This window comes from Strongylocentrotus purpuratus, unplaced genomic scaffold (assembly GCF_000002235.5).
Source record: "Strongylocentrotus purpuratus isolate Spur 01 unplaced genomic scaffold, Spur_5.0 spur5_scaffold_13, whole genome shotgun sequence".
Classification (NCBI taxonomy): domain Eukaryota; kingdom Metazoa; phylum Echinodermata; class Echinoidea; order Camarodonta; family Strongylocentrotidae; genus Strongylocentrotus; species Strongylocentrotus purpuratus.
Window position 1 is genome coordinate 15418843 of NW_022145598.1, and position 72089 is coordinate 15490931.

Here is a 72089-nt window from a genome sequence, read left to right on the forward strand (position 1 = left end):
TGGTACTAAAGATATTGTCAAAGCTAACACCTTTTTCCTCTTAATTTTTCAACATTTGCAGGATTCCTAATCTGCTTCAACTACCGATACACTTACTCAGTTGCTGTTCGGCATTCCTAAATCGCACCCGGAGTCATCAGAGTTTCCGTAGTGTAGTGGTTATCACGTGAGTCTAACACACTCAAGGGTTCCGGTTCGAGCCCGGGCGGAAACTATTTTTTTGTAATTCATAACTTTAATTTTGTTCCAAAATGTATACATCTTATGCATACATGTACATTTCAAAGAAAAGTTGCTCTTGATGAACAAAAAAGTTGCTTGCTGCTTTCTGAAGCACTAACTAATGCAAGCTGGATGCCACGAATGAATTATATTTTAAAAGTCTGTAGATGGCAAGAGGGCAAGTTATCAAAATTACTTTAATGATAAATAGCATCTGAGTTTCCGTAGTGTAGTGGTTATCACGTGAGTTTTACACACTCAAGGTCCCCGGTTCGAGCCCGGGCGGAAACTTCTTTTGCTTTTACTAAAACACACTGAAGCAGTACTTTTTCACTCAACTTTCTATTTACTATTCTACTTTCTGTCTCTTCATCATCATCATTTTCCTTCCGGGTCTCATCTAAAATTACACACTTTCCACAACTTTCATTGAACACCAACCCCCCCCCCCCCCCAGTTAAGCTTTTGTTTTTTATTGTGGTTTTTCGTAGTCATGTTCTCATGACCTAGTCAAAGTCTTTTCTCATCTTATACGTTTGCCCTTCGGAACTAGCAAGCAACTACCGACGATTATTGTGCATTAAAGTGTAAAGTGGACAAATGTACGAATCAACTGCATAAAATAGGGACTTTTAGATTCGCACGAAGACAATAGGTCTACGCTACGATCGACGTCCTTTTAATGCACTGCCTTGAATGGACGTCACACATATCAGTCCGCGCAAATCTAAAAGTCCCTAATACCTTTAGGACAACATCCCTGGACAACAACCCCTCTTGAACAATACAGCCAACAACTATCACCTGGTGAAACCAACCCTATCAAGGATCAAGGATCCCAGTTATCTACTCCGAATAAAAGTACCCCCATTCAATAATTACTTCTGAAACTCTACTCGTGGACAACTATCCCTGGACAACTGTACCCTCTTGGACACTACCAGTTAGTACAATTACACCGTGGGACAATTATCTCTGGGTCTCCTCCCCCTGACAGCTACCCATGAAATACTGCCCTCAAAGTAAAGCTATCCCAATGTGACAACTAACCATTATCATGTTAGTAAGAAAACATCTACCTCCATATTTAAACACCACCACATCGAACAACCTCCTCTAGACCTCTACTCCCGGACAGTAAGTTTATCCCCGGATAACTAGCCCTACTACTTGGGCAACTATACCCTCTGATGGAAATAACCCCGACATGAATGAATACCGCTGAATTAATATACTATTTGGGACAACTATCCATGATAAAACATTGTTTGAAGTTGTCCCAAGGAGTAGGTTGTCCAGGTATCATTTCTTGTTTTGTTTAATCATGCAGCCCCTTCCCACCCCGGGCTATCACGCTATCAAACAAACGCTTTACGTCGTGGTCGAGTGGATACGTCGCTGGATTGTCGATCACAAGGTCCGCGGTTCGAGTCCCGCCGCGGCAATAATGTCCTCTGGCAAGACATTGATCTACATAATTTGCCACACTCAACCCAGGTGATGTAAATGGGTACCTGGCAGGAATTAATTCCTTGAAATGCTGGAGCACTGTATAAACGGCAGCTAGACTAAAGCCGGGGTAATAATAAATGTGCCTCGGAATAGAATTATCTAGATAGACGGCGCTATAGAAATGCATATTATTATTATTATTATTATTATTATTATTATTATTATTATTATTATTATTATTATTATTATTATTATTACAGCCCTTCCTCTGCATATTCAATAGCGAATTACACTTTGGTAGTGTGTAATTGTCGGTCATATTTTGTTTAATGTCAACATGTATTATTATAATATTGTGAACACATTAAAAAAAACTGTAATATTATGTTGTATCGCTGAAATGTAATTTGATTTGGATGTCGCGGATGAAAATTAATTTAATTCAATCTAATTTTATATTTACATCGGCACATCTATAGGTGAATGTCCTAAAAATTTATCGACCCCGTTTCTATTTTACTCGCAGGTAAACATCATGTGATCTATTGAAAACATATCCACTGTTTTACTACCAATCATGTCATACGATCCTATCCCAAAACCTGAATATCATAATCATCTCTATAAGTAGGTCGGGTCAAAAGCAGCCATGCAGTGTCCACGAAACACTACCATGACTAAAGCTCCCTAGAATCTAGGCATGTTTGTAGTTTATTTATTATTATCTATGCCTCGCTTCCTGACCAGTTTTGCCGATTTATTTCCAAACAACTTTATGACCATTATCAAAGGCACACGTATTTAATGAAAATATGGCGAATTTATCGCGAGGAAAAAGTGATGAAAACGAGCTATCAATGAAATCAGTAATAAATGGCAATAATCGTCCACTTTAGCCGATTGCGTGTACGATATAGCAATAGCATTTTAAAGAGAAGTAGTCTCATTGGTTTTTATGAAAGTATTGAAGGAGAGTAATTGCTTGTGGTTTCATTATGATAAGTTTGCAATGTGGTTCAATTAATAAAGAGGAAACCCAACTTTGGAACCTGGAAGAGCATTTACACTGAGGTCCCATTACATTTTAAAACCAGATTGCAGGGTATATACTTTACTCATTCTTACACACTAGCTAAGAGGCAACTGCTACCAATACCCCCAATCACCACTTCTAACATAATTACTGCTAGTAGTAGTAGTATTTTTGATAGTAGTAGTTGTATGTTTGGTATATAGTAGTAGCAATACTAGCAGCAGTATTAGCAGATGCAGCAGCAACAGCAGTAGCAGTAGTAGTTATAATGGTAGAAGTAGCTGTTTTTGTCGTTGAAGTAGTAGTAGTAGTAGTAGTAGTAGTAGTAGTAGTAGTAGTATGAGTATTAGTATTAGTAGTAGTAGTAGTAGTAGTAGTAGTAGTAGTAGAATTAGAAATAGCAGTAGTAGTAGCAGTAGTTGTTGTTTTGTCGTTGTAGTAGTAGTAGCAGTAGTTGTTTTTGTCGTTGTAGTAGTAATAGGAGAAGTATGTGTGGTAGTAGTAGTAGTAGTAGTAGTAGTAGTAGAGGAAGTAGGAGTAGCAGTCGCAGCGGTCGTTATTTGTTTTCGTTTTAGTAGTAGTAGTAGTAGTAGTAGTAGTAGTAGTAGTAGTAATGGTAGAAGTAGCAATAGTAATAACAGTAGTTTGTTGTTGTTGTATAGTACTGTCACTTTGAAAATTGAGTAGCGAAACCAAGTTTTGCTACAATGTTTTCATTTAAAGGTATAGACCAGTTTTGGAAACGCCCCCCTCTCAAAAATTAAAATGGAAGCTCTTGTTACCAATCATGTGAAAGAATATGTTTTGACTATTACGTGATGATACAAATTTTGCTAGGAAACGGCCTACTAATTGATATATTTGGTAAATTGTTATATCTATCCGGACTGGATAGATATTGCGTAGTCCCATATTCATCTTTCTATGTCCAGTGCTTGTAACTTTACCAAGACTGGGCAAAACATTCTTATCATTTTGATGATTCTAGAACCTTGCAGTACATACCAATACTTATATGCTATATGATCAACTTTTTCTGATCGATGCCACAACGTTTCTTTCACAATGCTATCGCAGGACCAGAACTGGTCTTTACCTTTAAACGACATGCGTTAACAAAGTGGAGTGCAAATCTTGTACTAATCTTGATCTAGGGGTTAGGATTCTAACTGACTCTAATCGCTCCAGGGTTTTATACTTCTACCTGGCCGTGCAGAGAAGAGCCCTGGCTGTTTATATGCGTACCTGGGGATAGATAAAAAGTGACAGACCCTGGGAATATATATGTACTCAGATAATCTCTCCCCTCCCCCCTCTCTCTCTCTCTCTCTCTATCCTTCTCTCCCTCTCTCTTTCTCTTTCTCTCTCTCTCTTTCTCTCTCTCTCTCTGTCTCTGTCTCTTTCTTTCTCTCTTTCTCATTCTCTTAATTTTATTTCTCCCGTTCAGTCTCTCCCTCTGCTCTCTTCTCATACACTTCTATTTGTATTTCTCCTATTGTGACGTCTGCCTCATTATATCTCGATCCCGTCCCTCCTTTCTGTTCCTCTCCTTTCTGTTCCTCTCCTCTCTCTATCCCCCCCCCCCCCCCCCCCCCCCCCCCCTCTTTCTCGTTATCCCCTCTCTCTAACCCTATATCGCTTCTTGTCACTTGGGATCTCCAAGCATTACTGACATGACGAACCCTCGAATTCTGTAGAGTCTGACGTATCAAGATTTGCCAGTTTAGCTGTGTATACATCGTACTTTGCTTATTATTGTGGCATGATTGTAAACAAACTTTTAACAAACAAAATGCCATCTTTGCAATGGCGGAGCTACAGGGGGCACGGGGGGGGGCGTGATTCCCTTCCTCATCGAATGGTGAAGGAAAAAAAAAGGGGGCGACGAAAAAAAGAAGAACAAAAAAGAGAAAATGAAAGGACGAACAGGACAAAGCCTGAGGACGAGAATAAAAAAGATGATCCCCTTCCAACCCCCTACAAAAATAAACATCAGAGGCCTTGTAAATGAACATGTCGTTTTTCGAGAAGGATCGGTGCCACTCCCACCCCCCCCCCCCCCCTATGATGACTATGCCCTCTTAATGACTACTCTCATGCTACGTCAATATTAAGCTGTTTGTGGTTTACCTAGCAAATTTACATGGTTTATGCAAGAAGTTACTAACCTAGTAACTTCTTGGTTTATGTTCATCCTTTTCATGCATTTGTAACTTAGGAAAAAGTTTACTTCATTATGGTATTATAGCCTTTATCTTCATCTTGGTAACACCTACGTAACCACTTTAAATTAGTATCGATTGGAGGGTAAGAATTAGAAGAAAGGAACGTCGTGACTTTGACAAGTTTTTGCCCTAAAGCAATTGTTTTCCTAAAAGTAAGGTATTCATTTCTGTTTCAGTTTAGATATTTCATCCCGTTTTATTTTGTTTGTTTTGAATTTATTTGTCTCTCTCCTTGAATCCAGTGACGTTTGTTCGTCATTGGGAAAAGGTGTGTGTTAAAGAGAGAATTATAAAACTTTGCCAACAACCGAACTCCGACAAAAGTCTTTATAATGACAGAATATCAAATTGTTAGCATGTGTAACGATAGCGCCCTGTATAACTGGTTATTTGTCTGTTTTTCTAAGAGAGGGAATATACAGAGGGGGTTTTATGTCTTGAATTGAGAGAGAATGAAGGGGGGAGGGAGAGAGAGAGAGAGAGAGAGAGAGAGAGAGAGAGAGAGAGAGAGAGAGAGAGAGAGAAACAAACGGGTGCGAGGGAGTGAGAGAGAAAGAACATGAATAAAGTGAGAGGGAGGGGCTAGAGATAGAGAGAAGAAGGGGGAGTTAGAGAAAGAGAGGAATAAAAGAGAAAGAGAGGGAGTGAGAGAGAGAGAGAGAGAAAGAGAGAGAGAGAGAGAGAGACAGACACTGAGAAGGGGGTAAGGAGGGGGAAAGGAGACAGACAGAGACAGAGAATGGGGGAGGGGATGGAGGGCAGACGGGAGGAGACAGAGTGCAGAGACATTTTAAATACAGCAGAGAAGGAGTATCAATTTGCACATTTCCGACTGCATATGAGACTATAGAAAGACATCATGTGCGTGACAAATCTCATTCAGCTCTCTTCCGCTCTCTCTCACTTACACATCTCAGTGACTAAAAACATTTACATCAGAAAAGAAAAAAAAGAAGAGAAAAAGAAGAGAAAAAGTTTGTTGATTGGGTTCAGGTTTCCCTTTTTTTTTCCCGGGTAGTGATTCGAGACGAAGATCGGTTTTGGCAGCTCAATTTTCACGAAAGTCACGCAACCTTCAACAACGTTTAGATATCCAAAGACTAAAATGAGTGCATTATAACATTACTGGACTGCATATGGATTGGATATCAGGAGAGGGTATATTGACAAAAGAGTTTTTGCCCGTTGCCTTTAAGAATATTTTACAAAATCATTTGAATTCAGCCCAGAAATAACTCTCAACTTAAAGTGAAATGGAATCCATTTAAGATTAGTCAGGTTTAATAACAAACATAACAGCCATTTTTATTTTACCTGCATTTTGTACTTGTATATGTCGGGTGTTAAAACTCGTATTTGTAATACATCTTTGTTTCAAACATTGTTTAAAGCTTATCTGCCGTAGTTTACAGGAGGGATTAAACCGCTCTACAAGGTCACTGGACAGGTGGTTATCTCATCAACTCAGCTCTCACTTAACATAAGAAAAAGAGGATCATGGGGGACCAATGGTCACCGATTAGGCATTGTTTGTTATATAGAGGGCGCAAGTAGCTACAAGTAGTGCAGTGGGCCTTTAAAGGAAAGCTCTGAACCTGAAAGACAGGATGCAGTTGTATTGAAATATAGCAGTGCAGATGAAATATAACAAAACAATTCAGATACGTTTGAAAAGGAAAACAAACCCATGAGGAGTACAACGAGGGGGGGGGGGGGGGGAGACGAAGAGAATTGAAGGAGAGGAAGAGGAAGAGGAGAAGAAGATTGAGGAAGAAGAAAGAGAAGAAGAAGAATAATAAGATGATGATGAAGAAGAAGAAGATGATGATGAAGAAGGAGAAGAAAGAAAGAAAGAAAGAAGAAGAAAACTCATGAAGACATGGGTTCAAGCACCTTGCAATTGATGAGTCCTGTGTTCAGCAGGTCCTTTCTATACATCAACATTTCAAACCAGGGCAAGCATTTTGACTCTTCTTCTCATCGTCTCCCTCGATATAAAAGTAGACGTCAGAACAAATGAATTAGGAGAGAGAAATTACCCCCTTAATGATCTCAAATCCGTTCCTCACACGCAGAAACGTTTATAGAATCATACGAAATATAGAACGTCTCCCGATTCTATCAAACCTGTCGGTATAGTGAATGTCATCGCAGTGTTGCTAGGGATCTGTGGTTAGGGTGGTGGGGAGTTGGTTATCAGGTTATTGTTGATAACATATAACCACTGGTGTATTGATGGGGGGGGGGGGGGGGGAGGTGGTCGGTGGGCAGTCCCCCCCCCCCAAGAAATAAAAATCAAACGTAGATTATTTCTAATTCGATACCAGTGATTTACAAATATTGGTGAATATATATGATTTTCCGTTTTTTTATCTCTAACTTTTTAAAGTAAATTACTTTTTCTTTCTTCCCCAAAACAGTTTTTGCTCATTACGCCACTGAATATAACCATATGCACCGACAAACATGATTGAGGAGTATACACGCAGGCTTGTTGTTTGGGGATGGGGTTGCAAATCTATAGTTTGAGGCGAGCATGACCAAACAGAAATAATAAAAATGAAACGAAACAAAACAAAAAGCATCAAACAAACAACAAAATTATATGAAATGATTGAATTTACTCAAATTATATTCCATGTAATCAATGAAACATCGCTTATTACCCGCAAGTAAATTGCAACAAAAAACAACCACCACACGATGATTAAATTTCTTTAAATTCACACTCACCGTCTTTCTGACTTTCTAATTTCAACTACAGTGGAAAGGTCCATCTATCAAAGCGTCCATTGTATATCCTGGGTGCGGAAAGGCAACTTTAGGTTACTTAATTGCAAATTGTCATGAAGCACGATTGAGTTAAGATACCTATGTAATACTGTTTTTTGGTATATTCTCATAGAATATAGTTCTTTGCATATTTGGTCTAATTGAGTAGTTATATGGTATGGTATAATATGAAGCGGGAAGCCGTATAATTCAACACGATGTTGGTAAAGGAATGTAAAGTACTTTCATCACATTCAGTAGCATAGCTATACGGGGGAGGGGTGAGTTGCTTCCTACTCTGTCATGGCAAAAAAAAGGGAGAAAGAGAGAATGACTTGGGAAACTTAAAGCCCCACTGCACTACTTAAAGCCCCACTGCACTACTTATAGCTACTTACGCCCTACATATAGCAAACAATACTTAAGCGGTGCCTGTTGGTCTCCCATGATCCTCTTTTTCTTTTGTTAATTGAGAGCTGATTTGATGAGATAACCACCTGTCAGTGACCTTGCAGGGAAGTCTAATCCCTCCTGGCCAAACTAGTGCAGACAGGCTTTAAAAGAAGACGCTGCAGCCCCTTTCCTCGCCCACACCCTCAAAACGGCGCCAAATGCTTGTAGTTCGCAGCCCCCCTCAATATTCGGATCCATGCTACGTCACTGATTCCGATCCTGGTCATTTTGCAGTCACAATTACTCATACCATCTACTACGTATTAAGTCAATGATCCTATGCATATTCGCTGTCATTCTCTTGGGTATGGAGTGGCAAATTCAGATTAATGCCCTGCAAAAGGAAATCGGCTTCTTGTCTATATAACACAATGAAAATAAAGGTATTGTACAACAATCTTCTTTTGTAAAATCGTGTATTGATGTGCATTTTAGCTCATCTAAAGAATAGCGCTTAGAGACTTCGGTGGTAAGCGCTTTATAAGTAACGTTTTTATTATTATTATTATTATTATTATTAATGAAGAGTGTTATGGGCGTAATATGGTATAAATAGAATGAAGAAATTTCATCCCATTAATGAGTTCACCGACTCACGTGCTTGTATATTGGTAAGGAACAAAGCTGAAGTTGCACGTAAACGGATGTATTCTGAAATCCACGGAACCCATTACAGTAAGCAATAAAGAAAATGCTGATCCAGCAATATTCTCAAATCTTCTCGTGATCTACATGAGTAGGACCAATTCCCGTTCTTTACTTTTACTTACAGCTCATTAAAGCTTTTATTATGTTTTTGTTCCTACTTGGCAGCGTTCCAAATCGTCTCAGGATTCTACTCAACATATTGCAGGTAAATCGTTGACATTATCGATGTATGCTGGTATAAACATTGAAGATATAGATCATGGCATAGAACGTCAACAAAAAAGTGTCGGGGATTGGGAATAGGGGGGAGGGGGCGGGGGGGGGGGGGGCGGGTGGATCTACAATTCTTCATTATTCCTGCAGTTCTCTCCCATTGTGTCTTAGGACTATTTGGTCTTTTAAGATCAGTTAAAATTGACCCTACATGTACGTTGAAAAAGGATGACAGGGACTACTGCGTTGTTGTCAGCAACCTAAAAAGGAAGTTATACATACGAGAATAACAACCTTAAAACTTGAAAATTCAATATTGAACATTGAACAAACGCTATGCCTTCCAAAATGTCTCCAGGTTTTGTGCTATTTCCCGATCTCATATATGCATGACAAAATATCCCGACTCGTTTCCCAAGTGCCTTATGGATAAGGCCACGAGTTTTGCCGAGCTTTTCCCGAAATCGATTTTTTTTGCTCCAGCCATGCAGTTGTTTCACGGTGTATATCTACGAGTCGTGCCGATTTATCCCGAACTAACTACCGAATCCTATACGAGTCGCGCCGAACACCCTCGAAATCCAACCCGGCAGGTGTGTAACTCGACACAAGGCTTCGAGACCCCATTATAAACAACCCCAGCCACCGAGATCACCTAACGAATCTTCCTCAGGAAGTCAAGTTATACGTTGTGTCTACGTGTTGTGCCGATTTATCCCGATCTACCTCCCGAATCCCTTACGAGTCGCGCCGAACAGCCTCGTAATCTGGCAGGTAACTCGACGAAAGGCTTCGAAACCCCATATAAACATAGCCCCAGCCACCTAACCTTTCTTCTAAAGGAAGTCAAGAGGAAATCTTTTCCTTCAAAACGATCTTCACGTGACCTCTTTTGAAATATCCTGGTGGATGTCGTTAAATACGATCAAAACAAAATATTGATGAGAGCAAAGTCATAAATATTTATGGATAAAACAGATGCCATGATAATAATCATCTATCTTGGTCCTGTCATTTATCTTTCTATTTTTACTACATTATATTTCGATATCCAGGGGCATTCTTCGGTCGTTCACTTGGTGAACACATGCTCGTTTAAGAACAAAGGTGACTTTCAAACAGCACAAATAATATTAATAATAATATACCGCTTTTATATAGCGCTTAATTCATCTACGATGTCTCCAAGCGCTTTACAGAATATACTATTACCCCGGTTATTGGATTCATTACTTGCCCGCGCACACTGTGTGCACAATCTCCACTCCCTGGGGAGCATTCCAGTCAGGCGTTACTTGACGCTCAAAAACTGTTTGACCATCAAATGACGGTCGCATGCTACCGGGTACCCATTTAACACCTGGGTGGAGAGTAGCACGTGCAGATTAATATCTTGGCAAAAGATATTAGTGCTGTGTCGGGATTCGAACCATCGACCTTTGCATCTCCAGTCAAACGAGCCTTAAACCACTCGACCACGACACTGCATATTGTTAAATACAGATACTTATACAATCGGGCATACATTGCTGAAAGTGTAGAACTAATTGAAATGCAGAACGTTTAAAAACAGTCCGCTACCTATTTGCTCAACTTATTTAATTGTTTTTGAATGGTTCTTTTATTTCTTTCATGACCCAACTCTTCTCGTCATGTGCCAATTTAAGTCCATATTGACTTTTTTTCCTAGTGCAAAGCAATTAATTCTTAATCGGATCATTGCGCAATATCTATTCTTACCAAATAACATGGGAATTTCATTTCATTTATTATTCAGTCCTAAATACATAATACAAATAAGTATACATTGATTGATTGATTGATCGATTTTATTTATTCATTTCATATAACAATTGTTTGCACAATAAAGAATATAGTTGACAAAGTAAGATCAAAATTATGAAATGAAACAGGAACCTACTGGAAAGCATAGCTTGTTTTTTTGTAGGTTCCCAAGAATACATATAATATGAAGATTACTATCATAAAAGTGTCTTAATAATCACAGTAAATACATTGTCAGAGTAAATAGACATTCTCTCCAAAATGAACTTCCATATCCATGATTACTTGAACTAAGAATTTTGCCCTTTTCTTGTTAAACCATGCAAGATATCATCACCATGACCACTTTGAAAAAGCTTGACTCCTCCAGAATGATGTAGGCATCAGTTCAAAAGAAGAAGACGAAGAAGGAAAACATTCTTACCTCATTCCCTGACCCTATGCGACCTATGACCTCAGGCCCAGATCCTGACGTCATACCGTACATCCGTATCGTAACCATAGTAACCGGTGCATGTTCCAGCCAATCCTCCCTCATCTCGCTGCAGCCTGGTTCATGATTCTCATGATTTTTTTTTCTTCTCCTTCAAGAATGATTGAAATCGAAAAACAACATCATATTCTAATTGGTAATAAATCAGAACCGCGATGTCACCGCCACCAACTACAGGCATGTATCATGATAAAATAATCTCTGAAGTTTTGAATTACAGATTGCAGCATCTCCTGGGAACCTATGCAGAGAGCAAACGACAAGACAGCATCTGTTCGAAATATATTCTACCATTTTATTGGACTACATGTGACAGATATCGCCCGTTATGAAAGCTTTGGATAAAAGGTATTTACACAAGATATATATTGGTTTTTGAACAGGGTAGATTGAGGCGATATGGTTGTTTTAGAGTTGATATGAATTTAAAACGAGAAGATGATTTTGAGAAAAGTTTGTGAAGTTAATGGACTCTTTTTGAGAGTGCCGATTTGTACGGGAGAGTTGACAGCAAGAATGTTAAATGATATGGGAGAGAGAGAGAAACACGTTTATTCAACATGTTAATTAGCTTTCAGATGATTCAGAAGTTTCCCCTCGCTTTGTATCAATTAAAAAAGAAACGGTGAGAAAAGGAGAGGAGAAAGCGGACCTTGAAAAAGAGGATTATTGGACCCTTTTCCACAACTTCTCTCGATCGATGGATGGCCTCTCAATTTAACATTTCAGAACCACGCCCCTCCCCCCGCCCCTCCCCCACGAACAAACACAAACACACATACTAATTTCATGCATGTCGGTAGTATATCCATGTTTCATGTATGAGAAGTCGTATACTACTACTGAACATGTTTAAAGCTACTTGTTGCTATATTGATCAGACCATATATTGCATCGTACTTCAATACAGGCCCCCTTATTAGCTTTACTCTGATGAACATGCTGTTTAGATGACAAGTACCATATTTCTACCAACAAAATACGTAGAATGTGCTTAGGGATGTCTAATGAATTAAATCAAAATCAATTCATGTTATTAAACCTAGAGGATATTCAACATACTACCTGTTCGTTCATGCCCTTGACATAAACGTAATGTCAATTCCTCAAGAAATTGATTTCTACGGATCGAATTTAAAAGGCCGATCTGGAAGCGGGCGATCTTATTGGAACCCAACTGGGACTGACTCTTCATTAATGTGCTACACGGCTAACATTGTTAACCATTTATTCAATTTTACAGGAGACAAGTTCGGAGAGGAGGAGGAGGGAGAAGGGAGGTGGGTGGATTTGAACAGACCTTGACCTACCCCACATAATGAGTAGGTCTGATGGCTCAGTGATAGTTGTAACCATTTAAAGGGATCGTTTAACAATGTTAAGTTCGAGATGCACGGCCCTACGTGTTATCAGTGTCTGTGTTATGGTGTTATATTAAAGCCCTAACAAAATTGCGCTTCAAAATGTTCAAGAAGTGCCTCAAAAAAGTATAACAATCTTTGAGTGACCGGTTTTAACATACCCATTTCCCCCAATTGACTGTAGTGTAATAAAAACCGTTAGGAAAACGAAAAATGAAATTTCGATTTCCAATCATAAATATCTTGATAATCGGAGAGGCGATCGGCTTGTAAAAGTCATGGGATTCCTGACTGACCTAAAAGTTTATAATTATGATTGCAGCGTGAACTGAATCCAGGATCTTGTTTCAGAATATAAAGGCAATGTTACCGACTCACTAGGTCCCTGGTTCGAAACTTTTCAAATACGCTAGTGCCTATTTGTAGGGCACCATTGCCAATATCACTCGGCGAGACCTTAAAAACTTTATGCCCATGTCGATCTCCAGTTGCTCTTTTGGTAGTCAGGTAAAATAAATGTTCATGCTTTCTCAAGAAAAATCAGAATTATACTATCCTTACGGGGTCCGTCACACAGTGCTTTAACTACGCTGAAACATATTGTACGTATGGACAGAGAAACCTCTGATTCCAGACTCACTACACGATATTAAAATCACGTGACACCAATTTGTAAACTCATTGGGTAGCCATAAGGTAATTTGCTTTACCGAGGTGCTTTATTCCACTATTGATATACTTCACGATGTAATCGCTCCAAATTAAAATTAGGACACCTTGCGTGTTTCAAAACTAACTTACAATGCCTACTACGGGTACTACTTATACCAGTGGCGTATCCAGCATCGAAAGAGCAACGGCATACCACAACCACCACCGCCCCTCCCTCTGTCGACGCCCCAGAAAATAAATCATCTGATAACGTGGCTATGGGTCTATGACATGGTCTATAATTATGTATGACATGGCGAGCGGGGATCATGAAAATGCCCTCGAATCCCCCATCTCCTCCCACATGATTCTGGGTAGAATTACCCACCCTCATCTATAAATTTCTAAATACGCCCCTTGTTGCAAACAGATATACATGTACATGAACGGGAATGTAGAATTGGGGTCATGCTGCATGACACGCGCCCCACATGTTGGGTTAAAGGCGACCCCCATGTATGCCATAGCGGTCATTTTATCGACAACAAATCGTTTTCTTATCTGTCATCGAAACGTGGGCTGCGGCAGTAAAAAAGACACAGCAAATATGAAACGTATTTATGGAATGGTAAACACTTCTATCATCCATTAGGGTTAACCCTGAACTTGGCATGTGCACGGGTCACTGGAGAGAAGTGGGTTAACATTCTTTGCAGCGTGATGGGAGCTGATGGGAGCGGAGAGGGGGTGAAGATTCCTAGGGAGTAGGAGGGGAGGAGTAGAGTAGAGGAGTTTTGGGGGTAAGGTTGAAGGTAAGAAGGAAGGGAAGGGGAAGGGGTGGGGTGGAGGAGAAAGAGATTCAAATACAAGGAGAGATCGAGAGAGAGAGAGAGAGAGAGAGAGAGAGTGACGGAGAGAGAGAGGGAGAGAGAGAGAGAGAGAGAGGGAGAGAGAGAGAGAGAGAGAGAGAGAGAGAGAGAGAGGGATGGACATAGATTAGGAGGGGAGGAGAGGGAAAGAGAGGGGAAGAGAGGGAGAGAGAGGGAGAGAGAGAGAGATATATCAACATACAGAGTGAGAGACAGAAGCAGAGATACATGTAGGAAAAGGAAGAAGGTGTTGTGGAAGATGCAACTCGAGCTCTGGTGGTTAGGATAGATTAAAGACTGTTGTGTAACCGTACTTCTTGCGATCAATTGGTAACACAATTATCTTGCTCGAAAAGTGGGCGTTAATCCTCGCTTGTTATGCAAGGTAAGACGTACAAGGCAAACATTTGACCTTAATCAGTTAATCATTACTGTTCTTATATTCTGTCGTCTTTAAGTTCACATTTTCGAATGTCAGAATCCATCCTTTAATAACCGTCCGTCCTTCGTGCCACCAACCTGGTCAATCATGTTTACCCCCGAAGAAGAACCAGGTCGGGGTTCAGCTCCAATCATGCCAGTGGTATATGGGTTCGTTGACCTTTGTCGACCAGTACCCTTGTTATGATCGTGTTAATGAAGGTAGCCGATCATTAGCCGTGAGCCTGCGCAAACAAGAATGTGGTAATAGTAGGTCGAGGTGTGTCATGAGATGTAATGATAGTTTGATTATTCATTGCAGCTTCCTGGTTTTATCAGAGGCATGTCCATGGGACCTTTATTGATTGGTAGATGGAGTGGGAGGGGAACGGGGGGGGGGGGGGGGTGGCGGGGATGTAGTGATGTGGGATGTTTATACCATGGCTGCCACACTCCATGCCTCTTAATGGACTATCATCACCACCACCATCATCATCATCATCATCACCACCACAACCCCCATCACCATCATCATCATCAACATCATCACCCCCACCATAATCATCATCAACACCACCACCACCACCACCACCACCACCACCGCCATCTCCATCATATCATCATAACCACCACCATTACCATCACCATCATCATCATCATCACCATTTTTAGCATCACCATCATTAGCATTATAACTATCATCATCATCATCATCATCATCATCACCACCACCACCACCACCACCATCTCCATCATCATCATCATAACCACCACCATTACCATCACCATCATCATTATCACCATTTTTAGCATCACCATCATTAGCATTATAATTATCATCACCATCATCGTTACCAATACAATTATTAACACCATCACCATCATCGTCATCATCATAGTTATCATCAGCGGCAACATCTTCATTCTCATCACCATCATCATTACCACCACCATCATTATCATCGCCAATGCAATCGCTCGCCCGCTTCAATTGGTCGCAAAAAAATGACCCTCAATTGGAGCATAAACGTACGTTCATGATTGGAGCGACACTGTAAGTTCGTGATAGACAAATTACAAATAGACCACCTCGCTGCCAGTGTAAGACATGGTAGTTGCAGGAATATGGTTAATGACGAAATAACATGTAATACTTGCTAGGTCGTGTAGATTATGCAAGTTTCCTGTTTTGGGCTATTTTTTCACAAGGCGACGTGAAACTCCTGTTTAAACATTTTCAGTAAAACGTACAATTATATTGTGGAATAGTGATGGCCGAAAAACGGAAGACAAAATATCATCAATGGAAGCAATATTTGATCACGAATATTGAGGAAGCGCCCCCAAAGATTCTTTTTTCATTATTTGGGAGTTGACCAAAATAAAGATGGCGTGCACCAAAAACATGGATGTGCCCCTAAAATACACTTGGGGGCGTCTAGCCAGTCTTTCCTCCTGAATCTGCATCAGAATACGATGACAGAATAATTTCTAATGATGGCGTGCATATGGATGAGCCCCCTAACAAATATTCGAACGACAGTCTTGTGGGGAGGGGGAGGGAGGGGCGAGAGATACGTCTCCACTGCCCCTCACTTTGAACCCGCTTCAAAATTGATGTCTGCGCCGATAGACTAGTTAATGTTTCATCGCAGTGAGGAGTGACTTATCTCTTGCTCGTAGCATCATCCAAGCCAAGGTGACGAGTACTCGAGAGGCCAAGGATATTTAGGTCCAAACAAAGTAGGTCGGGATCAACTCTATCTGATGATATTGCTGCCCTGAGATCAGAAAATGTCTTCAGATCAATCTAGATACTAGGCCTGTCTTCATCGAGTTTGCCAAATAACCCGCTATTTCAACTATCCCGATCGCAAATTAACAGTGCAGTTAATTTGCGTCTTCATCAGCCCGCAGTTGCAATTAGCGGGATATTTGGTCGATAAAATATCCCGAGGAAAGATGCCTTGTTAGTTATCTTAGAAGCGAAAATGAGAGGTGTAATAGAGATGAGATAAAGGAGGATATATATTTGACCAGTTGGTAAGACGGGCGAAAATCTATGATTGGATAAGAAGGAGAGGCAGACGTGACATAGAATGTAGGCAACTGGTGATTAGTGAAGGAGGTAAGAGAGACAATGATAGCAATACCAACGTCTTGTTGACAGTCTCCTTCACCTCACAAAGAAACGGGTGTATGGGACTACATTCAAATATCGCATAAAGGTATGGTCCAAACTTTTCGGCTATATTTTCTCATTAATTCGAATATGAGAGCATTTGACGAGCACTGCTCTACATTGACATTTCTACTTTGACATACTTCCGAACTGATGCAGAAGAAATGCTGGTATCTCCTTGGAATGAGAAAGGTCACAAATTATTTTTTATCACCTCTACATTATTTCGGAACCTATATTATTAAACTGGGTCAACCATGTGTGACCTCTATTTTCTGACCCTCTCTTGTAATTCCACACCTTCAAGTGTACATTAACCATTAGGTTTATTTGTATTAGGTCATGATAAGACTAAAATGATATCAGGCCAAGGCTAAATAAATGCTCCTTTTATTTTCTTTCACAAAAGCTTAATAAAGAATTATACGGCATGTCATTCTAAAGGTACATAGCCTACTTTCAGAGGTCAATGGAGTTTACTTGAGGGAGTTACTGTACTAATGGATAATTGAAATACCTGCACATTTCATACCAATGTTCGTTCATGCACTCATTCATTTCGAGTGGTACGAACGTTTTCAAGATTGATGATAACTTTTATTTTAATGGAGTCATCAAACAAGGTCGACCGTGTAATGTTTCTGCAAACTGGATCACGTCAATCCCTACTGCAATCTACCTGTGTATTTCGTTTTCTTTTAAGAAATTAAATTATAATGATGCAGGTCCAGATTGAACCTCAACACTTCTAAGAAATACTGAGAAAGTTTTCTAATTAAAAGTGATCTTGGATGGACGATACAACTTTTATGAAGGGACGTAACAGATTAACTTTCCTCACGACCATCGTCTACAGTCTTCATACATTTAATATAGTTCATTGTATTTTTGCTATGAATATTCATTATCTTTTTTTTTGGGGGGGGGGGAGTCAAAATGTTAATTTAATTTGTCAGTCCATGGCACTCATCTCTGGAAAGAGATCGATTCAGAAGTGGGCCGAAATGGATGACCCCCCTCCCCCACCTTCTGCTTTAAAAAGGAAATGTCAGGGGCAAACTGGTCCTACGCCCCTCCCAACCAACTACCACAAAGCCAAATCGAGAGAGTTGCTGTGGTTTTTCAAATTCATTATCTGGTGGGGAGGGGGTTCACCCATCCCCTTTGTCATCTCTATAGATCTACCCCCCCCCCCATAAAATGTGGAATCCACTTGTGCCGAATTTCGTATAACATATTAGCTCTACATTATTTAAGACAATGACTGTATTTTTGAAACTATAACTCGATTGTCTTTATTCTTTGGTAACGTCACATTGAGAATGACCTTACAATGATATTCATTAGATTTTAATCAATAATATTGAATTTGGATTCGAAACATTTAAAAAAATATGGATCAAGCACATTCATCACTTTCTGTTTTGAGTAAAGGCCATGGTTACCTGCCGTACTGCAAACTGGGTCATTACGACCATGTATTTTGTATGAGTTTTATTTTATCCTTTTCTTCTACCATTGCATATGGCATTGGCAATCTGGGTTAGCAAGGATATTCAAAGTATCCGGTTTATACGTAGTGTGCAGGTGAAATCATGATTTATTTCATTAAAGGTACTATGTTCCTTTTGCAGCCAACCTCAAATGCTGCAGAACTTTGCAGGAATTATGAATATGTCAATTATGTCCTATCTGTGAAATTTAAACGTTAGCAGTGTCCTCATATTCAAATTATGCAAGGAAACCCGTTTACTTGCTAGACTTCACTGGCAGACACTATTGAGTGACTGACTGGCTTTTTTTTTCTTTGGTAATAACATACATGAAAAGAGTTGTAAAGGACATGAGCATTTGTCTACATCGATAACCCACTTCTTGTGATGGCCAAGATTAAACTGATTGAATCTTTGCGGAGCATAAAACGTATGACCATTCGGTACAATTATCTGAAAATCAAGACTATTACTTTGGGCTCTATAGCCCTAAAGTCGATTTGACAACTAATAGTCGTTATTTTCCCACTTGAAGACATTTTCAAGCCCCACCTTTTTTAGGGAAGTTCTAAATTAGTATTATCTTTCAAATGCAGTTGGAATAGAACTTTTTCATTTTTTTGGCCTGCAAATGGGACATAGTACCTTTAATGACCCACATGAGTTGTATTTTATAAATCGTACCAGTAGAAAGTTTGATGGATATGACGAACACCTCCCATCCGAAGTTTATTTTTTTTCATTTGGATAAAGTGGTACAATGATGATGATATGCGATGATGACAAACATTTGTGATCCTATGTTGAATTTCCATCGTTTTTTAAATAATTATTATTACATGATATAGTTATGAACAGAACAGTGTAAGGGAAGAACTCTGCGGAATTTCTTGATGAAATATATGAAAGAAATGGAATGTTGTCGTATTCTGTGTGACTTTTACTGGCACTATCTTTTCATCTTCTGTTAAAGCAATCGGTTATGCCGGTAGCACCACTAGTAGATAAAATAATGATAATAATAATGATAATGAAATTGTTAAAACTCTGATGGAAAGTGATGAAAGAGACACGAGGTTGGAATTTAAAATTTGCTCTTAAAAGACAAAAGAGGACATAATTCGCTTGATAAGTCACTTCAGATTCCCCCCTCTTCATCTTTTAAGAGGTTAATTTGTTTAGCATACTGTACATAACATTGTCCATCCCCATTATTTAGATTCTTGTATCATCTTTCTCCGTCTCAATCCATAGTTATTTGATTTCTCTGTTTCTTTATATGTATTAATCGTACAGTATATGAGACGTGTGTTTATCATTATCATTACTTTTAATATTATTATTATTCATATTATCAATATAACTCTCCTTTTCGATGTAAAAGAGGAATAATTTTTAGTATCTCTTCAGGTAGTTTTTCATTTCTCTCTTCTCTCTCTCTTTCTCCCTCTGTTTCTCTCTCTCTCTCTCTCTCTCTCTCTCTCTATTCCACTCTCTCACTCGCCTCCTCCACAATTTCTCTACCTCTTTCTCTCAGTCCTACCATCTCAAGCACATTCCGGTTTCAAGTTTCACAGTAAATAATGAGCAAATCACCACAGTAAATTAGTGTTTGTAATAATCACTGAAAAGGACTATTTTCTTTAATCAATAGGTCGTGAAAAATGAGAAGTTCATGAGCTAAGAAAAGTTGATTTTTCTTGCATAATCTATTTGCTATTACAAAATGTACATCAGTCTTCTTGGTAACATATTCATTATTTCTTATGTTTTACAATTCATAATAAGAACTTCGTGTGTTTTTATAATAATTGAGAATCATGGCCCGCACAACCTCATTTCCATGATAAGTTTCATTTTGTTAATGGAAAAGGTGTAAAGACAGAACAACGAAGAGACCCCAAATATTAGACTTGATCCAATGTGACAATACATAGAACATAAATAGAAGAGATGGGTGTCAAAATATAGATGTGTACCCTTTTCCACCAACATGACCAATGGTTGCGTAGTGAATTTTTAAACAAACATAAAAGTGGATGTACAAGTTCTGATTACAATTCCTTCCGTAGCGTACGTTAATTTTTTCAAATGAAACCAATTGATGACCGAGCATCGTCTGCGCAAAGAGATGTCATTCGCAGATATTATAGACCATAATTAGACACTCAGTTCAACAATGAGATATATAACTGAAGTTTGTAAGGTGTTAACTTATTAGTTGTTTCCTTTGTTATCATCAGGCTGTTAGTTGTAGGATAGAAACCCCATAGCGATCCACTTGATTACAAATAATTGTTAAGTATAGCTTAATTTTTTTACAGATCTTAATAAAACAACATGAACAATCAAAATGGAATAAGTTAATTAATACAAAATATACGAAAACTAAGACCTAGACGCTCCCATTACAGAGTAGATGGTTTGCGTAGCTTTGAGAGGTCACATTCACTCATCAATATTGTCGTTCAAGTTCCCTTCAAAATCATCGTTCAATCCTCCTCCGTTCAATGGTTGCTCTTTACCTCACTAGAGTAGAGCGGTGCTCCCAAAACAGAGTTTTGCTCTTTGCAATTCAACTCACATTTCTTAAAGAATTGGTCACCATTCACCGAATATATGCAAATACTTTCAAACGTTAAAAGTATGATAAAATCTCACACACTTTCCGGGCTTCGCGGCCGTCGCCATTTTTTCTTCAACTGGAAGCGATAAAATTATTTTTGTTTCGCATAAGAAATACACAATGATATTCATAAACATAACTGTACAAGAATCATTTTATCTGCATAGTAAAACCAATAACCCAAATTGTATGCTTGCGAAATCATTAAAAATGTGGTATCATTTATAACATTATCTGTCATAGACTCGGCCGAACAATTCAGTTCAATGGTGCATGCATTTGAATGATGGCATTACACAATTTTGTTAAATTTTGAAGGACTTCTTGAACAGTTGTGTAATTTGTTTTCATGGAGCATGAAAAGGAAGTACGGTTGGTGGTTTTCCGAAATCGGGAATCGGACTCCGATAACGGGGTAATTCTATTTTTGATAGTAACCATGGTAACTGCTGTTTTAAATGACAGGTAAAATGTTCCACACAATGACAACAAATATGAAGTCTTTTTTAAAAAAGGTTTCCATCGATTTCAAAAGTGTCAAACAATGCCATGAGATTACGAGAACAATATCAATAAACTGTCTGATCCAGTAATGAGGAACATGGGCCATTTTACGGATGACACTTTGAGGTATGTATTGGACCTCAGGAAAGTAACATAACAAAAGACCAGGTGGGGGTAATGCTTCAAATATCAATAAGGTAGACCACTGGTTTCACTTTCACTCCAGAATGGACTTGAAGTGATCCGAGAAACGGTGTGCAATGCTCAAAAACACACATGGAAATTGCAAAATCAACTTGTTGCTGACAGAAACACGACTACATGGCAAAGTTTCGGGGAACATCATGCAATTGATGCTTCCAGTTTGAATATGAGGGGGAAATAAGAAATAGTAGTACAATATTGATTTCTATTGAATAATGACCACATTGTCAATATTCTTACGACGACGCAAACAAATATTTAAAAATTGAGTATAACAACAGCAAAAAAAATACTTGACAAAGAATGTGAAATAGGATTTGTTCTAGCGGATAAGTTGAGTGGAGAGGGTAGAAGCTTGTCCTACCTATGGTCCACCACGTAACTTAGCAAAATAGTTATTAAGTGAATATCTATTGCAATGCTTGCTAGACATCTAATATAACATAATTAACAAAATCTAGATATGTACGTGTTCAGTTATTCGTGGACACTGTATTCACATGAAACTGTTTTAAATATCGATATGGAACATCATGAAACATCTTAAATAAAAATATTAAATTACCCAAAGCTACATCACTTCCACTTTGTATATAAATCTTACAAAACACCATGGTAAGTAAGACAATAGCTTTGTAATGCAGTCATAGATGAAATCTGCATTTCACAGACACAATCAACGAATAAAATAAGAATCCTTGAAAATGTAAGATTTGCATGACAAAATGAGATCAAGATCATGAAGGTATTCGTACCGAACAATCTTTGAATTCAAACCAAGAGTAGAATGCAGCTACTAGACTTGAAATCAGCCTTTACTGAGCCATGGAGTAATGCCCTTTCTTTAAATATGGAAAAAGAAAATAATAAATCACACACTTTTTAATGGCATTTGTAACCCCATAGGTCTCGTATCTTGAAAAGAGGAGCCTCAAACTCAGACTCGGAGGCACGCGTTTCCCACGCCAGATTGGCCGGCCTCTTCTGACACTAACATACATTTCATAGTCTATAAAATCATGTCTCTACCGAAGAATATAAGCAGTCTCCAAAGTCTTTGATCAATAAATTTCTTTCAACACACACAATAATCTTTCAACTCAAAGACGTTCTTCTCTTAAGTATGCGAATTGCCACTTTGTACTCCAAATTTGCAGAATGGATAATATTGCAAACCATCTGCAGGAGATTCACAGGTACAGAACTCATCATAAAGAGTACATGGTCTCCATTCAAACAAAAATACATCAATCCATATCCGATGCGAATCATCATCTCCATTACACGACCTTCATCGTTCTAACAGCTTTGGTTTTGATTCTCTTGTCGTACTTCCTTCAGAACAGCCGAAGAACACACTCGAACCGAATCGCACTTGCATCAGGTTGCGAAACATATTCTTGAAGATTCGCTTAACGTACTGTCAATCAATTCTGATACTGTTACTTGCACCTGACAGTGGTCAAGGAAAGCAAGTTGCCGCCGAGAGTCACTTGGAAGTCGGTTTGGTTCAATACAAGCACGACTGTGCATTTGACATGTTTGAGGCGTCTGTAAGTGCAGCTAGAAAGCTACCGTTACTGTCACAGGGCTGGTTGGTCTCTTGGGGCAGGTACATGTCGAAGTCTTCCCTCGCAAAATCAAGAAAGTCCTCATTGCACAGCTGATCAAAGGTCATGCATGTCAGGTCATCAGGTTGCATGACGTCACACATTGCCTGAGAAGGGTAGGTGTTCATCTGAAGCGTTGCCTGGTACTGCGCGTTGTTCTGTGCGTTGTTGAACCCTTGTTGTTGCAGCTCGACCGTCTGGAGTTGTTGCTGCTGTTGCTGCTGCTGCTGGAAAATGTGTGTCTGCATCTGCTGTTGCATGTGTTGATGTTGATCGTGTTGATGGTGTTGCTGCTGAGTTGCGACGATGTTCTGTTGCTGAGGACATGGATTCTGAGACATCGCAACGAGTGCCCTGAGATTGGAGCTAGCAGACATGGTAGCTGTTACATTCATTTGGTTTGTCAGTTCAGCGTTATCTACCACACACTGCTGCTGGAACTCGTATACCCCTGGTTCAGACTTGATGACCATGCCAGGACTGTGGATTGGTGCAAAGACATTTGACGTTGCCTGCACCCCAGAAAGGTTGGGCTGCATGAGGGTATCTGAAGATGAAGAGGGTGGGAAGGTAAAGACATTATCCGAATGATCGATGGGTGACATCTCTGGGGTTGGAAGACCCACCATGTGGCCAGAGTCTGATTTATTGTACTGCGTAAGGGTGTTACTTGAGAGGGGGTCGTAGATGCTCTGGAAAGAGGGTAGCTTGTACTTGCAGTTGTCTATCAGCCCGCCGGGCATGTTGCCATTGAGGTTATCCATTGGGGTAGGTGAGGTCCTAGGTGATCCTTCTGGTGTCGGCATTGCGCTTGAAGGGAGTCCGTTGGTCTGAGGAGTTGTTGGTGAGGGTGTAGAAGGTGTGGATGAGCTTGAAGCATCTCCGCTGCTTCCGTCACGGCTGCGACTCTGACGCTTCTTTCCCTTGCGGCGGCGAGGGCGGTACTTATAGTCTGGATGATCGGCCATGTGCTTCAAGCGGAGTCGTTCAGCCTCCTCAACAAATGGCTGCTTCTGCATAAGAGTGAGACTGCGCCATGCCTTACCTAATAGTGGAAGATAAAACAGAGAATATCCATCAGAACCTTATCACCAAAATGGCCATAACTTTAGAAGACTAAGAAGGGGGTACACTTTAGGATAAAATATGAACAGGCTAAATCAATTGACAGACATTATTTTGTTTGACAATGTCCACTTAACAATATGTTAACTCAACTATTATGCAAAGGGAATTATGATAAAGGTTGTAGACATTTCCCATTGACTGAATTTTCAAATCAATCAGCACGACCTTTATTGTATGTCATTTACTGTACTGATGATGATCACTCTATATCATTATGTCTATTTGGTTCTAAAAACATGATTGCTATTTCCTGTACATAATGCAGGTATCATAGCCTTTTACTATAGAATCAATATATGTGTAAACCATTATGATAATGCATATGTTGCATATTGAACTTGTGTTTTCATTCCAATGTCATTAACTAATTATGTTGACTCAATGACTTGTGTATGTGTGGATTTCATACACTGTACATGGTATAGGCGTATAACATCAATTCGGCAGCCTAATAATAGCGACAGTATCGCCAAAGACGGCAGTCCTATTAATTTACTCAGGTACCCTTTTATTTCCATGCATAACAAATGCAACGCTGAAGGGCATAATAGGTAAAGCAATCTACAATTTAATTAGCTCCAAACCCACGCAATACTGAGTCTCCTGAATAGAAATTATGATACAGGCAGAAGAGTCGATCATTAGAAGGGTCGGTTTCATATGTCATCTTTCAAACTTGCAATGAATAACATTAGTCTTTCATCAAAAGTATTAACAGCTTTAATTCATACCGGGGACGAATTGTTATTCCTTCAACAAATTGTTTGTTTCGTGTGTGTGTGTGGGTGTGTGTGTGAGAGAATAGAGATAAATTCCGCAGTTTTGTTTTATTGCATCTGCCAGTAATCTCATATTTCATACTTTAATTCAGTTTTTGCTGGGTTGCGACGCAATTTCAAATGTTCTTGAAATGAAAAGCTTGAGTATATAGCTGACGATTTTGTCACAAAATAAAAGACAACTTGATGGATAATATTACAAGGCAATGTGAGCAACATCATCATCCCTGGGGATATCTGATCCGGGAGATGGACTTGAGCTCGAAGGGCCGAACCAGGGTATAACAGGGGCGGGAGAAGTTGATCCGCCAATTTTGGTTGCTAGGTCATAAAACCTCTTCGCGTCGTCTGCATGGCAACCGCACAGCTCGACAAGGCTGGGCAGATAAGCACTTAGTCTGCGAGTGTCAGACTCGTTGGGGGAGGTGGTGATTACCGCAATCAACAGGTGATGAAAGCCTGCGTTAGACGAATTGACGGGAACAGAATATCGCGTATCAGGATTATGAACGGGAACACTCATTTCCAGTATTAAAAGGAAGGCCTATCTATTTAGCAATTCTAAAGAAAACCTAGTTGACTATCACCTTAAGTATTGCTCAGTAAGCATTGCGAAGTTCTTATTCAAACCATGTCCCTGTTCAAACATTAGTGTGAATTATTACGATTTACGAGCCAAATGGGGATACTATTTGCAGAAAAGGGTCTGCGAGAAAAGACCACTGCCTTGAGCTGACACGCGTGTAGCAGTCACGTTTCGCAGTCACATCTACACGTACTCGACTCCGTGCTGAGGTGAACAGGTGAATGTCTTAAAGGGACATATCAACCATTCAACAATGCACGTATGATTGAAGATAAGCTCTAAACAAAATTAAAAGTGGTTGCTAATACTGAAAACACATAATCATGATGAGTATATCATGATCTTAATGATGAAACATGACACAGGTGTCGCTTTTCGTATCTTATATCTCCCTTTCGTTTGCCTTACTTTGAATATTCTTTGATCTTCTCTCCAAATACCTCTATCTAGGCTGATAGACCAACATAAAACACCACAGTCCCCTTCGATATAATTGCCTATGTATATGAAAATAGACTTATAGACCTATATCATTTTCTTGCCATGGTTTCCTAGTGTTCCCATTTCCTTTTGAATAATGTCTTCCTTTTCTAAACGCTGCCATGTTTCCTGATCTCAGCGGATGCCACTGGAGTAGGTGAAAGTAAAGATTATGTTGCGTTGCCATTTTGTTGGCATCCTATTCAAAAGTATTGCTCTCATGTTGGACATAAGTTTTGTCCTTTTTAACGGAGCCATAAAATATTCCTATGGAGGGTAGGGGGCAAGGGTCTGTAATGAAGCGTAACATTCACCCGGATGTGGCTATTGTATGGGGTAACATAAGAATTGAAATAACGGTGCACATGGATTTATTAACAAAAGACACTCGATTATATTTACAACGCAATGAAAAATGGTGGGTAATAATTGCCGTTTGTGACGAGGTTGGGGGATTTGTATTCCGTAATTGAATTTGGAGCATTATGATTAGGGTCGCACCAAGTTCATGGCAGTGTTGTGGCGACAATCGCTCGGGTACCCCCGGGGACCGATGAAGAGGGGCAATTATGCACCCATGTGGTAAGCAGTTACTGGTATACTGGCTCCTTGATGAACACGTGGCAGCCAGTCAGTCTGGCAGTTAACCGCCAATGTCACGGACATGTTTGGCAATTAAAGTTTTGACAAGCTTCAATAAACGTTACTCGCTTGGATTGAAGAGGAAAGGAAAAAGCAAAGAAAACCCGAAAATGAATTTTCTTGAGTTATAGGCCAACATGTCTAATCTTAATCTTAACCCAATCGCACTCTGAACTTAATATTATTACTAACTTTTACAAACATCTAATCATCTTTTTAGCTTCAGCGCTATTTCTAAATTTTTCAACACAATTTCTCTGGAAAAAATGGATGACGGCTACGTAGAATTTATATTAGAAACACTGCCAATTGCGCAACCGAATCGTGTCAACCCGTTTGTCAAGAAAGATTTGCGTGTTCCTTCAAACGGAGCTCTTTCACCGCTGGGGGCAAACGTGACACATATTTGCATAATTCCGCTTGCCACTCTCGTTGTGATCATTACGTCAGCGGGGAGATACCCATTCCTCCCCAATAGCTATCTGCGGGCAGTGACCTCTTGAATCCCCTTCCCAGCCACAAGCTGCTGGCAATGGATACCCCCTCGTCCCTGGGACTGGCGGCCGCTCGCCCCAATTCTCTTGGGGGCGAAACCTACGGGTGGTTGCCTAATCTAATTGCATTAGGATACGAATAGGAACCCTTCCACTATGTTCACGCCTTAATAGGCAATGAATAATGATTATGACGGTCGAACGTACCCTTGGCCAGAGCCATATATACAAGAGTTTGGCAGATTCCAGTTGGACCCGATGGCGTATATATACATATGCATTTACATATTTTCCTTGTTTGTTTATATCCAAGCAGGGAGATGAGAGTTTAAATCCCTGGTCCAAGCAACACTCGGCATGGTATATGATTGTGTTGGCGAAACCCTGAATTATGAGTCGACGCTCGGCATCGGCATCCAATCGATTTTTTTAAAGGATGATTAACAGAGCCACCGCCAATCTTTCCTTTTGTTTTTTTTTACATCAATTTCATTTTTTTTTTAAACGATAACTTCATAAACAGATCTAGACCTTCTGTTCTCCCGAGTTCTTCAAGGTTTTGAACTCGTATTTTTCATAATAATTATGCGGGTAATTTCAAGTGGAGGCGTGTGACAAACTAGGGAGGAATCAAAACAAATTTTATACGGGTATCCCGTTTGTTAAGGTGACCTTCTAAATTTTAATATTAGTTTTAATTTTCATATGAAGTTACCCGTTACCCAATTATATATATTACCCTGTTATAATATAATAAAAGCGCTTAGAGACATTGTCGATGTATTAAGCGCTATACTTTGGAGGACACCAAATTAGGGGACTGCCTTGAAAAGGATAAAGGCAGCAAACACAAAGCCGATTACACCTTTTGCTAATACTTTAAGGTGCTTAGTAAACTTATTCTGATCAAAACAACTTCTTCTCCTTTGTTGCGAAATCCAATTCGTGTCCCTAACAGTACTCAAAGCTTGCTTCCTTAACTCCATGCTTCCTGCTAGAGAAAGTGCTAGTCTACTAGAAGTTACAGGTAGAAGAGAAATGACGAGGGGTGGGAAAGAGAAGGGTGGTGACACACTCCCTGCGAGAGGTTGGGGTGGGGCCGGTTGAGTTATTTACACCACGGTCAAAACATTAATGTAGTGTAATTGGGGCTATGGATGTAGTGACCAATGAAAACTTCTTTCATGAAGGTCTAATCCTCAAGACGCAAGTATATATTTTCATTCGGACATGACTGAACTTGCCCTTGTCCCCCGCTAGAGCCTAGGAGCAGATGGAACCATCTTCTCGTAATCCCCTACTTACGGATTAAAAAGGATCAAGGGAATAATTACGGTTCGATATACCTAACGACTGTCACTTCGGATTTCTTCCTCACAAGTTTGTTGACCTCCGAGTCGTTTAATAGAGATTCCCATCAGGAAATAACTATTGCGCATCGATACTCTTAATACAAACATCTTCTAAATAAGCTGGTACAGAGTTAAGAGTGTTATAAACACACGTCACGTGTGTGTAATCTAAACATGTAGGTTAAAACTCCGCCCCTAACAACCGTCTCTTCTATAAATATTGATAACAGGGATAGAGTTGGTATCACGTATAGAATATGATGGCCACAGCAGAAGACATCCTGAAAAGCACTTTGTCAATAATTCAATATATTCATATTTTTGTATCGTATGAATTTGGAGCATGTTTCGTCAAGCTGTCACAATTCGCACTCACAGCGTTGTGAATAAAATTCACGTGATTTTGCTCGGTCCGTTTCTCTGCCGTTTAACCATCACAACAAAAAACATCACCTTCAACTGCAGTAAAGCGTGAAGGACCCGTTTATATATATTTATTTTCTCTCTCCCTATTGTGACACGTCACGGCACAGTATACCACGCATCACGTTTTCTTGCTACTTAGCCTATCTCCAAGCCCAAACCAATTATATTTCATATTTCACAATCTATCCCGGAAAGGTGTTCCCATGCCTTACTCAACCAACAGCCAATTGTTGTTTTATTCTTAGATTCCCCCCCCCCTACATGACAAAGAAGTTACGCACGAGTCATGACTTTCTTGAAACTCCCTTTTGTTTGACAAAACACGATTACAACAATATATTATCCTTCCTATTCCTAATTCTTACAGCCATTGAGTGATCGAAAGTCGTCGTTGATGTTTCGAGAGCTATGTTATTGATGGCCTGTTTTGTTTATTTACAGAGAATTATGATGTAACCAAGTACTCTTGACGAAATGATATCAAGGACATGGAATACATCATGTATGTCAACTTCTTTTTCAAGGGGGAGCTGCACTCTGCACGCAATATGGGTTGACTTGATCTACTTCTGGGCATGTTGACGCTTTGAAGTGGGCCGGTGATGGGGGAGAAGTAGATTTTTCTTGACTTTGGGTAAAATAGGACAACTTCAGAAAATTATCTTATAGCCATAAGCCTGATATAATTGAGAAAAGTTCGGTGTATATTGACCGAGATAAATGGGGGCAGGGGAGGACTTCAGTGCTCGGTTCGACACTGGGGAGAGGAAGGGGGAGGGAGAACGAGGGGAGGGAGGCACACGAAGGAGGGGGAACATCATTGTTCGGTTCCACACAAATACATTAAACAATAATCAATATCGGATCGTGAATTGCAGGAAATCGCCTGGCACTACCGCGTATCGGAATATCGATCATCGCCTGTAGCACATTGTGCTCCAGCAGACGATGCTTTGTCAATAACTGAATGCAACCAAGCGATATTCGAGCCACAATATGCATCATTACTGACCACAAAAACTGTCTCCATTGGAAATTCATGATTACGATCTCTAAGGAATTGATCAAGTTAAAACATGCACATAATCAGCCTTACAACATGCCTGGACGAAAGTCAAAATTAAGTGAAAATTATTCCGTCCAAAGCTATGGACGCTTTTATGGATAAAATCTATAGCCCAACAAAGCTATATATTCAGGGTAAATTATTCAAATGGTGCAAGGTCGATGATTTGCTCGGGCGAATCTAATCTCTCGACTTTGAACCTGGTGTTGAGAGCCCTACTTAACATTCATAATGAAGGACGGGATCATGATTATAATCGTGGGTCAATATTTCTGCATGAATATGCACGTAAACCGAAACGATCGTACAAGGCTTCTGAGTGACGATACAAGTAACAGGGTCAGATACAGTATTCGTTCAAAGAATGAAATAAATCTAATAATACATCTTTTATTGATGATTCGTTTGGAATTCAAAGTATAGAATTTCAAATGTTATAGTACCAGGAGAAACAGGAGAAGGTGATGGTTGTGATGATAATGAACTAGCAGTTGGAATGGCATACATATTACAGTGGTACATATAAATAGGTTTGAAGGAGTGTGGTGCAGAAGTGCCCCTAGAGAACGGCATAAAACGATTTGAATACGTATATAACAATCTACTAAATATATTGGATTTCCTTTAGAAGATATAACATTTCAAACGCATGATCACGTTTCAGTTCATAATATATTTATACATACTCAAGTTATCTTATTGATTTAACCATGACAAGAGTCATTGCCCAAAACCTTCAACCTTCGATATGTGTTAGGTTGTATCTCCCCGTATCTACCGGGGCAATTAATTAAATAGCATCGTCATCCGCCATTATCAAGATAATTGGAAGCCCGCTGGTATGGCTGCCCAGCAACCATCAATCAAAGAAAAAAATGAGCGGCAAGTGAGAAGAGTGTGACGAAGGAAACATAAAAACACAAGGAGAGTGAAGAGATAAAGAGAGAAAGAGAAAGAGGGGGGGGGGGGGGGGAGGGGGAGCGAAAAGTGAGAAAACATGGAATGGGGTGTCAGTTTGATACTGATGATCTAGTTGCGTGTGAAGCAAACAATGTTTTAGAAACTTTTATGAAGGTTTTTCTTCCTCTTTTCTTAATGTTTCATTTATTCAAGTGGTACAAGGTTGTGTCGTTGCTACTCTTTAAGAAAAGAGTTGATTTTCTTAAAGCATTATGAAATTATAATTACATCAAGCCACAAATAATGGGGGAAATGGAGAAGCGAAACGCGGTGTCTTTTGAAAGATCGCGGGAACAGAATGAATGAGTGACAGCCTTTGCGAAAAGCCATAGGATTGACAGATATGAAGAAGGCTGCCCCTACGAAAACTTCGCACGCAAGCCCTTCAACACTTTCAGTTCGCTCATACCAAGGAGTTACTACACATAAACCCCAACACACACACTGATAGATGTGCATGCGCCTATCGCCTGCACCGTTATTCAGAAATCACACAGCGACAGACTGGTAAACATTGCTTTCTCCCTAGCTTGCCTCGCGTTTACTGGGAACCCCCTCGACCCACGGTTTACGTGCTAAGCTTGCCTCGCGCTCAAAGCATGACTCATCGAAGAGCGGAAGGATTTCCGCGGCTATGATCCAACACGGAAAGAAATCCAATGCACAGGCAATCAGATTATTATGAGTTTATCATATCTATATTCCTGAGCAGAACCTATCTATCCTACTCGTGAAGCAAAGCGATCATTTGAGTCGATAGTGCTGCTGTTTTGCTCGTCAGGTTATAACCGAGTTAACAGGGTACGCCCCCGGAGGTTGGGGAAGGGGTGCTGGAGGGAACGGTTCCAAAAAGAGGTTCGACTTCGGGTTTAGGGTGGGAGGGTATTTGGATCATGCAATTATCGGAGAGAGAGAGAGAGCCAGAGAGGGGGAGAGGGGGCTTCTGCTTTTAATCATGACACTCTTTTATTATTGCTACCCCTTACCGAGACCAAACAAATAACAAAAGCAACAACAAATGTTTTTAACAAGAGGAATGGCCGAGGACGTTACAAAAACGTAAATCAATCGCAGTCCGACTAACCTTCAAAAACACCCACATCAATCACCTATGGTAATTAAAATCTAGGATAATAATACGCCCAAATAATTATCGACCACTATTGCAATTATATCATGAAATTATGGAGATGAACCACCGTCTAACATTGTGGGTGTTGCACAAGGAAAATAAAAATATATTACGAGATAATGATCGAATAATAATTAAATAAAACATATATTGCACAGGCGTGTGGTCTCTCTCTCTCTCTCTCTCTCTAACAATCCCAATTACGACAAAAACATCCTCAATTAATAAGTTGATATTTAGAACCACTTCGTAACCTCCATCGGTATCTATATAAAACAAGTCTGGACATGTATTTCCTGTGTTATATCGATTTACCATTATCAATGCCATTGACAACCACCTATCGCATGCAAATCCTACAGGGAATTCCCAGTCACCGAAGTCTGCATTAATTCTTCTAATTCAGGAAGCAACTACAAGTACAACGGTATGAGGGCAATCATGAAATCCAAGTTTAAAGCTGAGCTACAATACAATAGTACAAAATTCTCACACCCCCTGGAAAACGCGTGACGCCACATTTAAACCGCGTTAATAACGAACACGCCGTTTTCGTCGTGGTAACGGGTCTGTAACGCGAGACTATTCACAATTTAAAGGGGCTAGTCACATCGCTCTCCAACCATCTCGTATTTTCACCCTCTTCTCACAAACTCTACAGAGCATGACTATTTTGGGGGGTGAGCAGAAAATCTTCTAAATATCTGTTTACTAGGGTTCACTTTTTGAACAAAATATCTTGAGCTGTATTTGTTTTGCTTTCATTCACGTCTGTCCATCATTCCAAACTTTGTGGTAAAAATAGTTTCGGCCTACGCGAGGAAATTATTGTTTCTAAACCCTGCCATGGGAGACCTATCTATTGCCAAGCTGGGGTGACCATAAACCTCACAACCTCAGGCAAATTGCCATGACACTTTTATACTTTATAAAATGATGATTTCAAGAATATGGCCAAAATAAACGATGGTTTCACTTTAGAAGTCCAAGACAAGCCAAGACACCTCTCCAAAAAGGGGGCTGTTTGAAATAAATCATGCCAAAATATATCTATCAGAAATCGAGAGGTAGAAAATAAACCAAAATTGATAAGTTTGTTGGCAAACTCAATTTCTTAGGTCACTTTCGTTGAGGCACACAATTAAAAATGAAAATAAACAGACTTGGCAATTGGCGCTCAATTTTCTTTCGGCTATTTTCAGAGGTCTGCGGCTTATACACGGTGTTACACCAAAAAGGTCAAGTATTGACCTATTTCACTATAAAATTTTGAGCAGTATGAAATGAATACAGTAATAAACACATGAGTTAACTGTATACAGTGAGATGTGTACTACCACTCCACTTGCAATTTCACGAAAGCGTCAATGCAATACTTTTACCATGTTCATTTACCGTCATCTTTTCCACTTCCCAACTACATGTTTGCCTTCATTTAAAGTTATAATTTGAAGGCAAATGTTTCTAATGCCATGTTTTCGTTTCCTACAAAGTGTATAATGCAAGCATCTGTAATTTTAAAAGAAAATATGTTTAAAAAATCGTACCTCCTTTCTGTTTTCCTTCATTTCCCCCCTCTACCTCTACGCAATCTGGAATGGTTTTGTGCATTGCTCGGAGAATTCAGTATAAAATCTTGACCCCGTTGTACCCTCACGTGAGACCCGCTTGCCAAGCTCACTCTTTTTCCTTCCTTCCTTGCCTTTTTCCAGACGCATTTGATTTTTTATCCATCTTCATCACGAATCATCTCCCATATATAACACTTCAATCACAAACCCAGAAGTGTTGTGGCATAAATGGGACAGAGAGACATTTCTTTATTTGGCAAAATAATGATTATCTTGGGCGTGGGTCTGTGAGACATGTTTGAAATGAATAAGTGCACCTTGAGAAATAGACAATGACGTCTTAAAGTAAACTAATTTCTGCTTGTCACTAATTCCAGGGGCCGTGGTTTTGTTATATTCCTTCCTGAATGATTCCTCAAGAGGTTTTTGACATGTAATGATATCTCTTTCTTTCCCTCTTCCTCTCTCTCTCTCTCTCTCTCTCTCTTTTCCTCTTCCTCGCTTTAATTCCAACCTCAAGATTGGTACCCTGGATATTGGGAATCCCAAGTTGCTTTCGATGCGGCACTCTTTCCTTTTTTCTTTTCTCCCCTCTCCTTTCTTCTCCTCTTTCTCGCTTTCCTCTTCTCTCTGTCACTATCTTTTCTGTTCGTTATTTAATACAATCTTGTCCCCACACAACTGTCGCACTATTTACATTCTCTTCATTTACACACACATACGCGCACACTTTTTGTTTAATGTCTCCGTCCACCCATTTACGCCAAATTTTGCTCCTGGCTCGGCACGAATTCATGTCTTTTCTTCTCTTCATTAAAAAAAAAATGTAGGCCTCATTACTGTACCTGGTGGGCGTGTTATCATAATATTTTGACAAACGTTTTTCTGTTTTGTATCTAGCCATACCACTTTGTTTGTTACCATGCACATGCTTGACTCAACACGTGTATTTCGAATGTAAATCATACATGCATTGCCTTCCGCCATCATTAATTTGCCACGACAAGAGAGAAACTGAGCCACTTATCAACAAGTGGACTACTTTTAATGAGTTTCGATGTAAAACCTAGATACAAGGTCATAGCTTAATAATAATAGTACTTTTCTTATTGACCACGTATTAACTGTTAAACTGCGATTGGAACATTATTTTGAGTTTCTTTAGCTCTCCATCTCTCTTCTTTTCCATGCGACCCAACTCTTTCTGGACATAGAAATACGAATGAATTGCCAGATAAAAGGGATTTAACTGTACAATAAAGAGCCATCGATCTCTTTAATCTGCGAATAAAATCAATGACTTCTTTATAACTGTATTGTACAATTCAGTTTCTGTTTAATTTCTATCATGACTCTATAAAACTACAATATATACCAGTTGCATAACTTCTGGACCTGGAAGTTTTTTTCTCGTTGCATTGATTATCTGTCCATGTTTTATTCTCTCTCTCCCTCTTGTCAATCAGCCCCGTCTCCCATCTACATTCATCTCTCTCTCTCTCTCTCTCTTATTCGCTAACTCTCTCATGTATAACACTGCTCTTTCTTTTCTATATTCATTCGTTTGTCCCCTTCTCTCTCTCTCTCTCTCAACATGACTGACTGCTGCAGTGTCAAGGGTGATAACAGCTGATGTACCACGTGACTGATTTCAAGCTCCAAGAATACCCACAATTCACCTTTACAGAAAGGTGATCGCTCTAAAATTATCCCGGGTTGATCGCGATTCACCTTCTGCCAGTTCTGGTGTTTGATAAGAACGTGGTAAAGTGTGATTGCTCTTTAGGATGTGCAGTTTTAATCGCCTGCCATTAAATGTCATTGTACAGATAGATAGATAGAGAGAGGGCGAAATAAATAGAGGAAGAAAGATGTTGGAGGGGGGGGTAAGAAAAAATGATAGTAAGAGAAAATATGGGGGAGGCAGTTGCCACGAAATTGATACATCGAAAACCACCGGAAAGAAATGCAATACAGCTTGGGGGAATTTGGTAACACGAAACATGATACGATATTGATATTCTTGTGTATGATGCATGGTTGATAAGCTGCAAAATTTAGCTGCATTGACATCTATCTCTATTCAGCAATGCTTAGGATTTGAAATAAATGAAATGCAATATCTTTGAGCTACTGCAAGTGTATGATGATGTGTACATTTAATATTGCCAGCAAGTATGTGAGCTAATGTGAGTTTCCGCTGCATGTATATTTGTGGATGGTGGCAGTGTTGATTGAAGACGAGAGTTACTATGTGGATGGTGTGTTACTTACCAAGAAGTTTGCTCAGGTCCGCGTTGTGTAGATCGGGGTTCTGGTCAGCCAACCTCTTCCTCTCATCCTTTGCCCAAACCATGAAAGCATTCATTGGCCTCCTGATCCGAGCCTCCTTGCGACCTCGCAGACCACCACCGTTGTCCAGTACTCGCTGACCAACGACGGCCTCAGACCAAACACCCATGCCGCCGGACAGGGCAGTACCGGCGATCAGGGTCCCGTTGCTTGCCAGCAGAGCAGACTGCAATGCATTGGCCGTGGCGAGAGGGTACCCGGATTTCGGGTCGTTCCTCAGCAATTCCGATACAGTCCTCATGTTGACTGATCAATCAGTAAGAGTAAAAATCCAAAGTAAGATAGACTAGTAAATTAATATCGTAGGAATCCGAGAGATTTGTAAAGTTTCCTTTACACATACAAGGAGAGCTTCTTCAATATCGTCTGCTCTCGATGACAGTTTGTTTGCGAATGCCTGTGATCAGCTGGTTCGTCAGCTGTAACATAGACCGAAATTTGTCATTGATCGAGATACGTCCTTGCACGATGCGTCATACTCGTTGCAACGAACACTCGCCATCGACCAATCAGAGACTTGCTGTGGAGAACCGACACGCCTCCCGCATGCAGCCAACGAAAAGAATAGTGTGATTGCGTTGCGCAGTGGATTCCCCCCTCTAGCGATCATTCACTCCTATTATTATGCCTCTCTCTCTCTCTCTCTCTCTCTCTCTCTCTCCCTCTCTCTCCTTTTCACACAATCCTTCCCTCAGATCGTTCTCTTTCCTTCTCTCCCTCCTATTTTTCCTGGAGTTTTACCCCCCCCCCTTTGCCTCTTTTTCACTCAGCTGTTTGTTATTTATGGAGCCAATACTAGTACTTCAGAGAAATTTGCAATAGATAATTTTCGTAATGTAATCAAATTTAATGCATAAATCTTATAAGTGCCCGTACAAATTATTTTATTCACCTGATATGATTAATTCGAATTGCATAACCTACATGTTGTTAAGTAGGGCATGTCATAATTTTAGCCCCACCTATTCACAACTAATGTATGCAATTCGAATTTTGAACATTTTCTTAGCAGGGAATGGAATGATTTGTAACGAGGTACTTGTTTGTGCATCAAATTTGACTACATTACGAAAATGGCCTATTGGATATCGGGCTCAAACTTCACCCCTGCGGTGGTAAACACGTTTAGGCTTTACCACAGACCCATATAATACATTTTCATTCCCTAAAAGATAAATTTAAGAGCCCTTTTCATATAATCTACTCTAAGATAATCAAATTTCATTAAAAACAAAAAAAAAAAAAAACTTAAAAAAAAAAAAGAGAATGAGCAGTCAACATATTTGTTCACTACAAGCCCTGAAGGCTCAACAGACTTCGATTGAAAGGTTTTGATGCGTTGTATGGTAGTGATGTGTTCAATATGACCGAGAGAGGGCGGTCTTTCTCCAACGCTCACGACTGTTGACGAGAAAGTGGGTGACGAAATTAATCGTGGTTACCTCGAAGTCCATCTCATAATATCTTTCTATCTTCTCCCCATATCTTGTGTTGATGGCAACTATTTGTAAACTTCTTTCACAAAAGTAATGTATTATCACTAGAAACACAAGAAACCATGAGTGTTAGTTTTAATTTCGAAGAAGCAAATTCAGGGTTGGTGGAAAAAAGAGAAGAAGAGAAAGAAGAGATTTCACAATAATTCTTGCAAAAGCGAAGTCAAGTTCTGACCTATTTCTCTCTCTCTCTCCCTCCCTCTCTCTATCTCTCTCTCTCTCTCTCTCTCTCTCTCTCTCTCTCCCTGTCATTTCACTCTTGCAACATCTATAGGTCCAGGGTCCATGAGACGCAGTCTACTTGTTCAGACTTTAAGTGTACAGCAAAATTCCAAGAAATGGCAACAAATATTTCTCCTTATAATTCAGTCCAAGTATATATTAAGGATGTAAAGTCAGATATCATGAAGTGAATTTTCGAAATTGTTAGCACCTAAGTATCATTAAACGAGTTAAATCAAGCGTGGAATATCGTATAAAGAGTTTATAAATGTAGACTATTTTAGCTTGTATAAGGTGTGTACGCCCTCTGAAGCAATCAGCTGTTTTCAGTCTTGTAAAGATACCCTGTACTATGATACTCCTTGCAATAACAAGGGCTCATTTGACGCATGTTAACCAGTCTCCATATTCAGACCCAAGAAAGTGATGCATTTGTTTTTGTTTGTAGAAAGCAACATTCAGTTATAATCATTTTCATTCTAAATGAACAATATTTGTGAGTCACCACGCAAAATGCAAAGTGAGAATTATGTTTTGAACAACATGTGGGGATGAAGACCTACCCTTCCCCCGGCCCTCGCCCTTTACCCGCCACCCGCCACTCACCCGCATATAGAGGTTGTTGTTGTTTTTTAAGCTCGCCCAATCCCCAAAACAAAATGTGAACAAACATTTTAAAAAACAAATAAAATAAAATATTCACTTGTCAGTGTATCTATTTTATGCCCCATTTGGACGGAAGAGGCTTTCGCCCCTCGTTTTGTGGATCCGACATTGCCTTCTATTCCCCCTTTCACCAGAAATACGAATGTGTTAGGAATTAGCACCCTACTAAATATTTATATATGTAGGCCTATATGCCCTATATATATATATATATATATCATGAATGAAATCTTGTCTTTGTCTTGTATAGAAGAAAATCATTTACAGCATGCATGCTAAAAGGTTCTCTTAGCTCTGCGGGAGTTGGAACTAAAATGTTAACCTTTCAAGGTTGGCCTACATAATTCTTCTATGTGCTTTCACTTCTCTCTCTCTCTCTCTCTCTCTCTCTCTCTCTCTCTCTTCTATCTCTCTCTCCCTCTCTCTCCCTCTCTATCTCTCTCTATCTCTCCCTCTATCTCTCTCTATCTCTCTCTCTCTATCTCTCTCTATCTCCCTCTATCTCTCTCTATCTCTCTCTCTCTCTATTTATCTATCTCTCTATCTCTCTCCTCCTCCTCCTCCCTCTCCCTCCCCCTCTCTCTCTCTGTCTCCTTCTCCCAAGCACTCATGGCGTAAAATAAATCCAACGGTCTCAATCAGCAGACTTTTTAATCACCCCTGGACTCTCCAGAAATAACAAACATAATCTTGAGAACAATAACAGTAATTATATATTGGTATACATTAGCTCAACATGCAGAAGTAAGTAGTAACACTTTGCAGGTACCTAGGCCTACTATTACCTTTTTGAACGAACAACATGCTCTTGTGTTTACTCTAAATTCGCCTTTGTCCGATTAATACTGTCCTAGTACCCCTTTCTCAATGGATATCTTTTTCATTGACCCTCCCCGCCAAAGCATTTTTGCTCAAAGCTTTGTGAAAACATTATTTCTGCCTTGTTTCGAATGTTGAAAATCTATCGAGTTTCTACTGACATTAGAACGTGTTTCTTCGACTCCAAACTCGTATATATACGTGAAAGGCTGGGGCTGCAGCAGCAGGCATAACAAAAGAGACCAGAATGGTTCCGTGTTATTTATATATAGCTTGTCTTTAATGAAAGTCACTTTCACGCATATCGACCTGGGAACAAACCCCCTGGATAATTTACAGTGCGCTCTTGTGCGGAGGCGCTGAACTTGATCGACAGCTATTACCGTTACGTAATGAGCACTCGACTCAAAATCGGATCAATTTACAGTTACCGTATAGAAGAGGGTTGAGGGAGACAATTATTGTTACGTAATAAGTGGTCGTTAGTTTTAAGCTTTTCACTGAAGGGTACGGGGCCGTTATTTACGACATTTAACCGTTATAAGCTGTGATGTCATGCGCCGACGAGTCTTGTTAAAATCATTAAATCGCTGGTTTTATGTGAGGAAAGAAAGAAAGAAAGAAAGAAGGAGCAAGATAGAGAGAGAGAGAGAGAGAGAGAAAAGGTGCCGATCCCTTGCTCATTAACTCCCCTCCAAAAAACACAAAAAACACGGGCACCTCTCTCTCCATCTTTCTCTCTCTCTGTCTCTCTCTCTCTCTCTCTCCCTATCTCTCTCCCTCTCTCTAATTCTCTCTCTCTCTCTCTCTCTCTCTCTCTCTCTCTCTCCCCCCCTCTCTCTCTCTCTCTCCTATTACAAATTCATTCCACATCACACAAAATGTCCTCGCACAGCTTCGAAGCCTCTTCCTGACAAAACGAAACAAAATCAAACTCTTCGGGGCACTTTTTTTTATCATGCACATGCTACATGTATGAACTTTGGCTTGATATCCTGGGTTGTTTAGTTTACAGGCGTTGCCCCTGCAGAAGTTTTTTAAAACAAACCACCACACTCAAGGAGAATGTTTGATATAATTGATAAAATTATCCTAATAAAAAGAACAAGAGGAAACTCGGCTAAGCCACTGACTTGTCAATGTTATTGTCCCGTCCTTTCCTCGGCATTTGATTCCATTATCTTCGTGAACTAGGACATATTTTTGGAAGGGGTTAACTGCATTCGGTAATAGATAATTGCATCTTACAATTTGCTGCACAGATTTCCCGGAGCATTGTTAAATTCGCAGATGTGGGAATTGCTCTTGTTCCTTATTATCTTTTTACGGAAGTTTTCGCAAAACAAAGTAAAAGAGATCTTTTCTCACAATGACAAAAATAGACGTGGAAGTGCCCCACTGTCCTTCTTAGTTGAAAGATCTTTGACTGTATATAATTTTTCTCTTTATAGGCCTGTAAGTCTGATTTTTGTTATGACGTAACCCTTGCCGTTTAATGATTACCTTATGGTTTCTGTATTATATTCTACTTTTCATGCTTCGATTAGTCTTATTGTTGCTTAAATTAATCAGTGGTAAATATGTCCTCTTCCTTAAAAAAAAAATTTACCTACGTGTAAAGTGGCTATCATTATTATGTGTAAATAAAAATGTCTTTGACAAATTTTCGTTTTCATAAAAGAGTCTTGTATACTTACTAGAGAATAATTTACACATATTCTGCAATAAATTATATTCTGTAATAAACAATATAAACAAAAGACATGATTCGTTTGGTGTATGCTTGAACGCGGTAAAATGGTATCGTTTTCAATGTCTATTACAAATATATACCGTCATTTCCTAAACGATGTTTTGAATATTATAATCAGATTTTGTGCAATGATACAATCCATTAACCATATAACTTTCATCGCATAATAATTAAAAGAAGTATTTAATCAAATACTTGGCTTGAACATATAGCCCCATGATTTGAAGGTATTATTTCTTTTCTCACGGTATAATGAGCATCATTTCCTCTATATATTCATGGAGAATGACCAATGTTTCCGCAGATATTTCTGCGTCCGGTGTGGATTTCTTTTGGGACTTCATTTGCGAAGATAAACAAGATATTTCCGATTGGTTTCAAGTGATCATCGCGGTATTTCATTTTTCCGAGTTCATCTATCGGCCATGTATAACCAGGTCCGTATGACGTCATAGACATCCGAGAGGTAAATGCTAGGAGAGAACCTTTAATTTGAATAAAGCCTGGAGTGGCTCTAAACCATTTTGAATGGGCGGGGATCGGACGAATTTGCGCCAAAAAGTTAACTAAAAGTTCAATCAAGAACATAAAAGCAGAATGGGTAAAATGGTTTCGAATTGCTAACAAGCTATACAAATTCCAAATTTAAAGATGGAAAATTGAAAGGGAGAAGGGGTCATACATCAGCGCTTCCACAATATTCCAATTAGTCAATAACATAGTGACGTCATCGACTTTTCTTAATCAATTCTTGAACAACAACAAGTAATTATGATTATGTTTTAAGTTTGGTGGTTAATTGATAACCGATTGTAATACTCCATCGGATATGTCCTTCCAATCACCCCTTAATCTTGCCGTGTTTGCGGTTTCCATCTTTATGATGAATATGATCACTATTGCATCCTGTTATAACCTTTCATTTCTCTTCGCACGCTTACTACCTTTCATGCAGGAGTCATTAGTCATTTTGATTACTGTCCTGGCTTTGACCCGACCTACATTTTCAAGGTAGTACAAACGCAGAGTTGGTCAAGTTCAAGGCTTTGCTGAAAGTGAAAGAATCTCATTCCATGTATTTCATAGTTTGACTATTGACCAATATGGGTTGCCTCATTCCATGTATTTCATAGTTTGACTATTGACCAATATGGGTTGTCTCATTCCATGTATTTCATAGTTTGACTATTGACCAATATGGGTTGTCTCATTCCATGTATTTCATAGTTTGACTATTGACCTTGTCCTTAGTAATGATGATGTAGTTTACAAAGGTAAACCTCATCAGCTTCAATGCTGTTCTTCCTGAGGGCCCTGCAATTATTATTACCCCTCAATTTCAAGGTATTCTATATACACCTGGGTGGAAAGTGGCAAATAAGGATTAATGTTTTGCCAAAGGACGTTGGTGCCGGGCTGAGATTTGAACCCTCAATCCTAGGATTGAGGGTCTGAAAGTGAATGATTCACATTGACACGGCACCTCCACGCGCGATGAGAGAGTGATATCAAACAAAATTAAATAATAATAACATTCGGTTCTTGCATAGTGCATTTCACATTATATAAAGTCTCTATGCGCTTCAAAAACTGAGCAGTGCCCCATGTGAGGATCGAACTCACGACCTTCAGATTATGAGACTGACGCCCTGCCTACTGCGCTAGCGTGGCTGCTGTTACTGCAAACAATTTTTTTTTCACCCTGCCATACATATCAGCGATTTGCTGTCATATCAGGGACTTGGTCATATACAGGCTCAATTAGCGCATGTACCAAACGACCCAAATGACATCTCGATGTGTAACTTGGGCCTGACAATTTGAAATCATTTGGTGCAAGAATGATTAAAGGAAACCTAACCCCAAAGAATAAGTGTAGGTATTCTGAAAACTTAGATGTATTCCTGTCCTTTGACGTAAAATATTCCTTACGAAAATGTACAAGAATTAATAAATGAAGATATTCCTGGCATGATGTGATGCCTTTTAGCATGACATGGGCGCAGCCACTTTCTTGAAAATGTGACGTACCAGTTGAAGTTGTACATTTATCATGCACCAAGCTTTAGTTGGAAATAATTTTAAATCAATAACGAAACCTTAACTTTTCATTGAGGAAAAAGTCATAACTGAGAAGATAGAAATTATATTTGGTGAAAAATAAATAACAGGGGAACAAATGTAACTAAGTTCATTTATAAATACTACACTATAGTAGTTGACAAATCTATTTCATCTATGAGAAACCTTCACCCCAGAAGAGCACCAACTTATTTTTGCAATTTGCGTTCTGGCAAAGTACAAACGATAATAGCAGGTGAATGAAAAGCTTCATCATCACACACGTCTGGGAAGGAAGCATCCATAAATTTGAATACATTTACATGATAAACGACTTCGCATAGTACGTCACGTTATCAAGAAGATGACGATGCCCATGTCTTGCTGAGAAACTACATTATTCTTGCTCTATACCTCTCTCATAAATTTTGGTGGGGAATCTTGTAGACTAATGGGCAATAATATAATAGATCTCTCAGAATCAGTAAAGTCATTTCCTGGGGTTCGGTTTCCTTTAACACAATCCCCGATGTTGGTACTAACACACACTCACACATACGTACTTCAAGACTTGAAATCCATTGTTCCGCTACACATAAAAACGATTCAAAGGAAAATCCTTTAATGGGAACCACCAAGTTGTGATATTTGTATATGGTAATACCATGGTAATACCCAGTAAATGCAAAAGCATTGATATGTTGCTACATGTAGGTTCTATGTTTTGTTTATTCATCATTCACCTTTACGCGTTCACGAGAATATAGTAACGTGTCGAGTTTCACTTTTGTAAGGTACTTGTTTCATAACGTGTTTGTTATGGGGAAGCAGATTAATTACGAGCTCTCGATGTAGTTTGGGTTCATGTTATAGAGCCATTATAGTTCACATGAACCAACGACGAACTTTAGTTTTGCCACAGGGAGAGAGAGAGAGAGAGAGAGAGAGAGAGAGAGAGAGAGAGAGAGAGAGAGGGGAGAGAGATAGAAAGAGAGGGAGAGAGAGAGAAAGAGAGAGAGAGAGAGAGGGGGAAGAGAGAAAGAGAGAGAGAGAGAGAGAGAGAGGAGAGAGAGAGAAAGAGAGAGAGAGAGAGAGGGGGGGAAATAAAGACAGAATGTTCTCTGTATTCACTCACAGGAAGAATAAATATATGAAGTAAAAGGAGAAGAAAAAGGAGAAGGAATAAAAGGAAGAAAACGAAAAACAAAGAAGAAGAAGAAGAAGAAGGAGCAGAATTACATTATTATTGTGCGCGTATTTTTCCCTGAATGTTGTCTATTTTTATATGTATTTATGAAACCATTTAATGAAACCAATGACGAATATCCCTTAATCACGTCAACATAAATGGAAAGTAAACAACTGAAGAAAAAAAATCCATACCAGTCTTGTCCATTCGTCTAAAAACAAGCTGTATTTAATAGCGATTAAAGTATTTACAAAATTAGTGACGTCTATCTTCTCTCTTGAAAGGTAAGGCTTCTTACCCACGTGAAACATAAATGGAGGAAAATATAAACAAGTCATAAGTTTTGACAACAAATATTTTGTTTGCGGTTATTTTTCTTTCTCAGTTAACTTCTTGCAAAAATGAAAAATAAAATTGCCCACGCGATGCTTTGCGTAGCCATGGTCACGTGAAAACAAGAAATTATGATCATGATGATGTCGTTTTGTTTGTTTGTTTTATTTTATTTCTACATTTCTCAACACATTAACAAGTAATATACAATATAGGTACGTATAGTATATAATCATATCATTATATAAATCCCTTTTAATGATGGTGGTTTCCGTCTATGATTGCATGTTCTACAAAATGAAATTTCTGCATGATGGAAAATATAAAACAGTTGCTACATGCATTAATGAAGTTGAGGTCATATTAACTTGATCGCTCCCAGGACTCGGACGATTTTCTGAAGAATGGCGTTTTCTGGTCCAAAAACCTACCCCTGTGAACCTCAATATTTCCCAATGAGTTTATTAATGTAGGCTGGTAAACGGTCATGAATGCATTGCTCTTTGGCTATATCAGCCAAATTACTGCAAGGACGTATCACGTCCTTTGGCATTATGCGACTCATTCTTTACCCGGCTTTTACCAGCTTTTTACAATTTTGGCACAGCGCAGGATTTCCCCCCCTCTAGTGTAGTTGAGGGTGCATGTGTCACTACCCGCCCTTACGTAATGACATTTAAAGTCTGAAGTGGTTTGAATAAATGGAATCATTTGTTCTGGAGGTGTTTCACAAAGATCCTAAGTTGAACTCATCTCTAAGTTGGACTTAATAATTATGGAAAGCCGTTGGCGTCTACGAAAATATTTCGTAATTTTAAAAGGCATAAAATGTTGATTCAAATCATTCATATTTTCTATCATCAAGGAGATTTCATGTTCTTGATGTGGAACTTATACAATTTGTGAAACACCCCCCCCCCCCCTCCCCCAGGTATAAATGAAAATATATTTGCGAGCTTGATTATTTTTGTATGTCACATTGAAAGAATATGCTGTAGTAGAATAATTGTCCCCTGACATCGATTGCTCTTCAAAATACCATCAAAATATCGACAAATAATAGTACTTGGACAAAACGTTGAAGTATACCATCCTTCTCGCTGTGAACGGTCATGCCTGTGTTGTGTAGTGCTTTGATTTTCAGCAAGACGTCATTTCTGATATTTCCGACAGCTCACATTATAAATCAATTCCTTCCCAATAGCTCCCCTGCAGATATCCCGTCTGTACTACTTTGGCCAGGGGATTACACCTCCCTGCAAGGTCACTGACAGGTGGTTATCTCATCAATTCAGCTCTTAATTAACATAAGAAAAGGGGGATCATGGGGGACCAACAGGCACCGATTAGGTCTTGTTTGCTATATAGAGGGCGCAACTAGCTATAAGTCGTACAGTTGGGCTTTAATTCACAATATGAAAGCATGATCAGTACTCAACTTTAGTACTCGAGAATGCATTATTTAGATTGACAAATTAAATTTGATTAATCAATGAAAATAGGAACAAACGGTGATTCAGGTAAGGTATATTTCAAATGAAAATGAAAAGACGAGCAGCTTTTACATGATAGCCTACCAGGCGCGTAGCCCGGGGGCGGGGGGGGGGGGGGGGGGGTTGTGGGCGGTGGGGGCTGTCGCCCCCCCCCCCAAAGAAAAGGTAGAGGAAACGGATATTCATGTAGAAACATTTTTTGAAATTTCAGACAAGAATCTGTACAACGAATCGTCTTATTTCTCTAAAACGTCAAACTCAAAGCTTCTGCGCTTCGCGCGGGAGGGGGCACCCACCCTAGGGTGCCCGCTCTGTGCAAGTGATGTGCACACTATGCGTGCTCATTACCGCTTATCGCCCCCTAAAAATAAAATCCTATCGACGCGCCTGTAGCCTACTCCAGTAAAGTTTCGTTTCCAATGACGCAATTATACCAGAGATGCAAGACATTTACGAGTATTCTTTAAAAAATGGTACAGCTTCTTCATCAGGGGAATCAAAAATAATTTCAAAATGGCGCCAAACTTGAACCCATTTTTTTTTTAATAAATCGGAATAGGCATGACTATGAAGGTTTTTTTATAAGACTTCAAACGGATTAGTGAAGCTCTATGCTGAAGTGTGAGCTAAATCTTAAAATTACTCCAAACTTTAACCAAACAATAGAAGAATAAGTGGAAATAGTCATGGCTATGATTTCCTTTTATAAGACTTGAAAAGGATGAGTGAAGCTCTATATAATAAGTGTGGGCGAAATTCTGCAACTAGGCATTATAGTATTATCGTCACGAAATATTCATAGTTGTACGTCATTACAAAAAAGTAGTCTACAAAACTTATATATACATGTATTATGTGTGTATTTCTGTGACAACATGTTTTCACAAAAAACTCAATTTCTCCGAATAAAGGTTTAAATACAACCTCACAGTCACGTACATAGTAGTGAAACGTGTCTACAATGTACAGGTCCCTCTGTAACATCGTGGTAGCAGTGTATAGGCGAACTTTTAAAGCCCCACTATACTACTTGTAGCTACTGGCTCCCTCTATATAGAAACAAATGCCAAAAAGGTGCCCGTTGGTCCCTCATGATCCTCTTTAAAAAAATATTAATTGAGAGCTGAGTTGATGAGATCGCCTCCTGTCAGTGACCTTGATGGGTGGTCTAATGTCTCCTGGCCAAACTAGTGCAGACGGGTTTAAGCAACGTCTTTACAACCGAAAACCATATACTTTGACGGTAGGGAAGAAAATGGCTGGTGACTTTTCTTCTTCGGCGCCGTCTACTTCTGCGGCGTCGTCGTCGTCTTCTTTTCTTCTTCTTCTTCTTCTTCTTCTTCTTCTTCTTCTTCTTCTTCTTTCTCTTCTTCTCCTTCTTCTTCTTCTTCTTTTTCTCCTTCTTCTTCTTCTTCTTCTTCTTCTTCTTCTTCTTCTTCTTCTTCTTCTTCTTCTTCTTATCATCCTCCTTTCTTTCTTTCTTTTGCTTGCTTGCATCGCTCTTATCATAGAGTTTTTGGATTCGTGCCCACCCCCTCCCTTGCATGCCAGAAAATCCTGGATCTGCCATTGATCTACATTGCGCATGAACTCCTGCAATGAGGGGTGTTATGCGAAAAAGAATATGTTTAGTTGTTCTTTACGACTTATCATATCACACCTGGGGGAGGAGGCGGGGGTTTGATTAATGAATTCTAACATAAGACTTTAATTAAAGGTAAAGACCAGTTATGGTCATGCGATTGCATTCGTGAAAGAAACGTTGTGGAATCGATCAGAAAAGGTTGATCATCTAGCATCTAGCATCTGCAAGGTTCTGGAATCATCAAAATGATAAGAAATTTGGCCCTTTCTTTGTAAAGTTACAAGCACTATCCACAGAAAGATGTATATGGGACTACCCTATATCTCTCACAGACCATGAGAGAAACAAATTTACCAAATATATGAATTAGTAGGCGGTTTCCCGGCAATTTTTTTATCATCATGTACAGTATTAGTCAAAACATATTCTTTCACATGACTGGTAATGAGAGCTTCCATTTCATTTTTTGAAATTGGGGCATTTCCAATACTGGACTTTACCTTTAAGTCCGTGGCATACAAATGTGGGATAACCGCAAGGCACGTGGGATAATGAAAACTCATTGATAAGTTATGATAATGATGATGATAATGATAATGATAATATAAATAGGGACCATCGACTATGGAAACATCAACAAAATTAGCTAAACATTAACTGCTATACAAATGTATCATGCCGAACTAAAAACCAAACTAACCCAAATCATTAATTACGATGCTTTGGGAGTTTTCTTATTTTATAAAGCAATAAAAAGTAATTTGAATGGGGAAGATACGCCCTTTTACGCCCCATTTGATGATGAATTAGTGAAATGGCGTTGGCCTAATGGAGTATACAGTGTGATAAATCAGTTCTAACAGATCATTTATGATGGACAATTTCGATAACACTATTGTCTAAAGAATTTCAAATTCTCATCTATTTCATTTAAGACCAAAAATATATAAAAATAGTTGAGGCGGGCCGAAACAGGAAGGAAGAGGGGACGGAAAACTATGAATTATTATTGTTTCAATAAATGTCATGTCGGTCTCATGTGTTGTCGGTCTGATGACTCGCCAGGGCCGGCGGGACGGTCCGTGTCGGTCTTGCGGACCTATGGCTGTAGCATGCCTTATAGAGCGGAAAGAATCATGAAGAGAAAGCCAAAATACTATTGATCTTTTACAATGTTCAAGAACGGAATATGAAAATGGCGGTGTCGTCGTGGTATAGCGGTTCTATACCACTTGACTTCCAAGAGTGGAGGGTTCGAATCTCAGCCCTGCACAAACGTCCTTTGACAAGACATCAATCCACACGTGCCACTCTCCACCCAGCTATAAATGTTACCTCGTAATTGCTTGGGTATTAAAAACAGCGTAAATAAAACCAAAATAGTTTGTTTAAAAAAATTAATTGAAATGGGGCTCTAAAATAAGTGCTGCTTTCTGCAGCTCTGTCCTAACATTATACTAATACACTTCTACAACAGGCACATAGGCCGAGTCTTATAATTCCCATTTTTCATGAACAAATTACAGATTTATGAGAATATACAAAAATGGCTTTAGCGTGGTATACTAAGCTCGTTACCCGCTGACTGAGAACATGGTTGATAAATACATTTAAAGGCCCACTGCACTACTGGTAGCTACTTGCGCCCTCTATATAACAAACAATGCCTAATCGGTGACCATTGGTCCCCCATGATCCTCTTTTTCTTATGTTAACTGAGAGCTGAGTTGATGAGATAACCACATGTCAAGTGACCTTGTAGAGCGGTTGAATCCCTCCTGTAAACTACGGCAGATAAGCTTTAACACTTAAAAAGGTGAAGCATCCAAAGACAATTTAAAGGAAAGCAGGATGAAAGTAGCAAAAGGGGATGGTTACAAATAAAGTTGAGATCAGGGCCCCGTCTCACAACTTATTTGCGATTGATATCAATCGCAACCATGTACATAAGAGATAGGAGACTTCAAACTTGCGATTGATTGGAGGACTTGCGATTGATTTGGATCAATCGCAACTCTTTGTAAGACGGGGCCCAGGTCATTGGATTGCATCGAGGAAGAAACTGAGTGGAAGCGATCGGGGGGAAAAAAAAATCATGTTGCACGTAATGATTGATGTATGGTTTCGGAATCATCAACATTATAAGAACTTGGCCCAGATTTTGTTTTGGTTTATTTTTTTTAAAATGATTTTTGAGAACTTGGCCCAGATTTGCTAAAAGTCGCATGCACTGTAGATTATTCGTCGCATTTTCCAAAACGAAACTTTCTCTTTAATCGGGGCTATGCGTGGAACACGTTGTTTCGATACTGATTTCTATTCGACCTTTGGAGTGTTTTTTTAGTAACAAATATTTGCCTTCTTCTCTGATCTCAATCTAACCATGGACCTACTACCACGGATCCGTGTTTGTTTTCTAAGTTCAATGTTCATTTTAAGAAATGAATTTGTTTGCTAAACCAAGGAATTCCCAAAATCCTTAGAAATACATATTTTTTAATTTTAAAATAACTTGGAAGAAGGATGATTTTTATGACTGTATAAAGCGTGAACATATGCATGGTTCGAATGAAAATGGGGAACTACTTTATGAGATATTTTTTAACGTGCGAAGAGCAATCATTACATATCAACAATGGAATATGAATAACAGATTCGTTAATTAATTATTATAAGCCATGGGTTAGCGAAATCTGATTTGATGATAATTAATTGAAATTGCCTCCGGGAATTATCCTCCACATACGGATCCATCGGGCAGCAAACAAAGGAAACGGAAGAAGAAGAAGAAGAAGAAGAAGAAGAAGAAGAAGAAGAAGAAGAAGAAGAAGAAGAAGAAGAAGAAGAAGAAGTAGAAGTAGAAGAAGAAGAAGTAGAAGTAGAAGTAGAAGAAGAAGAAGTAGAAGAAGAAGGAGAAGTAGAAGAAGAAGAGGATGAGGAAGAAGAAGAAGAAGAAGAAGAGGAGGAAGAAGAAGAAGAAGAAGAAGGAGAAGTAGAAGAAGAAGAAGAAGAAGAAGAAGAAGAAGAAGAAGAAGAAGAGGAAGAGGAAGAAGTAGAAGAAGAAGAAGAAGAAGAGGAGGAAGAAGAAGAAGAAGAAGAAGAAGAAGAAGAAGAAGAAATAAGTAGGAGGAGGAGGAGGAGGAGGAGGAGGAGAAGATTAAGAAGCAGAGGAAGAAAAAGAAGAAAAAAAATGAATAAAGAATAACTAAAAAACAAAAACAGAAGCAGTAGTAGAAGAGGAAGATGTAGAAGAAGAAGTAGAAGAGGAATATGTAGAAGAAGAAGTAGAAGAAGAGGAAGATGTAGAAGATGTAGAAGAAGAAGTAGAAGAAGAGGAAGATGTAGAAGAAGAAGTAGAAGAAAAAAGATAGGCGCACCGTTAAATTTAGCCTGAGATATTTCTGGGTATACACAACCGCACCCGCGCCAAAACTAGTCATTTCAATATAGGAAAATGAAAAAGGCAAAATGTAAGTGAAAAGTTAGCGATGGAATATACCTGTGTTATTTATTGCTATGTCAATATGGTTACAGAAAAACACCTTTCGCATTTATTGACTATGCTAAGATATCCCTGTCAGTTGGGTATTTGCACACGCATTCCAGAATTCTTCTCTCTCTCTCTCTCCTGGTTAAAAATTCACACAAAATATATATGATTATGAATGAATCGAGGGAAAGAAAAGGGGGAGGGGCGATAGGAGAGGAGAGAGATGGAGAGAGGGGAGAGAAAAGGAGAGAAGAGGGGGAAACTAATGAAAGGAACCATCACAGAGCAAAGGGGGGGGGGTATAGAAGGGCATATCAGGGTACCCATTTACTACCTGGGTGAAGGGAGGCAACTATGGAAGCGATACATCGTCTATTACGATCCAGACAGAGATTCGAACCCACAACATTTCCGTAAAGAGTTAAATGAACAACCACATATAGATCATCTGATCGCGGGTATACAAAATATTTTTTATTTTTCTGAACTATGTTTTTGCAAAACACTTTCCTTGCACAAGTATAACAAAGAACAGCAACGCGAGTAAAATTATTTCTATGTATAGAAAGATAAGAAACCCTACATTTATTTTAGAAGGGGGAGGGTCGATAAAACAGGGTTAAGGTCTGACGTATTTCCTCAATGCTACATAAGCCATATAAGAGTTAATGGAGATTCACACAAAGACAGCTAGTTGTCCTCTTACATCAATCTATATCTGTATAATGATAAATCTACCTTCGCCGGGCAAAATATATTATAAGCTCAGGATCATAGCTAGTCTACGTTCACAAACTCTCTTTTGACACGTACGTGCAGTTTTGGTAGCAAAGAAGACATTGCAAGAAAGGTGTTTAAATATGATATAGCCTCATATTTTTCTCCCTGTATCTAAAGATACACGGGGAAATTTGATATTACATCCTGGGTTTTCGTGAATTGTGTGTATATACATATCTGAAAGGAACGCTAGATCATGGCTTTACTGGAGGTACAGGTAGTCATAACGACAGATCGTTTGTTTAAATATCATTTCGGGTTACCTTTCCGCATTTGCTTTTGTTCTTTAAATACCTTGACACGTGGACTGGGTATCATCTTTGTCTCAGATTGTCTGGATTTACATATTGCTCCGGTTGTCTCATTTTCCTCTCATTTGTTTAATATTTCATTTGAGAAGGGGGGGGGGGATCAAATCTTCCAAGAATCTTATGATTGCTAGTATCTTGAAAGGTATCATAAAACAAATCAACGAAATCTGAAGACCCGACACTGAGAGTTCGCCAAAACTATTAATGAATTTTAAAAGCCGTTATAGGGGAATCGGTAATAGGCTTTGTCTTAATGAAGAACAATTTGTATGCCTAGAATTTCAGAAAGAAACTCAGTACGGATATTTCTTTTCCGTCTTGACGAGCCTTTTTAAATCTACTCATGCTTAAACAAATTAAACAAATAAATGAATTGATAAATCAATGAATGAAGAAAAGAAAAATATATATTAATATATAAATATTGTTCAAAATTATTTGCCCCTTGAGAGGCATCACTGCCTGGCTACGTACACCACCTGAGGGCAGTGAACACGTTGATCTTACTCTCTCCGGAAATATCATTGAATGGTCTTTCCGTTTATGACATTCTATATCCAGCTGAACTTATCGTGTGCTCTTTACGGGTATAACAAGAAAGAAATAAAAGTCTATGGAACGATCAATGACGCATTAATGACGTCATATTTCCATAGAGATTTGCGTATCGATGTCCAAGCTATGTATTGTAATTGTAACTTCACAATGGTGATAACTTTTTGATAATAATTGTGTAACTCGCGTGGACCTAACAAATTATTCAATGCTACATTGCAATGATTTTATCAAATTCAATTATGACGTAACAATACTGCAATTGACTGTATAAGATGAGAAGATGACGTAGACTCTGTGACGGATTGGTTGTAGTCTGCAAGGATAAACTCTATTATTACGTTTGACCACATTTCCTAAAGCCTTGAGCAGAGCCTAGCTCTGTCAGTCTCTGCATGGACTTACTATATAGACAGAACTGCCTAACTCAAGTACGTAGCCTACGCAGTATGCTGTCAGCTTAGTCATACTACTACTACTACTACTACTACTACTACTACTACTATTACTACTTTTACAGTGCAGCCAAACTAGTGCCTGCAAACTAGGTTGGTTGAAAGTGGGGAGAGGGGGCGGCAACCGGCCTCTGCCCTCTCTTGTAACCCAATATTTTTTTCTCGAAACTGCCCCCGCCCACCCCTTGCCCTAACCCTCTATCCAAAGATAGGTTGAAACGGCTCATGAATGGGCACACAAATATTTTCACGTAATTAAAACATTTTCCATAAAATGCCTCATACAGGATAATCATTATGAAGTGAATTCCATAAAGTTCCTCAAAGTCATAGCACATACGAATAAACCTATCGTGGGAACATCTTAAAAGAAAACCAATCAAAATGCGGAAATGTTTGTTAAAAACTTAAATCCAGGAATATGCGTCAGTAAATCATGTGACAACAAAATACAACAAGGAAAGAAAATACGAACACGTGAATGACAAGGGAGGGGACCAGGAAATGCGAAATCGTTTTGAGCACGGCTTCTTTAAGAATGCCCACGTACCGAGTGCAGAATGCAGATTGATTTTCAATGCGAGCAGATATCAAAGCAACAAAATGAAAGTGTTTGCACTTAATACGTACGGGAAGTCATTAACACATAATTTACCAGGGATGGTTGACTCTGCTAAACCCACCCGCCCAATTCATATTTTTAAAGCTCGCACACGACATGATATTCTCCCGTTATGCGAGGTTATACACGTGAGTCCCTTTTCACCTATATATTTGTGTTTCATTTTCCTGTATTCAAAGGATCTACTTGTCTTTCTCTCCTCTCTGCGTTTCTTCAATTAATTTTGTATTAAATAATACCGTTTCATTTTACTTTTCCAAATAACAGTAGACTTCGCCATACTGCGAGTTTTCAAATCTCTCTGTCTCTCTTTCTCTACCCCCTCCCTCTCTGTCTCTCTTTCTCTACCCCCTCCCTCTCTGTCTCTCTTTCTCTACCCCCTCCCCTCTCTCTCTCTTTTTTACTTCTTCTGTCTTTCTATCCTTTCTATATTTTTCTTTTCTTCGTTTTCCATCATGGGCCTATATTCGACATACACTTTTGTTCTGTCGGGACATCTTTTTCTTCTTCTAAGAACAGTATTTAATGACGAGTCATTTCTTTAATTATATCAAATACAAAGTCGAACAAGAAATAGGATTTTATCAAAATGTCAATTACCCTGGATTTAATATTCTACACCTTTGTATTACATTATCAGGTTTATCTAAACATATCCACTTATATTTCATTTATTATCCACTTATATTTCACTCAAAGATGTACAAACGGGTATCAACTTGTTCATCAATACTCAATTTCCCGAATCACGTATTTCATGTTATCATTTGATATGGTATTTATAGTTTCCTTATGTTTTTGCAAGAGCTTTATGACACGTATTACCCTATACCCTACAAGCCTTTCGAATTCATTAACCTTCTACCGTTAACTATAAAGGTGTCATCTTTATCTTTTATTGAAATAAGGAACATTAAATACATCTTCGGTGAGTCACTCTATACCCCTCGCTTCGTATCTCGCTAACATTTTCGAAAATAGCTTTAGACTCTGAACTCTAAAAGTTTGGTTTATCATCTCGTCCAGCCCGAAGCGATAACGAAAGCATGCTCTCTTTGAACCAGGGAATCCCATATCATAATGATTATAAGCCAAAGTACGAACTGTCAATGCTATAATTGTTGTTTCGGTTTCAATGCCCTAACAACCGATTGCGGGGGAAAGACCACTCTCTCACTTCACAAAACATCGTAAATTTGCTCTTCATAATTATTGTGACCTACTTAGAATTAAAGGTATTAGGTTATATTGCCTCTGATTCTAAACAAAATCCTGGATTTAGCTCATGCTGCAATCATAATTAGAAGCCTTTAGGTCAGAAATGAATCCCATGACTTTAACACGCCAATCGCATGTTCGATTATCAAGATATTTATGATTAGAATTCGAAATTTCGGAAACCGTTTTTGCAACGGTTTTGAACAGTTATTAAAAATTGCAGTCTAGGATTTTATATTCTTGAAGCACTTCATGATCATTTTGAAGCGCAATCTTTTTAGGGCTTCAATTTAACACCACATCACATTACACTGATAACACGTAGGGCCATTCATCTCAGATTTGTAAAACTCGGAACATTGTTAAAAGTAAAGACCAGTTATGGTCATGCGATTGCATTGTGAAAGAAACGTTGTGGAATCAATCAGAAAAGATTGATCATCTAGCATCTAGCATCTGCAAGGTTCTGGAATCATCAAAATGATAAGAAATTTGGCCCATTCTTCGTAAAGTTACAAGTACTATACACAAAAAGATGTATATGGGACTACCCTATATCTCTCACAGACCATGAGAGAAACAAATTTACCAAAATTAATATATGAATTAGTAGGCGGTTTCCCGGCAATTTTTTTTATCATCATGTATTAGTCAAAACATATTCTTTCACATGATTGGTAATGAGAGCTTCCATTTCATTTTTTGAAATTGGGGCGTTTCCAATACTGGTCTTTACCTTTAAACAATGTCTTTAAAGAGAATGATAGATTAATTCATATATATTGCAATCACTATCGAAAGCAGTTGCTGCTCCAAACATCGAAAAAAATATGCAATTGTTGCAAAGCTGGACAATTATACACACCCTTAGAGTTGAAAGCATTCGTACGTTCATGACCCCCCCCCCCCCACACACACACACACACATTCTCACATCAGGGCCTTTGTGGGGCACCTGATTGTGGGGTATTTCTGTGCGTTCCAGATATACCTTGTGGTCCCCTACTAGTGGGGTATGTACAACCTGGCGATAACAACCCGGCGGTGTGCTTACGATGTTACCATAAAAAAGTGTGCAAGTTTTAGCACACGCTCACAAAAAGTCATTTATGGGGTACCACTTTTAATGCCCCGCAGGGCATAGGACACCGAATATACAGTCATTTGAAAGACTTTACTCTGTGGGGTCCTGAAAAAATACCCCACAAAGTAAAAATGCCTCACAAGGGGTATGTGAAGCGCACATAAAACCCCACAAGAATGCTGAGGTGAGAGCACACACACACACACACACACGCACACACACACCACTCCACCTGGGTGGTGAGTGGCAACAACGAGAAGATAGATGAGAGAGAAAGGGAGAGTCAAGTTAAATAATGTTAAACAGAATTACATGCTCATCATGATGACATTATACATCAGCAGTCGTGGTGATAAAGTTGTCCATCTTCCTTTTTCTGATCCCCCCCAAAAAAAACTTTACAAAAGATCAAGTATATCATATCTTCAATATACGCAAGCCGGTTCGCAAGTAAAGAAAGTGAAAATGACGAAGAAGCAGAATTCCAATTTCTTTTTTAAATTGAATAATTTGATAGTTACGTCCTCAAAGGCCATGTATTACTTTCTTTGAAAAGTGTCATTTTCATCATAAATGTGATTAAATCTAAAATCGATTTTCCCTGGAAAATGAAATGAAAGATGGGATATAATTCACATCACTGCTTGCACTGGCATTTTTTCAGAGTGAAGTCATGACGCACTCGGGAGCATGTGGAGGTGTCGTGATGATGATGATTAATATTATCAGTATTATTAGTACTTTCATTATTATTATTATTATTATTATTATTAGTAGTAGTAGTAGTAGTAGTAGTATTAGTAGTAGTAGTAGTGGTGGTAGTAGTAGTAGTAGTAGTAGTAGTAGTAGTAGTAGTAGTAGTAGTAGTAGTGGTAGTAGTAGTGGTATTAGTAGAAGTAGTAGTAGTAGTATAGTATTAGCAGCAGTAGTAGTAGTAGTAGTAGTAGTAGTAGTAGTAGTAGTAGTAGTAGTAGGAGTAGTGGTAGTAGTGGTGGTAGTGGTGGTAGGGGTGGTGGTAGTGGTGGTAGTGGTGGTGGTGGTGGTGGTAGTAGAAGTAGTAGTAGTAGTAGTAGTAGTAGCAGTAGTAGTAGTAGTAGTATCATTATTATGAAAATTATTACAATTACCATCAAATGTGCATTCGTTTTCTATTGGCCATTACAGGTGCAACCACGTATGGTGCACGAAACAGCAATCTTATTCTATGTCGCTACAGAACAAAAAAATAGGCCTCCTATAGAAAAGATGGATTTCACGACACCTTTCCTGCCTTATCAGCTGGATACAAGTTACAAGTAAAAGACACAGAGATCATCACACCTTCATGCTAGTCTGCAGGCACAGACCCTAGTTTGACACTTTATCAACAAATCATTGTGCCTTGAGAGAAGTCTAGCCCAGCTACAGACCCTGAATTCGTCAACATTAAACAAAAGTTTAGCTTTTAAAAATCCAGTTTATCCAAATCTATAAATCAAAAAAGTAGATCTGATTTTAAAGGAATAAAAATCCTAAGATAAGAGGCGTAAGGCCGTTAAAAAAATATACATGTTTAGTGTCCCTGCCCGCTTCCTTTTTTGGGGCCGCCTCCTATTTTTTGATTTTATTTTTTTTTGAAATTTTTTGATTTTTTTTTGTTGTTGAATTTTTTTGAATTTTTTTTTGATTTTTTTTTTTTATAGAAAAAAAACATGAAAAACAATGCTAAAATGGATCTATTTCTGATTTAAAAAAAAAAAAAAATGTCCCCGGCCATCTTGAAAAATAGCCCCGACTGTCAGGGAAAATGTACCGAGCGGCAATTTTGAGCGGCCATTTTGAAAGAAAAAAAAAAAGAAAGATTGCTTCCTTCCTATTTTTCGAAAAAACAGGACGCTAAACATGTTTTTTTTTTAATTGGCCTAAATATTCACTTCTGAATGACAAACGCCTATAAAATAAAACAACAACAACAACAACAACCTAGTTTGACTTTTTATCAACAAATCATTGTGCCTTGAGAGAAGTCTAGCCCAGCTACCTACTGGTTGTGTCAGGAGCAGCTACAGTACATTGCCTATGGTAGTCTTACGACTGATCAGGGTTTGTGCTTGCAGACTACCTTCATGCTGTATATTAGCCCCATGCTGCTATCCGATCACATGACAAACCACGTGATAATGACGCATCCGCAGAAAAATATCTCTTGGCATGAAGTATTCGTTTCTCATAAAGTCAGCCTTTATAAACAAGGAAATGAAATGGCCATTGGTTTGAAGGACGAACTTTCCTGGAATACCATCCATAGACTTACAATATCGATTTGAAATAATCATATGGCTCTTTTTTTAAATTTTAAAGGGACTTTGTAACATTGTTCAGATGAGAGAAAATGGTGCTAAGGTAGCACGGTCACTTCAATGCTAGATGACCAATTAAAGATAATTTGACAGTTTAAGTGAAAATAGAACATTATTAATGATAAAAATTGAGAGAAACTTATCTGATGGACTTCTGAATCCTCCGAACTATATTATTATAATCTAATTTAACTTTAGGTGAATGTGAATCGTCACAAAGCAATCAGTTGGCTCTATATACCATCCCAAACATTAACAGATTTTTCAAAGCCTGTTTTATGTCTCATTTCATACAACAATTACGCAGTTTTTCATCAACCTCCAACAATGTTACCGGTTCGTTTTGATACTGTGGACGATATTCCTCGAATCGTTTAGATTGAAATTCGCAATGAAATGTCTATGAGCCCGTAGGAAATGTTGATAGTGGAGGGGGGGGGGGGGGATAAATCTGTATTTCGATGGTCTTTTACTAATCAAAATCACAACGTAAATACAGGAATTGAACATGTTAACGGTTATATTTCAGAAACGTAAGCACCTCAAGACCAACACTCTTCATGTTAAAATGTTCGTTTTCATTATTAAAAGGATCCAACTGGGAAAAAGCGAGAAAGACTGACATACTGTATATATATATATATATATTTCTAAACTTTTCTTATCATAATAATATTAATGATAAAAACGGTGCGCATAAAGTGCTTACCCCGAAATCTCTAATCGCTATAACAAACAACAATGATAAACAATTACATATTAAACAAAACAAAGATTAATAATAAACCTACAATTTACAATACATATGAAATATACATCAATGTGAACAGAGTAAGTTAATCAACGAAAGCAGTTTTGTATAAATGTGTTGAATTGGTTTACAGTCCGACAGTTTTTGACATGTAAAGGTAGTTCGTTCCAAAGTTCAGCAGACGCTTTGCAAAAAAGAGCGATGACCATACGAAAGAGTGAAGATGATCGTAGATTGCGTGAATGTTTGTATTCCTTGAAAGATGAATATATACCCTGTTTTTCTTATGATTTGCGTTTGTTTTAGACCCCATATGCTGCCATATTTCTCCTAAAAGTTTTAAAAGCTACTCCCAAAATGGCCTTTCATATTTATGATATTAAATTTGTAATGATGTCAAAACCTCAACTAATTTAAATATACAAATCACCAATACACATCTTCATACAAAGTACATACACGTATCTTCAAAACGAAAATGAAAATAATAAATAGGCCTAAATGAATAAATAAAAACAGGTCGGTCTGAATGTCAAAATGAAGTATGATATACCCTGGCTCGATATATAAAATGTCTGGAGATATGTATGATTTGGCATGAATTTAAACCGCTTTATATGATAATTCTTTAAAGTAAAGTCTCTCATTCCTTCCAGAGAAAAATTTGGAAGTATGTATCCCATGCCAACTATATAGCAATGTAATTGTATTCATGTTTGTCCGTAGAAATCTATGGTGGATAAATTGCAAAACACATATTTCATGAGATATTATTTTGTTTGTTTCTTCTTTAATTAGATAGCAGAAATTGGAATGCAAGCAAGGATTGTCCGTCGATATTGCCAGCTTTCTTTAAATATTATATATGCATATTTTTGTTTGTTTTCGATGAAATTTGCGTGTCTATGATTTGACTTGGCTAGGGAAACTCTTTAAACAGTTAGTTTATTTGAACCTTCGTTTAACACTTGTGATATTAATCGCTTAAATTAACCATATTAGAGAAGATTTATCTTTCCGGTAATTCATTTTTTTCTACTTTTCCTTTTAATTGAGCAAGGACATAATGCCTTGGTGATCGTACCTTCTTTAAAGGCCTATAAACACGAAATTTAAAGCATCATTAAAAACATATCGTGCTAGGGATAATGTATAACATTCTAAATACCTACCATACGAACAGCTATATACCCATTAAAGGGATCGTTTAACACTGTTAAATCTGAGATACACGGTCCTACATGTTACCAGTGTCTGTGATATGGTGTAATATTGAAGCCCTAAAAAAAAAATCGCGCTTCAAAATGATCAAGAAGTGCCACAAAAAAATTAAAAATCTTTGAGTGACCGGTTTTACCATAATCGTTTTCCCCAATAGACTGTAGTGTTATGAAAACCGTTCGGCGAACGGTTTTCAAAATTTGTAATTTCAATCATTAATATCTTGATAATCAGACAGGCGATCGGCTTGTAAAAGTCATGGAGTTCCTGACTGACCTAAAGGTTTATAATTATCATTGCAGCATGAGCTAAATCAAGGATTATTTCTAAGGGATCTAAGACAAAATTACCGGATCCCTTTAATCAAGACTATCCAAAAATCAAGAAATTAATAAATCAGTTCTGCCGGGTGCGCTTTCACCTCACCCCAAGATTAATGTCTTGCCAAAGCATAGTGCTGCGACAGGGATTCGAACCTCATACCTTGTTTTTGAAATCCCGGAGACTTATCCACTGGACCACAACACTTCTAGAAGAAATAGAAGGAAATACCCCCCCCCTCCCACCCAATTAAAAAAAGGGGAACGACAATGATCTTATCAATGCCAAGCCTTATCGAATACCTAGCCAACGGGACGTCCTCTATACATACACGACGAGCCAATGATTAGGAGGACCGTTTTAGGGGGAGTATTTCAATCGTTTCTATTGATGACACATACCGTTTTATATAGATATACATTATAGAACGCTTGAGGAATGCCAGAAAGGAAAGTAAAGTTGAAACAATAAGACTCAAGTTTGATTTTTCGAGATGAGCTGTTGACTGTTGAGTTATACCTCAGACAAAATCAAGGAGACTGTTACCAGACCGACTACTAGTCTGCAGCACAACCTCTGATTTGACATTTTGCCATGATTCCTGAAGCCTTGAGCAGAGCCTAGATCTGTCGGCTTCTGGCTGTGTCAAATAATTGCCAGGAGCGGCTAGAGCACAGAGCCTATACATAGTCTCATACAGTGTTACACAACGACTTAAAAGAGTGTGTACCTACAAAGTGACCAACTATAGACCGTATATAATGATAAAACATTAACATTGACCCCCAAGGCCAAACATTTCGGTCTGAAGTCGGTTTGACCGCTTCGGCGGTGTGTAACTTTTCAACCATTCAAAACTCCTCAAGAACTGAATTTCAATTATCTTTTCCCGCCCCTTCCCCTTCTCCCCCTCTCCCCCCCCCCCCCCCCCCCCTCTCCCCCCTCTCTCTCTCTCTCTCTCTCTCCTCTCTCTCTCTCTCTCTCTCTTTCTCTTTCTCTGTCTCTCCCCTCCCCCTCTCTCTCTCTCTCTTTCTCTGTTTATCTCTCTCCCCCATACGTGACATATAAAGTGGCCCTTTTTGCTCTCTTGCTTTTGCACAGTTGATAGACTGGCAAAATGCTCCCCGTCCGTGTGCCCATACGCTTTTTCCTACCCATCCTCCTACTAAATTCGCGAGTTTCACGAAGCAGAAGATACTGGATCTAATCACTCTTTTCCCTTAAAACCTCACTGCACTATTTTGGCCAGGAAGGAATAGACCTCCCTGCATGGTCACTGACAGGTGGTTATCTCATCAAAAAAGCTCTCAATTAATTTTAAAAGGGGGATCATGGGGGACCAATGGTCATTGATATGCACTGTTTACTATATAGAGGGCGCAAGTAGCTATACGTAGAGCAGTGGGGCTTTAAGTTGCACCTAACATAACATCCAGGACAGGTCTGACTGGCAGGTATGACAGGTCCAAGAAATATCTCTTAGCCAATAAGCAAAACGATGACTCATTTTCTGACTGACCTGCCACATGGTTTCACCTGCCCTGTCGAGATGACGTAACAACAAGATTGTTCCTCGGATTCTACTGCGCAAATTCTTCGAAATACTGGTAATATTTTTTTTAATTTCTGCTTTTCAATGTGTTTATTGATTAATCTATTTTTTTAAAACTTCTATTCATTCACTTGCTTAATCATCTATTTAATATTTAGTTGTTTATCTACTCATTTAATTACCTAATTATTTGTTTATTTACTCATCAATTCATTCATTTATTGATTTATTGATTTATTCATTAATTCATTTATAAATATATATATTTTTCTTCATGTATTCATTTGATTATTTATTTATTTATTCATCAACTCATGGATTTATTGATTTACTGATTTATTCAATAATCTATTTAGTTATTTAGTTATTTAGTTAGTTATTCATATATTCATTTATTTATGTATTTATTTATTGTACTAAAGAGTCCAATGTAGCCTATTTGGTCATTGGCTGTCCCATAGAGTGATGGAAATGGGCAAATTTAAAAATAACGTTGCAAAATGTAATTATATTTAGTCTAATGAGATAATATCTAGATATATTAGATATTGTGATGAATGTAAATACGTTAGGGACAATACAATGAAGTTACCTTTAAAACAAAATGTTATTCAATTGCACATTAACCTGCCTGGAAAAAATGAAAAAATTGAAAGGAAAAGGGGTTATCGTTTAATACATGGACAACTCCACGTTATGACATTACGCAATGATTATGATCACACCTGTAACCCCTTACACTGTACCAGCCGCCGGTCTTTGGATTAAATAATCAGGGCACTTGTACTTTCTTTTTACATAGGTGATGAATCATGACAACTGCCACAAGTACCTGAAGCAACAGAGAATGTTGACATACATTTAAATTCATTCCTCTCATTTACGCCGAGGTATTACAAGAGAAGCTATCTATCTAGTCCCAAAGCATGGAGGTCATTGGGGCGACAATGAAGTGGACCCTTGAGACACAGGTTCTCCAAAACTTCCTGTCTTCAGCTGTTCGAGATATCTGTTCAAATGGTATTCCCGTCCACTGCTTGATGCTATAGCAATCAGTGTCCTAGTTGGTCTGCCCTTCTTTCTTCTCCACTCAGTTCCTCCTTCCAAGATAGTGTTTCTCAAGCTAATCTGCAATATACCCCCAAATACCTTACTTCATGTACAAAGTGCCATTCTGCAGGAGCTTCGAACTCATGTCCTTGGTTTCTAAGCCAAGTGTTCACACCACGTGACAAAATAACCCTTTATCACTTGTAAAGGGCTCTACTGGTTTTCGAACCCACAACCTTCAGCTTTTCAGCCAAGCGTTCAAGCAAACTATCAGTGACACAAAGACGTAACTCCATTTTGGCCATTTTGAGAAAAAGTGGTTTATGTGTCACTGAGCACTTGGGCCTTAAGTGGGAGTTAAGTCTATGTTTCGCTAGCCATTGACTTCAATGGGGTTTTGGGTGGAGTTAAGTCTTAGTGTTTCCTGGAAAGCCCACATTTTTCTGAACATTTTGATATCAAATACTCATTTTGGCAAAATATGGAGTTACGTCTTTGTGTCACTTAACCCTCGATTTGTAGGTCTTCAACCTCCAACAAAATACAATGCAGTGCTGTACTGTGTTTCGAACCTCTGACCCTTCCTTTTCACCCATGGGTGTCCAAACCACCTGACTTCAAGATCTCTTCGCTTTGTAAATATTACATATACACACTTACATGGATAATTATTAATAAAAAAAAAAAAAAAACTGATTTACAATACAAAAGCAAATTTATCGCCAATACTAGCACCTTTATTGCCAATTATACCCCAGATAAGAGGTTTCTAAACAGACACGACCTCATGAATCATGACAGAAGGACGCCATGTTGAATTCAGGTATGTTCCCGTCATTGAGCTCATCAATATAACACATGTTTCCAAGATTCAAATATAAAGGTTGATCTGATAATATCGCCGTATGTTATGAAACATTATTCCGCTTGAAATCATTAGAATTTTGTTTTTCTTCTTTGACTTCTTAACCGTGCATTTCGATCAAACCTTGCCCTTACCCCCCCCCCCCCCCCCCTCCCCGAAAAAGAAATATCCTGGGTGTAAAGATAAATAATTTCTTACCTTCCAAATCAAAGATGCTTGATTCGGTGCAGTTCCACATATTTACGTTTCTCTCGCTATTCCTCTATTCTCCATGATCTTTCTCATTCCCCCTCCCTACCCTTACCCCCTCTCTCTCACTCTGTCTGTCTGTCTGTCTCTTCCTCCCTCCCCCTCTCTCTCACACTCTGTCTCTCTGTCTCTCTCTCCCTCCCCTCTCTCTCTCTCTCTCTCTCTCTCTCTCTCTTCCTCTTCCACCCCTCTTTTCTGTTCGGCACTGTCTCTGTGTTTCACTTCCCCCCTTTTCTATTTCTCTTTCTCCCTCTCCCTATCCTTCTATATCTTTCATGGCTGTTTAGGAAGGCAAGGTCTTGTGCCAAACTCGCTACGCTTCTCTCTTTCTCTCAGCAGTTGTTTGAGTGATGAGGAAGGATGAGGAAAGGGGTGCGAAGGAGGGGTGTAATTCTACTCCTCTCACAATCGTGACAGGTTGATTGTCACACTTGGCAGAGTGCATCGTCCCTGATTCCGACGCCCTAATCCTTGTGATCTATATAATTATTCAAATAAGAAATTGATGTTAAGCAATGGGCGGGTTTAATGGGCGGGAGGGGTGGCTCGATCACATGGAGAGGAAGGTAAACGTTATTTTTTTAAGTCTCGTATTTGCATTAGAAACAAAATGCTGTTGTTAAGTCTCACATTCATGGGTTATTGGGGAGACGTTCCCCCTTTTCGATTCTGTTTTATTAGTCTACATAGGTAATATCGGGGGATTATCCATATTACGTTGAAAAGTAGTGAAATTCCTGAAACTGGTAAACGGCTTCATTATTAAATTACAGACCCAAAAAGCTGTCCCTATCATGCCAAGGAACCAGGTCTGAATCTCTCTAGTGTCTGTTTGTACAGGTAGAGAGAGAGAGAGAGAGAGAGAGAGAGAGAGAGAGAGAGACAAAGAGAGACAGAGAGAGAGAGAGAGAGAGAGAGAGCGCGCGCGCTGAGCTTCTTCTCTCTTAAATTTTTATTTTATTAAATTTTGACAAGGCCAATAAAAAGAATTATTGAATATCAGATCTCAGCATATACAGGTATGTCAGGAGCCTTTCTTTGACGAGGGTAACAGATCACAAGCATTGGTCTTGAATATCATGCGTTATAGAAATTAGCACTTTATAACATAACTTTGATGTAGACTGATAAAGGAGTCCCATGTCGGGTCTCGAGCCCAGGACCTTCACACACACAGCGAAGTATTTAAACTAGAAGACACTGTCTTCTCGGCCCTTCTCAAGCGAGGGTTATTATTGTACCAAATCTAGGTCAATACACGGTGAATATAGCGATCTGCGAGTAATGTGGTAATTTTACTAGATTGATATATTGGAAGAGGACATAAGTGTCGCACCGAAATATGAACCCATGACCTTATATTTGCAGTCAAGTTACCAAACCACTCGACCCTCTCAAATTTCTCTCCTCTGTCGAAGGAAATTGTTGTACAGCCTTGAACACCATGCATGGCTGATAAGGGCTCTATACAAGAACAGTGGGACTGAACTCCTGTACCGGGTATCGACCCCAAAACCTTCACCATTCCAGTCAAGTGCTGCAACCAAGCGACCCTTCTAGGTTAAAGGTCATAATAAATGGATTCACTGGAATAACACCTGAAGGACAATGAAACTGTTAAAAGAAAAGAGTAATAATTATAGCATGGTAATGGGGTGGTATAGTGTGAATGTGGGTCGCTTTCGACCACCAATGTGCAGCTTTCGCCTCTCACCGACTGCAAGCTTGCTGGTGGATGGAGGTGGTTGGGCAAATCACTTGGGGAACCGGTTTCTACTGGTATTAGTCGGATGTCAAGCGCCTTCGTAGTAGGTCCACACTTCAAAGATGTACACCACCTCCTTCCTGTTTTTGACACTTTGTTTAAATCTCCACGTCGATTGTGTTCCTTTTATGATTTCTGGTCACATGATATTGGGGTTATTTTTAGATTTTGCTTTTAAGCATTTGTTTCTCTTGTAAGTGTCAAGATCACGAGGATGAAATGTAATCCCTGAATGAGATAGTATGCCTATTTTCTCAAGTGTATCATGATAATTTTTATTTTTATTGTGTGTCATGAGAGTAAAGCCATGCTGCTAAAGTGATGAATACCGGTAGACGAATTAGGTATAACGCCTTCGTATATTTTGAGTGGTGGTCCATATATGATACTCGCCTGTTCCAGAGACAATTGCGATTCTAAAAACCGCACGCTGTGTTGTGTGTTAGCGTTGTGTTTCGGGATTCGAACCCCTTACCTCAGGGTGAACAGTCCGGCATTCTACCCCCTCCCCTCCCCTACCTCGGCCGTTTCCACAAAATATTGTAACAATTCTCGCAAACTTTTTTACAATAATTGTTCACGAATGTTGACAATATTTCGCGTAAATGGCCGTAAAGTGCCACCCTAAAAATGTTAACTTTACCAAGTTCATTATACGTTCAATTATTATAACTCATTCTACACGGAGGGCTGATCAATGCCTCGAACAAACATGTTGCAATACAAAGTCAATCTTTCTCCAATATAGTGAACTTCAACTACGCTAAGTCGAGGAAAATGAGTGACTGAACAACGTACGCGGGAAAGCGGAAAGAAGTAGTGAGCGAAGAATTTCCTCCACCGGTATAGATAAGAATAAACATCAAAACATGTCAATTCTACTACAAAACGGTTCCTACTAGGCAAAAGTCTATGACTCACGGCAAGAAAATGTTTTCTCAATCCACAAATATCACACGTGTTTTACTATGAATTAGTAACATTCGATGCACTTGCATGTTTTAAATGAAATTGCACATTTTAGTATTAAAAAGAAGGAATTATTGGTCTAGCGAATAATTGTTTATAGACTTGTTGTTTATGGCAATATAGATAGAGTGATAATCTTACTGCAGATATTTGATTTGAATTTATTTTATTTCTGCATTTTTCAACATGATAGGCAGTAATATACGAACTAGGTACATATATATTATTAACAAAAGTTAAAATACATATGTAATCATATCATATCATAAATCCATTAAATAATTATACCTTTAAAAAACCCAACAAAGTTGACAATTTATTTCAAAATTGAAAAAAAAACCCGACACTGTCATATTATTAGGCGTACTGGGAGGGGGTCGTCGAGAAATAGCATGAACAAGGTCAGAGATTGCCCCCTCCCCTCACCTCTCTCTCTCTCTCTCTCTCTCTCTCTCTCTATCTCTCTCTCTCTCTCTCTCTCTTGCTTTCTTGTTATCTCTCCCTTGCTCTTTTGCTTTCTTACAATATCTCCCTCACTACCTCGCTATCTCTCTCTCTCTCTTTCTTTCTATCTCTTGACCATCTCTCTATTGCTGTCGCATATATTTATCTTTCTCTCCCCCTCTCCTCTCTCTCTCTCTCTCTCTCTCTCTTCTCATCTCCTCCTCTATAAATTCTCTCTAACATCATTTTAGATTTTCTCAAGTTGCCACATCTATTTCTGTCTAAAGTACACTGTAAATATAATTTTGTAGAGGGTATGAATCGACTATTCCAGGTAACATGGGGATTCCCATCACAAAATTCTCAAAAGACCTTTACAATTGTAATCCTCTATTTTATGGTTTAAAATCACGAGAATCTGACTCGTTGGATTTTTAAGATTTAAGTGGAACGTGGGAAACATTGATGAGGGATTAATGTATTTTTAATCATGTCCAATTGACTAGATAATGATGTTTCGATTCTTTGTAATTCGGATGCACCAACTCAATTTAACTGTCACGAGAATGACGAGGGCAAACGATTTCTCAATCTTGATTCGGTCACATTATTTCCAAATGGCTCCGAAAGATCTCCTTTTTCAATTAGTAGTATCTGTTTTGGATAAATCGACGACAGAGCCGAAATGATATTCACAACTCTTTCAGTTTTACTGGCGAAAATTACCCGTAAAGACGTAACTTCCATCCTGCTTTTAAGTTACTTGTTTATTTTTTTAAGAGTACGAAATAAATTTACCACCTTTTAATTGGTGATTAGGACTGACCACGCAGATATTGTTAGGAAGTACGTCGTGTTAATCTGTTGTTTGAATTGTTTCCTAAATGGAGTCTTCTTCTATGAAATTCGGCGATGACTGGTTGGATATTTATGTGACAGAAAGAAAATACTTCCGAGGACTATCGTAATCAATGTTTAAAGTTTGTTTTCTTTCGAATTAGATTCGTGTTAATGCGTGAAAAGTTGCACTATTGTTGCACTATGCGCGCTGGGATATATATCTGTTGAAATATTAATTTGATGCATCTAGCCTTCTCTCCTCCTCATGCTCCCCCCCCCCCCTTTTTTTCTCCAGTATCCTCTCTCCCTCTCTCTCTCTCTCTCTCTCTCTCTCTCTCTCTCTCTCTCTCTCTCTGTATGTGTGTGTGTCTCTCTCTCCCTCTTACCATTTATCTATGTCGCTTCCTTTCTTTCAATTTTCTTCTGGGGGGGGGGGGGTTACAATCTATACTACCCTCGCAGAACCTGGTGCATAGCTTCTTCGCTATCGTTGAAAGCGTGCAATAACTTATCAATTCAATTTACTTTGATTTAAATTATTTTTGTATAACTCGGTGGGGGGGGGGGGGGGGGTATCCTTACAGGTAGGCCTAGTCCTTCCCCCAATGGTTGGTCGATTCTCTCTCGTAAATAAGTACGTTTTCATTTAATTCAAGGCTGTAATAACTGTGCTAACTTCTAAGTTTTAAATGTAATTCAGTAATTACTCGTTTTTTAGGGAGATCTTGACTTTCGGAGCTTCAAATCCTACTGGCTTTTGCTCTGTCCAAAAGTAAAATTTAGTTTCACAATTCCCAACCCTTAACAGAACAGTGCCTTTATCACTGGCTGGACTACTATACAAAAAATTATCTCCGAGGAATGTCCATATATTTTTTGTTAATGTATTGTTTTTGTTTAAATAAGGTTACGTGCAACATTTCCCCACAGAACTGGGTGTGTCTCATTTGAACTGTCAATATTATCGTTTGATAATCATCGGGGTAATTATATTACACCCTTATGGCTTGGGGATGAAAATACTTTTCTAGAGACACGAACATTGCAGGTTCATCTCGATTACAGCATATCTCAGTTTTGAAATGATTTTTTTTAAAGGAATAGTAATTTCAATGATTATGTATGTATTTTTACTTTTAATATATCTGTACCTAGTTTGTATATTACCTTTCATTACGTTGAGAAAAAAAACAGAATAAAAAATAAAAACCAGTAATGCTGACGAGGATTTCCTGGGTAAACAAAATCATTATTGCTATCATTATAGCCTACTACTACTTCTACTACTACTACTACTACTACTACTACTACTACTACTTTTAATACTGAAAATATTGATAATGCTGGAAAATATAAATGTTTCCTGTAATTTATTGGTTTTTTCTCTTTCTCTCTCTCTCTCTCTGTATCTCTCTGTCTCTGTCTCTCTGTCTGTCTGTCTCCTTCCCTCTCTCCCCCTCTCCCTCTCTCTCATTTCTCTCATCTCTCTCTCTCTCTCTGTCTCTCTCCCTCTCTTCTTCATGTTCATGTTTCCTTCCAGCTAGGCCTCTCCCTGTCATTATCGCAGGCGTGAGAAAAATTGTATCGATATCCACGCGGAAGTGAACGTCTGCCGATGACAAGAAAATGTGGAAATGATTTTCACCCAAACATGTCAAAAAGTACGAACACTACGAATATTACCTCAATAGTAAATTGCATTGTTATTACACCGCTGCCTCTCAGGAAAATATGTAAAATATAGAGGTTTCGTGGTTTAGTGGATTAGCCATCAGACTCGTTCGCGGTTCGATCACATGGTTAGCGGTTCTTGGTACTAATGTCCTTTGGCAAGACATTCATCTACAATTACCACATTCGGCGATGATTTAAATTTCAATGGATGTTAAAGATAAACTTGATTTCTGGTAAAAAAAAAAAGAAGAATTCTCACAGAATCAAACGAAACTTACACTGAATGTTCAAGATTACAAATAAATGTCATTTGCCAAACAATTTTGGTAGAAAATGTATACTGGCTGAGTATTGAGCATAAACAGATAAGGAAATCAAGGGTAGTAGCCCCCCCGACACGTTTTGTGTATTCCCATACACATCTTTCTGTGCTTGTTACTTTACCAAGACTGGGCCAGATTGATTATGATTTTGATGACTCCAGAACCTTGCAGTACACACCAATACTTACATGCTACATGATCAACTCCTTCTGATCCATTCCACACCTTTTCTTTCACAATGCAATCGCACGACCAGAACTCAACTTTGTCGGAGAAAAAGCTAAATCGGCTCAGAATCGTAGTGACGTCAGACCAGTAGTGCAATTGTCTATGATTTAAAGTCGATTCGGCTTTTATTGTGACTAGAAAGCTTCAGTTCTTCAAATGTCTGGTTGTTAGAATTCGTATAATCATTTAGAATCAGGAAGATGATATTTGTTTTGATTTCATAGCTAATATAATTGTCATTTTTGAAAATCCCATCACAGAACGACCGTACATTATACAAACAGTTGCTCTAGAAAAAACATCCTCTATGAAATATTGTGTAAGATATTCTTAAAGATTCACGTACGACCTATAATTTGAATTTGATAACAACATAATCTAGATATCTTTGATGGTTTTAAAGCCCTGAAATCCGCTTAAATACTCAAGGACTTCTGAATGGCTTCAAAACAATGTCATCCTTCAAACACTGTATAGTATGCGGTGGCTTAAAGAGAAGGTTGAGTTCTTGGAAGAGGTGAAAAATAATTTGTGAGCGTTACTCATTCTTATTATGCAAGTGTGGATGAACATCAGTTAAGACATGTTCCCTGAAAAGCATGGCTCTTCAAATGCCTTCATATTTTAAATATGCATGTAACATCGTAAAAATCGGGGGGGGGGGGCGGCTTTTTACGCCACGTGTTCGTGTAGTCCCATATACATCTTTCTGTGCAAGTGTTTGCAACTTTACCAAGACTTGGCCACATTTCTTATCATTTTGATGATTCCAGAACCTTGCAATACACACAAATTCTTATATGCTAGATGATCAACCTTTTCTGGTCGGTTCCACACCGTTTCCTTCACAATGCAATCGCATGACTAGAACTCAACTTCATCTTTAAGATGCGCTTCTTTTTCTCGATATTATTACCGGATTGTGAGTAACAATCCTGCTACTGATTACCTACACCACAACATATTTAGGCACTGTGTACCTCAGTTTGTCTTTTTTTAAATGAATCTCTTCTTTAAAATATGTCACAATAGCCAGGGGCGGACTGGTACTGAAATTCGTTGAGGGAAATTTCGATGTTATCAACCGCCCTCCTGCCAAAATTAGGGACTTTTAGATTTGCACAACGACAACGAGGATTGATACGATCGTCGTCCTTTTAATACACTGCCTTGAATAGACGT

At 38.8% G+C, this 72089-nt stretch overlaps 1 protein-coding gene and 2 non-coding genes across 3 annotated transcripts; 2 read left to right on the forward strand and 1 right to left on the reverse strand.

Annotated features, from left to right (window-relative positions):
• The first annotated feature begins 141 nt into the window (after positions 1-141).
• Positions 142-214, forward strand: TRNAV-AAC. The gene has a single exon. It is a non-coding gene; the product is annotated as a tRNA-Val (tRNA).
• Positions 215-440: 226 nt separating this feature from the next.
• Positions 441-513, forward strand: TRNAV-UAC. Its single transcript has one exon. It is a non-coding gene; the product is annotated as a tRNA-Val (tRNA).
• Positions 514-19877: 19364 nt separating this feature from the next.
• Positions 19878-36597, reverse strand: LOC587141 (transcription factor Sox-17-alpha-A). The gene is made up of 2 exons (XM_786890.5): positions 36107-36597; positions 19878-24261 (listed from the first exon to the last, which is right to left on the reverse strand). Exons 1-2 carry the CDS (start codon positions 36423-36425, stop codon positions 23117-23119), a joined length of 1464 nt encoding a protein of 487 aa, XP_791983.2. The 5' UTR covers positions 36426-36597; the 3' UTR covers positions 19878-23116.
• Positions 36598-72089: the final 35492 nt, after the last annotated feature.

Bases quoted from the DNA above. Each gene is read 5' to 3' on its own strand.
- LOC587141 (XM_786890.5), bottom strand. From the start codon at position 36,425: ATGAGGACTGTATCGGAATTGCTGAGGAACGACCCGAAATCCGGGTAC. The intron at 24,262-36,106 runs GTAAGTAACACA...TTCCACTATTAG, and splicing joins GGACCTGAGCAAACTTCTTG to GTAAGGCATGGCGCAGTCTC.